This window comes from Cucumis melo, chromosome 2 (assembly GCF_025177605.1).
Source record: "Cucumis melo cultivar AY chromosome 2, USDA_Cmelo_AY_1.0, whole genome shotgun sequence".
In the NCBI taxonomy this organism is placed as follows: Eukaryota; Viridiplantae; Streptophyta; class Magnoliopsida; order Cucurbitales; family Cucurbitaceae; genus Cucumis; species Cucumis melo.
Window position 1 is genome coordinate 8695843 of NC_066858.1, and position 72089 is coordinate 8767931.

At 33.3% G+C, this 72089-nt stretch overlaps 3 protein-coding genes and 1 non-coding gene across 8 annotated transcripts; 1 reads left to right on the forward strand and 3 right to left on the reverse strand.

The window, feature by feature from the left end:
* Window positions 1-16003: 16003 nt before the first annotated feature.
* Window positions 16004-25203, forward strand: LOC103491941 (uncharacterized). Of its 3 annotated transcripts, XR_538179.3 has the most exons (8): window positions 16060-16501; window positions 16716-16798; window positions 17026-17094; window positions 22702-22944; window positions 23365-23526; window positions 24207-24296; window positions 24388-24609; window positions 24686-24834. XR_538179.3 is itself a non-coding variant. In XM_008452068.3 (7 exons), the coding sequence occupies exons 1-7, from the start codon at window positions 16221-16223 to the stop codon at window positions 24889-24891; spliced, it is 1134 nt and encodes a 377-aa protein (XP_008450290.2). In that variant the 5' UTR covers window positions 16004-16220; the 3' UTR covers window positions 24892-25203. The 3 variants fall into 3 exon arrangements, 2 of the variants coding, with proteins under 2 accessions (XP_008450290.2, XP_008450291.2); XM_008452068.3 differs by lacking the exon at window positions 24388-24609 and having other exon boundaries at window positions 16004-16501; window positions 24686-25203; XM_008452069.3 differs by lacking the exons at window positions 23365-23526; window positions 24388-24609 and having other exon boundaries at window positions 16066-16501; window positions 24686-25203.
* A 588-nt stretch (window positions 25204-25791) lies between these two features.
* On the reverse strand, window positions 25792-29587 carry LOC103491940 (probable RNA 3'-terminal phosphate cyclase-like protein). The gene is made up of 6 exons (XM_008452067.3): window positions 29234-29587; window positions 28997-29146; window positions 28326-28504; window positions 27477-27652; window positions 27177-27390; window positions 25792-26310 (listed from the first exon to the last, which is right to left on the reverse strand). Exons 1-6 carry the CDS (start codon window positions 29436-29438, stop codon window positions 26101-26103), a joined length of 1134 nt encoding a protein of 377 aa, XP_008450289.1. The 5' UTR covers window positions 29439-29587; the 3' UTR covers window positions 25792-26100.
* On the reverse strand, window positions 26754-26901 carry LOC127148350 (small nucleolar RNA snoR2/U65). Its single transcript, XR_007819225.1, has one exon. It is a non-coding gene; the product is annotated as a small nucleolar RNA snoR2/U65 (small nucleolar RNA).
* Window positions 29588-43653: 14066 nt separating the features above from the next.
* Window positions 43654-50721, reverse strand: LOC103491937 (tryptophan N-monooxygenase CYP79A68-like). 3 transcript variants are annotated; one of them, XM_008452066.3, is made up of 3 exons: window positions 49699-50719; window positions 45356-45878; window positions 43654-43911 (listed from the first exon to the last, which is right to left on the reverse strand). In XM_008452066.3, the coding sequence occupies exons 1-3, from the start codon at window positions 50701-50703 to the stop codon at window positions 43832-43834; spliced, it is 1608 nt and encodes a 535-aa protein (XP_008450288.2). In that variant the 5' UTR covers window positions 50704-50719; the 3' UTR covers window positions 43654-43831. The 3 variants fall into 3 exon arrangements, with proteins under 3 accessions (XP_008450288.2, XP_050937122.1, XP_008450287.2); XM_051081165.1 differs by lacking the exon at window positions 43654-43911 and having other exon boundaries at window positions 45169-45878; window positions 49699-49898; window positions 50039-50719; XM_008452065.3 differs by lacking the exon at window positions 43654-43911 and having other exon boundaries at window positions 45169-45878; window positions 49699-50721.
* Window positions 50722-72089: the final 21368 nt, after the last annotated feature.

Sequence of the window (72089 nt, forward strand, 5' to 3'; positions counted from 1 at the left end):
AAGAACAGTCCAAACACAGAATGCCATGTGTTACTACCAAATCTTATCCTGAATTTAAATTAGGTGGCAAGGTCAAATCAATCGCTAACCTATTGACACAAGTGTTGCGCTATCACTACTAGGTGGAGTAAACTCGTGCCTAGTCGTTCGTGGTGTTGCCTTTTTACTCTTATCTTTTCCTTATCGCGTAACCTCTTCGCAAAACGTGAGTTACTTCTTTAATAATAGTCTTATCGCACTAATCTTTCCTTAAGCCTGAATCCCATCCCGTGGAGCAAAACATATTCGGGGTCTCACACCCTTCAATCCTACTTATACTAATTCTAAAGTATGATTAGTCACTTCTTAAACTCCCTTAACTCGCCAGCTTCTACTTGTTAGCTTTCCATATCATGATTTAATTAAAACACCAACACGTCTTCAGTTGTCTAATCAAGATTAAAATTCTCTTCGAAATTCCTAACTGTCTTCCCTTTGCATTCTTCTTGCGTTACAACACCAGTCTACTTCCTCGCATTTATGGAGCTTGGACGCGTACATTTTTCTCGTGTCGCCTAGCTTCAATACGAACCATTAAAATGCCTCTTCCAAAATCCAAACCCTTCTATGTGAGACTCGGGTCTCACAAATGGCTACTAGTTGTGATTGGAGATCTTGACCTAAAGATTAATACCAACAATTGACAGTTGGTGATAGAGAACGACATGACTAACAACTGGATCGGAGAGTCTAAGGATTGACAATAAGCAATTGGGATTGAGAGATCGAAGATCAATCGATGATCATTTCAGCAGTGGTAAGTGTTAGTAGACTTGGTCTAGCCCAGTCGCTAGTCACCGACCCAAGGTTCATAATCCAAGTCGATTACATGAAATTTTAGCCTATGTTATTGGTTGGAAAAAACTAAACACGGATGTACAATGTTTGTTTTAAAAAACATAATCTTTAATGTTGGTTATAAACTAACATAAAAGAGTGTGTTGGTTTTAAACTAACATTAAAGATACCCATTTTTTTTTTCATTTCATTAAAATTAATCTTCTTCACCATTTCTTCAAACTTTTTTTTCTCATTTCTCTCAAAAATTCTTTCCAAAATATCACATATTATCTATGATAGACCGCAATAAACTACTATCTAAGTCCGTCATACATAAATTAAAGACAATCCTATTTTTTTCTTATTAGATTTATTGTTGGGAATGACTCACGTGCACCTTTAGGCTCAAAACCCACAAATACATATAGAGTTGTGACTTCCTACTTGTCCCACTTTAACAAATTAAGAAGTGAGCAGAGAGTATATGTATATAAAAATCACTATTAGGAACTTGTAAAAGTGGTTAGAGGGGTAGTAGAGTACCCTTTCCCACATGTTATGCCAATAATTCTTTTAGTCTCTGAATTTTTATCCTATTTTTAGTTAATCCCTATGGTTCTATTACTTTCAAATTAGTCCATATGATTTGAGATTCACAAAAATCTGAAAGTTTCAATTGGGTCTTTATGAGTGAGTAAAACTTAAAAATTACTCCATTAAAAAAACAAGTAGAGAGTAGGAGACTACATCATACATCATCTTATTGCATTAATAGAAAACATGAAAATAAATAAATAAAATAACAAATGACAAGATTGGTTCATGGTTGATATTTGTTTTTATGTTTTCAAAACTAAAAATTGAATAAAAAATTTAAAATGCATTTTAAAAAGAGATAGTTTCAAATATAACAAAATAAATTAAAATATTTACGATATATAATAAAATTTTGGATTCTATTAATAATAGACACTAATAGACTTATATTACTGTCTATCAATATTACTGTCTATCAACATAACTAATAGAAGCATATCAGTGTCTATCAAAGTTTATCATTGATAAAATATAAAATTTTACTATATTTTGTAAATCTTTTGTCAAATTTGTTATTTTTAACAATTACTCTTTGATATACTAATTTTTCAAAACAATCTTTGAAATCAACTCAATTTCAAATACAATCCATGGTTGATTTCTTTGTTTTTAAATTTGGTTTTAAAAAAACTATCAACATGAGATACATTATTCCATATTTCTACTGACAACTAAACACAAATTTCAAATTTCAAAATTTTGAACCGAAACTAAATGTGTTTTTTAATATAGTGTAAAAAAGGAATCAATTTCCGTTTTCTACTTAATTCTTGGTTTTCTAAAACATTTTTTCAATAACTCAATCTAACTTTTAAGTTTGTATTTATCCGAAAAAAAATTCAATCTAAACATAATTCAATAGAACTTTTCACTTTTTAAAATCGGAGGTTGAATCTGTCACCATATATTAGCTAGATTCATAGAAGTATTATCCCAAAAATGCTAAACATGCTAACATATTATACTGTTTTCCCTAAATCATATCCATTTTTTTAATTAATTTGGCAAATATAATTCTTAGAAAAATGTTATATTAACATTTTAGTCTCACCATTTTGATTTTAATTTTAGTTAATAGTTTTAAGAGTCTTGATTTAGCCGGATTTCTATAACTTTAAGGTAATTTGCGGTATGTATGCTCTCTTTTAAGGTGAGAGATTCAAGTTGTTGTACCTATTGAATAAACTAAAAAACATATGTTACAATGATGGGAGTGATATAATGACTAAAGTCAAAATTTTAAAATGATAGGAATTAAATTGAAAAATACTCTAATTTCAAGGTCTTGAGATTCATTTAATAAGATTTTAGTTTTTGACAAATAAGCTTACAAACACCACTTCCATTTTGTTATTTACTTGTTACCGATGTCTCAAAAGAACGAGGTGAAATTTTGATAAAAAGAATAGTTTTTAAAAACGGGTGCTTTGAAATGCAAGTAAAAATGAAAGAAAAATGAAATGGAAGTTTGGAAGTTTTTTAATACATTTTTAGAAACTTATAGAGATAGCAAAAACAAACACACAAAATAAAAAAGAAAAAGAAAGTGATAAGATATAGTAATAGGCCCATCTTGGTAACCCCTTGGCTAAGGACTAGGGCGTAGGGGAATTTGGCAGAGAGGCGGGAAGAAAAGAAGGGGTTTGGGGAGGGGCTTTTATGCAAAAATCAATGATTGTGTTTTAGGGCAAATAGTTTTAAAGCTTTTTCACTTTGACTTTACCACACCAATTTTATTTTAAATTTGGTATTGGACAATGGACATTACAAAGTGGCATCCGCAGATAATGATTCAAAGCTTTCTTTTTGGGAATATTATCCCTTTTTATGGCTCTAAATTTTTGCAATTCACTTTCAATAGTCAACTCTTCATTATAATCCCACCTTTGATTAATTTGTATCTTCCTTCCACTTTTAATTCACTTTCTACTTCTCACCTTTCAATTTTTCAATCTATACTAAATTAATACTAAACCAACTCCCTCTCTCCCACTACCAATACATTTGTTTCTCTTTTATTATATTATCCATATTTTATTTATCAACTTTTAAATTTTATGTCTCTTTACATATTGAATTATAACCATTGTATTTAATTTTGTTTATTATTTAAAACTATTAACCAAAAATACAAAATTGCAACTCTTTTTCATAAAAGATGTCAAACTAATTAATATGACTGTCTCCATTATTTGACTTTTAGGTTATATCATTAACTAAAATATCCACTCATCCATTTGCCATTATAATATATTTGGACTTAATAAATATAGAGGTGGTTATTGAAACCTTTAGTCTAAAGATATATATATATATATATATATATATATATATATATATATATATATATATATATATATATATTTTGTTATCATCATTAGGATTTCAATTAAAGTTGGCTTTTCTAACGAACGTTGTAGACTCTAGTGATCGAGTAATAAAGATCCAACGTAAAAACTTATTTATAGATGTGACAATGGATTTCATGACGTAATTTTGTATTATTATGATGTGAGAGCCTAAAAAGTCACATCGATTAAGAAGCATATGAAATCTAAGTTGAGGTTTATTATGATTGAAATTAATAAACATGTGTTAAAAATAATAATGATTTAAGCCCGATAATACTAACATTGTATTAAAATTTATATGATATCTTTATATAGAACAAATCTTAATAACCACATTATGTTTTTGGACCTCTGTTCTTATTTGTCACTCTTGGCATAATAGTATATGAATTTTAATAATAGTAAAAATTAATAATAATGAAGAAAAAAGAAGAAGAAGAAGAAGAAGAAGAAGAAGAATATTTAGACACTTAGAAGTAGGGGGGACATATATATAATTAAAAATAAAAGATACAAAGATAAATTACTAACTGAATGTAAAAAGAAAGAGAATAGAAACAAAGGTAAATGATTGTGAAGTAATGGTCCTAAGGAGAAAAAAAGAAAAGAAACCATGGATAAGAAGGTAAGGAGGAAAGAAGACTGATGATGACAATTGATTATTACTTGCCCACTTTTCACCTACATTTTCTATCATTCACAATCATCAAACTTCATTTAATCCCATTCATGCCCCCCCTCACAATTATGCAACCAAAACACTTTTCTTTTTTTTCTTCCCATTTTTATGCCCAACTTTAAACATAACTAAAAAAAAAAAAAAATTGAATGATTCATATATTAGTAACCCCTAGTAAAAGAGTAAAAGTATTAAACATATAACATCGGGTGCAATCAATTTTCTTTTAATTGAATGGAGAATAGTTAAGATTAGATTTAGAGATAAGATACATCAAATATTAGTGTAACTTATAATTGTCATTGTTGGACCATTTAATGATAATTGATATATACTCTCCATTTTTTTTATTTTTAAATGAAGATGAAGCTCAAATTCTCACATTTATGCAAGTGTAGTTATATACTATTAGTCAATGATTACCATTTTCCTCTAAATAATTACCATTAGTCACATTTATGCTATTGTAATAACTTAACATTTTATTTTCGTATGTTAGTTATATCTATTGTACTTTAATTTACTATAATTCTAGATCTAATTAACTTATTCAATGAAATACTCAAAAGTTAAAATGTTTAGTTTATTGGAGGAGGATAATAACAAAAGAGAAAAAGAAAAATGCTTCTTAAAAATGAATATGATCATTGAATTAACAATGCCAAGAAAATGATATATGCTTTGTTATTAAAAATTGTTAAAATTAAAACTATTATCTACGCATTTGCTAAATTAAAATAGAATATCTATACATTTTCTAACTCATTCCGTCATATCTAAATCTTTCCTCATTTTCTCAAATGTCTATCTCCCTCTTCACTCCTCGTTCTTTTTTTTTTTTTTTCTCTTCCAAGATCTTTTCAATATTCTATAGAAATAATAGACATAGACATATCAATCAAAATAAAACTCTTATAAATATTATTGAGAATGCAGAGGAAGAACAAAAACAAAACAAAACAAAAAGAAAAGAGAAAACAAAGTCCACGTAAATATTTTTTTAGTACAACTTGGGGTAGGAGGATTTAAACTCAAGACTTCTTGTTCCCACAAACATTGTAACAACCCGAACTTTAAATTTAAGTTAAGGTCACTACTCAAAAAGACGAATAACAATTTACGCTTTCTTGAAGAAGTAGACGACTAAAATTCTTATAAAAATCAAGGTTTTCATAAAATAAAATTATCAAAACCAACAAAACAATTTGAAAACGTGACCCGCGAGTTTTAACAATTTTAGAGAAAATAAAAAGGATGAAATCTTAAGTAAAATGTTTAAACTGTAAAATTCTAAAAAACGTATAAATAGACGCAGAAGCTAACTGCGTCCCCATATGGCATGCCACGAATCCTTTTCTGTCGCTTGCCAGCTTCTCAAGTTCTCTACCTTAGCCTGAAATATTAAACATAGAAAAGAGTAAGTATATAAATATACCCAGTAAGGGACCCACTACTAGTCCTGCGATCTATTAACTTTTCATTAAAAACATAATCATAACGTCATGTGTCCAATGGAGCACACACGGGTGAGTGCGACCATATGAACACCCCAAAATCGTGCGAGTGATCCCGTGGGAAGACCCCTAGTCGTGCAAATAAACATATCTGACATACGTGGGTACACCCCTAATCGTGCGAGTGGTCCTGTCAGAACATCCCTAGTCGTGTGAGTGACCCTGTACACAATATCACTGTCCTCTAACCATGCATGTGATCCGTAGGTACACCCTTAAATCGTGCGAGTGGTACCGTAGGAACACCTCTAGTCGTGCGAGTGACCCCATAGATAGGATTCACAATACAAGTGGAGAAAAAGCTCAACAAACAAAGTTAATTAACAGACACACCACCATCGAAAGCATGTAACATCATCATAAACATCATAACATGACATGAATATTAATCATAACGTCTTTAAGTATGTGATTAATATATCATGTATCATATACATCATAAACATATAAGTCATCATCATCAATATAATACTAATTATCATCAATAACATCGCATTATGCAATTTAACTACCATCAATGCATAATCGTAAATACATGTCGTCTCTTTTAAATTTAGTTCGAAGGTCTAGTAGGATAATCTCTTGCTTGGAAATTAGTTTAACCAAAAATATAATCCTGATAGCAAAATCACATTTCCAAAGAAAAGTCCTAAATAGTATGGGTAAAATACTAAGTTCAATAACTCAATTAACAGTTGTTAAGGATCCAAAATCCAGTTAATTCAACTTATCCAAAGTTCAGGTCGAATCCAATTTATCTTTGGTTGGGCAAAATTCCACAACTTAAAACTACCAAATAAAATCTAACCAAATTAATCTAAAATTAAATATTTATGGTTCAAAATTATTATCTCATGGGTATTACCCATAACCCATTAAATACTCACCAAAAATATGGGAAAAGATCAAAATATAGGCTTATGGCTCAAAATGGCTTAGATGGAGAGGAAAATTAGCTCGGCTAAGGTAGATTTGGCTAGGCGCAGGCGATTGAAGGGGGTGGCTGCTCGGGTCGACAGCTTGCGTGGCTTGGAAAGAAGGATCGGTTCACGTGTGGCTTGCGTGAGGACGGCTCGAGACACGCGGCTTGCAGACGAAGTGGGGTTTGTGTACAGCTCGGCTAGGTTGCTAGCTCGAGTTTACGCTAACGACCGAAGAAGACGAAAATGAACGGTTCATCGAAGAAGTGGTGGAACGACGACGCGGCAGATGCTTCGACGGTAACGGCGTGCTACTGACGGCAAAACCAAAAGCAGTGATGAAGGAGACAAGGCGAAAGGCGGACAACTGACGAAATAGCCAGCGAAGAGCAGACAGACGGTGCGGTCGTGAGCGACGCGCGACAATCGGTTGCTGACCAGTTCGTGAGACGGAGTCAGACGAAGAATGCGACCGATAGCAGTAGTTGGAGCAAGGCAACGACTAGGGTTAAGGGTTTATGAAGAAGAAGTTGGTGAATAGTTACCATGCATGCTTCACGAAGCCTATAAATAAAGAAAATAATAATAATATAATTATTATTATTTTTCTTTTATTTTTCCTTATTCTATCCCAAGATAAATCTCACACCTTTTCTCTTTATTTAAAATCCACCAAATCTTTTTTTAAAACTCAAATATTCTCTCTTCCATTAAATCTCCATCCAATCAACTTTTTATTTCTTACCATAATTATCTTTTATTAAATAATAATTATATTTTCCATTATATAATTATTATTTTAAATTTCTTTTTCTCTCTCCACAAATATCCTTTTTCCAAATATTACTCTTCCAAAACAAATCTATCTTTATCTTCTTTCAACAATAAACTATATTTCTCCAAATAATTAAATAAACTCCCAAAATTATTTAATTAACTCCAACTTCTAAGGAAGAACTAATAAATCTTTAAAATAACATCCATTATTATGAACATAATTAAAAAAACTAAGATAATTAAATTCGAAAATTATCTTAATTTTGGGGCATTACATACATACACTTGTCAGTTGAGTTGAGCTCATGTTAAGCACATAAACATATTAAATGGTACTTACTTTTATATCTTCCCTCTCCTCCTTTTCATTCTTTCTTGTTTCTCTTCCTTCTATGTTCAATATTCCATAGTATGAATAAATATAAACACATCAATACGATGCTAAAAAATGTAGAACGAATAATTGCAAAAAAAGAAAAAAGAAAGGCTAACACAAAAAAACATGCAAAAATATGCACGAATGAAGATTGAACTTATTCGGGGAGAAGGGAGAATTAGGAGAAAAAGAAAAACAACATAGTCAATGGTAGTAGTTATCTTTTGTTTTGGATCAAATTAAAATAAAGGAACTTATAGTGTTTTTATTGAGAATGTTTGTGCGAAGATGTTACCATGGAAAACACAATTAGAAGGAAAGATGTAAAAAAAATAAAAAACAAAGGTAAAAGAAAAAGAAAATTAGAAAACATGTATGAGAAGAGATGGACCGAGAAAAAAAGTCTCAAATCCCCCACTTCAGACTAGTTAAATAAGCAAAGAATAGGATGTTTCGTGAAAATTTGTGTTCTACCAAAAATCATGTCGAAAAGATGTAAGGATTTTGATGGTTATGTTCAAATAAATTTGTTAAGGGCTAACTATTAAATGGAGGAGTATAATAGTCATATGTTTAAAACAGAGAGATAAAGTGTAAAAGTAAAGATCCTCCCACTTTGCCCTTCCCTTTATATAATTATTTATACACAGCAGAGATTAATAAAGAATTCACTCATTGTTCCTATAAGCTTTTGCTTGGTTTTTGGTCCCCTATTTAAGCCCAATCCAAGTTCTCTTTTTAGACCTGTACGATGAAGGCCCATTTCTCATTCAGCTTTAGCTATTTTACATAAATAACATTTTCAGAGCTTTCTGGATGGAAAATCTTCCTAACACCATATAGTTTATAAATGTCTTTTATTTTCAATTATTTTGTTAACATCTTTTACCTAAGAAAAGCAAAGTGTGGTGCAGCTGAAGTGTTATCAAATGAGAAGGGCTACGCGTTTTGAAGAAGGGAATTAGTATAGTGAGTGATTTTTCTAAAGTTATATTGTTTTTAAAAAGTTTTCCTTCTAAAGTTTCATGTTGTATTATAATGTTGTACTTCACGTTAATGTTGATGAGAAGTATATATGTTTTACAAAAAGAAAAAGGTTTTGTGTTATGTTTCAAGCTGAAGCTTCATGTTTGATGATTGTATGCTATGTTTATGAACAAACCATTAGTCTTATTCCTATTAATGAGCTGCCTATATATGCACATAATGAGTAAAGGCAACTATGTAGAAAAGGACTACATGGTGGAATGAAGATGCCTAATGCATAAAAAGAGCGTATTGAGTTTGGAGACTTGAGCAATGAAAAATGAATCAAAATATTCTCCAAGAGATGCTATTGATGAAAAAGTCATCACAATAGTCTATGCGTGGGAGTGGTTCATATTCTTCGTGAAAGGAATATGAAAGGCTAATATGCGATTTATATTTTATTGAAACGAGGCATTGAAGCTTGTTTAATGAAAATGATTTTATGAATTGTATGCCCCAAAAGGTTTTTCAAAAGCATAACTCACCAAGTATTTCACTTACGTTCTTTAAGTTTCCCCTCAGGTAACCAACCGTTAAGGTTAAGGTAGGAAAGTAAGAAAAGCTACTTCGTGTTAAGGTAAGCAAGCCAGCCGTTCTAAGTAAAGTTTGATCAGAAGTTGTGCTAGGCATTTTGAAGTTTTGTGTTAAGCTTTGTTGAAAAGAAGCATGTAAAATCTATTTAGAACGTATATTCTTGAGTAATAAAGTGAAATTGATATAATTAACTTGCGAGTTCAATTTCTTCATCGCTTAGTAGTTAAAGGACTTAAGATTGAACTAGGCGATAAAGCTAAGATTCAAGGACTAAAGTTGAGCATTCTTGCGTTCTATTTTTAGATGTCAAGGTTGCTCAGGTGGCATTGTGTGTTGTATCGCGAGGTTAAGGACGTGTTGTGGGTTGGGGAGTGACAAGTTCTTAGTAATGCCTTTTGGTTTGATCAATGCCCCAGTTGCTTTTAGGGATTTGCTGAATAGAGTGTTCCACCACTACTTGGGTCAATTTATGATTGTTTTCATTGATGATATTTATATATATTCACAAGATGCGGTAAGACATTCGAAACACCTAAGGATTTTGCTATAAACCTTGCGAGAAGAAAAATTGTTTGCAAAATTCAATAAGTGTGAGTTTTGGTTGAATCAAGTTATGTTCCTTGGACACATAGTATCTTCAAGGATTGAAAGTGAATTCACAAAAGATTGAGACAGCTGAAAATTGGGAACGTCCTAAAATAGTTTATGAAGTTTAGAGTTTTCTCAGATTGGCGGGCTACTATAGGCGTTTTATTGAAGAATTTTCTAAGATAACACTTTCTTTGACAACACGTACAAAGAATGTGAGGGAATTTAAATGGACGAATGAATACGAGAGGAGTTTTCAAGAGTTAAAACGCAGACTTATTATTCCACTCGTTCTCACATTACCTACACTAGAGAAAGAGTTTGAAGTTTACTGTGACACATAACTTCAAGGTGTAAGATGATGCGTTTTGATGCAAGAATAAAAATTAATAGCCTACGCATCAAGACAATTAAAATTGCACGAACGCAACTACCTAACACATGATTTGGAATTAGCAACTATATTGTTCACGCGTTAAGACATTACCTTTTTGGAGAAAAGTGGAATATTTTCACTAATCACAAGAGTTTGAGATACATTTTTTATCAGAAAGAGTTGAACTTAAGACAAAGACATTGGAATGAATTAATTAAATATTATGATTGTCGCATACCATTCTGGAAAGGTCAATGTTGTAGCTGACACATTGAGCAGAAAGAGCTCGAGTAAGGAGAGCAAAGGGAGAATGGCTTCATTAAGAGAGTTAAGAGGTTATAAGGCAATCTTGAACGCAAGATCAGTTGAGAATTTGGTAGTATGGTTTCAAGTCAAGCCCACACTGGAAAAGAGATTGTTAAAGTCAAGCCCTCATATTAAGAAAGTTAGCTGAAGAAATAAGATGCGAAAGACGGTCAGGCTATGCATTGGGAAGTGATTGTGCATTGTTAAAAGACAAAAGACTATACGTTCCGAATAATAAGGCGTTAAAGGAAAATATTTCGAAAGAAGCTCACAGTTCAGCTTATGCAATGGATCCTAGAAGTACTAAGATGTATAGAACCTTGAAGATTTGCTATTGGTGGCCATGTATGCGATGAGAGATAGCTAAATTTGCAATTAAATGCTAGATTTGTTAGCAAATCAAATCGCAATGGCAAAAGACCAGAGAATTGCTATGCCCTTTGCCCAGTCCAGATTGGAAGTGGGAGCATATGACCATGGATTTCTTGTTTGGGTTGCCTAGAACGCCTAGTGGTTTGATGGAATTTGGGTTATTGTGGACAAATTTACCGAGACAACACATTTTATTCCTATTAAAGAAACTTTTCCATTGGATAAATTAGCTAAGTTATATGTAGATAAGATTGTAAGCCTATGTGAAACTCTAGTGTCAATAGTATCAAACAAGATTCATGTTTTACTTCCAAGTTTTGGCCAAAATTGCAAGAAGCATTAGAAACCAAGTTATGTTAGTACTTCGTTTCATCCTCAAACGGATGGACAATCTTGAGAGCTTGCCTTCTACAATTTCAAAGAAGTTGGGATGAACGCTTACCACTAATTGAGTTTGCCTACAATAATAGTTATCACTCTAGTATCGGGTTAGCACCTTATGAGGCACTATATGGGAGACGTTGTAGAATGCCAGTTTGCTAGGAAAAGGTAGGTAAGAGAAAGTTGTATGGGCCAGAACTAGTTTAGACAAAAGAGTTATGCAGATCATTGTCTCAAAGCATTATGGAATTTAAACTTGGAGACAAGGTTTCCTTAAATTATCATCTTGGAAAGGTGTAATTAGATTTGGAAGGAAGGGAAAGCTAAATTCAAGATATATAGGACCTCGTGAGATTCTAAAATGTGTGGGACTAGTGGCTTGCTAAGGTTACCCGTGAAGTTGTCTAGAATTCGTAATGTCTTTCATGTTTCTATGTTAAGAAAGTATGTTACAGATTCCTTGCATATACTTTAAGAGCAGCCCATAGAAGTACAAGAAGATTTGACTTATGAGGAAGACCTTTGTGTGTGTTACATAAGAAGGAACAAGTGTTGAGAACAAAGGTTATTTCCGTGGCCAAGGTGTTATGGAATAATCATGGCGTTGAGGAAGCCACTTGAAAAAATGAAGAACAAACGAAGATAAAGAATCCTTAACTTTATAGCATAAACTACTAGATTTCGAGGACAAAATTTCAATAAGGATGTAGCAGTTGTGAGACCTTTATCGTGTTTTGACCTACGTGTTAATATTGTACGCTACAAGAACTATTCACGTGTTGAGATTATGTGCATGGAAATTGGTGATTGAAAAGCTTGCAAGTAATCTATTTATAACGTTCTAACTATGCAATGAGAAGAAGCTATATGATGAGAAGGAGGCAACGTGAGCTTTCTCCACCTAGAAGTAGCTGATGTCATAAAGTTAGCAAGTTGATTTGAACTTGCTACCTAGCTAAGCTTAGGATAAAAGTGGCAGAAGGCATGTGGCGTTTTGATATTGGCTTAGTCTCACTGTCAAAAGAAGTAATCATTCAAGCACGAAAAATTCACCAGAAGGAGTCCTATAAATAGGAGGAGTCCAATAAGTTTAAGAGGTTGTTTTCTTATCCAGTGTTCACTTAAAAGAAGTTGCAAAGATTTTCGGAGCTACCGTGAGCTTGAGAATTGGTAAGAGGTTGCAAAGAAGAACAAAGGATTCTCAGCTGAAGACTTCATGAGAAGGTTATTTGATTGTAAGTGGTTTCTTCTTAAAATGTTTTCAAACTAAAAGAATGGCCACTCTATTTGAATCCTTATATATATTTCTCTATTAAGTTCTTGAATTTCATGATTTCTCTTATGTTCTTAAATTCTAAAAATAAAATTAGTTTATAAATGATTTAAATTTAAAAATGAGTTGGAATATTGTGATGAAATGATCTTTGGTACCCTACGCGATGTGATACCTCACACTTGCTGCGTATTATGATGTGATCCTTGCTGTGTGATCTGGGATAGGATTCCTTATTCTTCCTGTGTGATTTAGAATAGAATATCTTCTACTTGTTCTGTGATCTGGTATGAGATGCCCTTTGCTTGCTGTGTGTTTTAGCATTGGATGACGCGTTATGCATGATGGAATTATTGTTGCATTGAGATTACTCCACACAGTTGCAACTCAATAGAAGAGTGGTAAACACTTAAGCTTAGAAAGGGTACAAAGATGTAATTAAACATGAAAAATGATTCTACCATATGATCTTTTGCAACATGATTTATGATGACTAGTTTGAAAGGAAATGATTTCCATATAAATTATAAATATTTGTTAATGAGAATTGAATTGTGTAAATCACCTAATGCGTTAAGATGATTTAATTTGAACTCAAGTTTTACTATTGAAAAGCACAACTATGCTATCACGTGGATTTGTGAAATGAGGAGCAACATGTTATGGGAGGAACTTACTTATTAAATGTAAACCCCATTCACTAGACACTTTTGTCTAATCTTGCAAATGTTTTGTTTTATTCCTCCCCTCCCCTAGGTAACTCAATTGCTTCTCGCCGCATTGGTTATACATGTCTTTTAATTTTTGCGTAACATTCTTATCGTCGAGCTTCTACTTTTTATTTATATCCTGCGATAAAACATTAAAAATGCGATAAAACAGGGATGAGGTTCTTTTGAAAGACGTGATATACAAGTTCATCAAATTTTATACTTTTTCTTTTGTTCTTATGTGATAAGACTTCATTATTTTACATAAAATGCTACAATAACTTGTATTTTTACAAACTAATCACCTCACTAGTTTTGGTTAAGATTGGTGACTTAGGTGAGCCTTGTGGATCTTTATTGTGGAATTTTAATACTCATTAAAGGTTAATTAATTGAGACTCTAAATTAAGTTATTATTGGAATTGATTTTGGTTGCATGCCTTTTGACGGTCCCTTTGGCAAATGTTGAAGATTTAAATGATGAATTTTTTCATAGAGGTTGAATTGGTTTCAACTTCAATTTTGGGTAAGTTAATTTGGGAGAAGTTTTGGATGATAGCCAATTGTTAATTTTATTAATTAAGACACTTAAATTTTCTTATATGATTATGATCAAATTAATTAGAGAATTTTTTACTGTCAACTAGGGAGTATTTGTTTGGCTAATCTCTCAAGTAAGAGATTCTACTACTGAACCTTCGAACATGAGTTTAAGAGCTTGCATGTATTTTCCATTATGCATTGATGTAGGAAGATGCATAATGTGTTGTAGTTAATGACTGATATGTTTATGACACATGATATATTAATCATGTGATTAAGGACGTTATGATTGATATTCATGTCCTGTTTATGATGTTGTTACATGTTTCATACACCTAGCGAGACTAGAAGTGGATCCCTTATTGGGTATATTTTATATACTCATCCTTTCTCTATGTTAAATATTTCAGGCAAAGGTAAAGGATTCGGAAAGCTGGCGAGCGATAGGAAGTTCCCGTGACATGCCATATGTGGACACAATTCTGCTTCCGCATCTATGTATAAATTTTCAGTATTTTGTTTCCAGACATTTTTGATTAAATTTTTATCCTATTTATATAAGTTTATTTTATTTAAAGAATTGTTAGAACATGTAGGTCATGTTTTCACAATATTTTACTAAATTTGCAAGTTTTAACTCTTTTGAATATTTACTTGTTATTAAATTCATAAAAATGTTAGTTTTCCTCTTTTCAAGAAAGTGTCTTTTGTTATTTGTCTTTTTAGTAACAACCTCAGCTTAGTATAAAAAGTTGGGTCGTTACAACTAACTATAAAAAATATCAATTGATAGCCTAAGTAAACCTCGTCAATTCAAAATTGAAGGAGATATCATTTAAAGACAATATCATTCTAATGATATCGCCTATAATTGTTATCAACGATATTCTTCTAATGCGGTCATTGATAGATAATGTTGGTGATATCATTTTACGTTGACAACAATATAGAAAAATTACTTGTAGTAGCTATCAGAAATATCAATTGATAGCAACATCGCTTATAAAAGATATCCACGATAGAAACTGATACCACATTTCTCTAATTTAAAGTTATCACTCATAGTAGTTATTATTGATTGCAGCTATTTTTAGCACCTAATACCATATTTCTCACATTGAAAGTTACTCCACCCTTCAGTAACTATCATTCATAAAAGCTATAACTAATAGTTGCTATCATTTATATCAACTAATAACATGTTTCTCAAATTTAAAGATTCCATTGATAGCATCTATTAGAGATAGCAACGTATAACAACTATCAATTGCTATCAACGATAACTTTCAATTTAAGAAAATCAGAAAAAAATACTCGCAATGGTGACAAGTTATCACTAGTAGTAGCTATCAGTGATAACAACCGATAAAAGCTATCAATCATTGATTGTAGCTATTAGCGATAGCTTTTAACATGAAAAAAATCGAGAAGTGTGTAAAATAATCATTTATCAATTTGAAAGCTGATAGCATATATCACTAATAGCAATTATCAGTGATAGATTTTGTCAGTGATAATTTTTAATTTAAGAAATTTGACAAGAAACATCCAAAATGGTGGCTGAACGTGTGTATTTTAGCCTTTTACTATTTTTTGTGCTATATATGCAATCATTTTATTATTGTGCTATTATTATTATTATTATTTTTGCCGTTTATGCAACTAACCCTTAAATAATTATGTGATTGATTATGATTGATTTTTTTATTAAATAAAAAATGATATGTTATCGATTATTACTCAAATTGATTTTCAGGTAAACAAAAGATGTTACAATTGAAAATTGTTTTATTTAAGAAAAAAAAAAGGCTTATTTGAATTACATGATAGTGTAAGAACGATAGAAGATAGATGCGTGTTGGTGAGTGTGGGATATTATTGTCAACATTTCGGGTTAGACCCAGTTGTTATTGAGTTAAATTATTGTCAAAATTTAGGAAATGTATATAAACAAAGGAGAAACAGAGCTCATTCATGGCGTACCAGCACATATATTTATGAACTTTCTCCACTATTTTCACCAACACAATCTCTAAATCTCATCTTCCTCCATTGTTCAACAATCAGCCACTGCCATGGACAATGAACAAGAACATCTAACCCCGCGATCTAACTGGAGCGAGACTGTGGAAGACCTCGTCACTGCCGGAGACACTGATGCTGCTATTTCTCTTCTTCAATCGGTGGTTTCCGACCTCCAAATTTCACAAAACTCTAATCCAGATCCTCAATTAGCTGCCGCTCTCACCGACTTGTCCGCTCTCTACTCTTCTAAAGGCCTCTCTCTCAAAGCCGACGACATTGCGGCTAAAGCTTTCCTTCTTAAACACCAAGCCCAAGTCTCTTGTCCTACTGGGTATACTTTTTGTTCGAAATGTTAGCATTCTGGATATACTTGTTTCAATTCTTTAAGTTAATTGGAATTAGATATTAATTTTACTTTGTTCCCCATGATTTGGTTGTTCTGAATTTCTTTAGTAGAGGGATATCTCTGATATGAATTCGCAGTCATCCATATCTTAATTTTTTAACTTCGAACTTTGCTTCTTTATTTCCATTTCATCTTTCAGGTACGGGAAGATTGTGAAAGAGGATCGAACATCTCCCACGACTGTTTCGCTGTCTTCTGTCGATGAAGCGTCCGTTGGAACTGGTGAGCTTTTCTTGTCTTTGAGATGAAGGTGTAGTTCACTGGATAAACTTGGTGGATAGGTTAGGAGTATGCTTTGTTATCTCGAAACAACGATTTTGGTCACACAAATTAAAAATATTAGTGAGATTTATTGGATCAAACAAAGAAACCTCAAGCAGTGCTGATTTGTTATAGAACACTTGTTTGTTTGCATATAATAGCAGTAATATATAATTTTTCTTTTGAAGGTAATTTGGATCGTACGAAGGATAGTCCAGACAATGCTGTATCCTGTGCTGCGTCTTTGGATGATGATGGTATGTTTGCATTGCCTTCAACTTATATCAACCCTTAATGGAATAAAATCAGAAGTTTCAATTAAAGGAAATCAGTCTACAATTTAAGTGTATTTGCCTTCCTGTGTAGATCCTATGAATAGAATAGGCTGTAGCTCTACAATTGTATGTTGATATACATGATAATTATTAATGTCAAGTTTTTTAGGTTTCTGAATGCAATCACCTAAAAGACCTTGTTTTTTTTAAGAATAGGCATCCTTACCTCACTTATGTGGCCCAAATCCAAGACATTACTAGAAGAACTGCGTGTGCTTTTTGGATCTCTCAAAAATGATTTTAACACCCAAAGGCTACACTATCTTGAAAGGGATAAAGATTATTTGTATCCATTCCTTTTAAGAGTACCTTTGGCTTCACTTAAATTTTATCTTGACTTTTCTTATAGATAAATTTTATTGTGATCATTAATCTTTGGAATTTAAATGTATCTAAAGGTATAGCAATTAGCAAGGACAATTTGGACATAAGTAGAGTTAACTTTTGTCGCCAACTTGCCATGAAAACCGTATCAGTAGCACTTGCATAATCATGTTTCATCAACGTTATACTCCCTTTAAAACTCTCACCTAAGAGAGTCCACTATATTTTCCTTTGTGTTAGATTTCTAAATGCTGGACTCTTTATGAATTTGAAATCTAAGTTTCCGTTAATCCGGGAAGATGGTAACAGGTTTGGGTTTTTGGAGGACGAACAGATTGTGCCATTATGGCAAGCCTCTTGTGTTTCTTTTTGGCTAGTCTTTATTCTACCACAAAGGCTGGTGTCAAAACAATCAGACGTGGAACTTTTTGTAAAAAGAAGATAGCAGAGGCCTGTTGGGATACTAACAAGGATTATCTAATACTTTTTAACTTAATGGCATAAACAAAGACGGTATATAAGCCAAAAGATAACAGTCAGAAGCTGATAATAAAGGAAAGAAACAACATAAGAACAAGAAAACATACCAACCCTTCTCCCTATGAGCTAGGGTTCCTCCAGGCTACAGCAGCCTTTACAACCCAAAAGATGCAAAATAAAACCTAGCTACCCAATCCCAATAAGATGCTATTTATAGACCCTCCTACATTCCTCACTGTGGGTGTCACTCTCCACGCACTTTTTCAATTCAATCTCTCATCATTGCTGGCCTGTATGTTTACCTTTTTACCCTTCCTTTTATATGTGTGAACAATAGGGGGTCTTACAATACCCCTCGGCTCTAAGTTCACCTTGTCCTCAAGGTGGAATGTAGGAAACTGTTGGTTCATTTGATACACCGATTCTCATGTCGCTTCACTTTCGGGTAGCCCCTTCCACTTGATTAACCATTCATTTGCTCCCAACTCCTTACTCCAGTGAATGCCTAGAACCATTTCTGTCCATAACTGTAACTCAAACTCTTTCGTTAGCATAGGATGTTGATGTTGTACCTCTTGTTGTTTACCCAGCTTCAGCTGTAATTGAGAGATGTGAAAAATATTGTGTATGGCAGCTTTCGGGGCAAGTTCCAACCTGTATGCTACTTCTCCTATTTCTTCAATTATTCTGTAAGGTCCATAGTACTTAGGTGTAAGTTTTTCAGACCTTTTGTTAGCTAAGGAACCCTGTCGGTAGGGTCTCAACTTCAAGTATACCTCTTCCCCCACCTTAAATTTGAGTTCTGTTCTTTTAAGGTCAGCCATTTTTTTCATCCAGTTCTGAGCTACACATAAATTTTCCTTCAAAGCATTAATAGCTAAGTCCCTTGCCTTCAGCCGCGATTCCACTTCATTATTAGGTGTCTTCCTGTATTCGTAGGATAATAGAGGAGGAGGTGGTCAGCCATAGACTGCCTGAAAGGGAGTGGCTTCTGTAGAGGCATGGAAAGTAGTATTATACCACAGCTCGGCCCACAGAATGAACTGGTTTCATTTGTATGGCTGTTCGTTAAAGAAGCATCTCAAATAGGCCTCTAAGCATTGATTCACCCTTTCAGTCTACTCATCTGTTTGTGGATCAAAGGTCGTGCTTCTTTTTAGGATAGTTCCCACTGTTGCGAATAGTTCCTTCCAAAAATTGATAAGGAAAATCTTATCCCTATCGGTAATGATGGACTTAGGAATGCCATGCCTCCTTACTATCTTGTCAATGAAAACTGCAGCCACCTGTTTTGCGGAGAAAGAGTGTTTCAAGGTAATGAAGTAGGCGTACTTACTCAAACGATCGACTACTACCATAATTACATTTACTCCTCCAGCTTTAGGTAGCCCCTCTATAAAGTCCATGGTCCAGTCTTCTAAAATTCTCTCCGGAATAGGGATAAGTTGTAGTACTCCAGCTGGTTTGGTTGCTTCATATTTGTTCCTTTGGCAGGTTTCGCATTGTTCTACATATCTTTTGACATCTGTCTTCAAGCCCTTCAAGTGCAGCTCCCCACTCATCCTCTTGTAAGTTCTTAAGAACCCGGAATGGCCTACTAATATTGAATCATGGAAGGTATGTAGCGAACTAGGTATGAGAGAATGTTTTTGACAGCACCACCCTTCCTTTGTACGACAGTCTTCCATTCTCCCATTTATATTTACTTTCCTCTTTGGGATTCATCCTCAACTGTTCTATAATCTTCTGAACTTCCTCATCCTTTTCCACTTCTTCCCACACTGTTTCCATATCCACAATTCCAGTAGTAATCATAGTGTTCAATTCTGGGATTGATTCCACCCTTGAGAGAGCATTGACAGCTTTGTTTTGCAGTCTAGGTTGATACAATATTTCAAAGTCATAGCCAAGGAGTTTGGTCAGCCACTTTTGGACCTCTCTTTGTTCCAGTAGGAACTTCAGAGCCTTCCGGTCTGATATGATGGTGAACTTTCTTCCTAATAGGTAATGCCTCCATTTTTGCACAGATAAGACTACAACCATTAGCTCCCTTTCATATATTGACTTAGATTGAGCCCTCTAAAAAAGCTTATGACTGAAGAATGCAATAGGATGACCATTCTGAGACAATACAACTCCTAAACCAAACCCAGAAGCATCAGTTTCTATAATGAAAGTGGGACCAATCAAGTAGCGCTAACACCGGAATGGTGGTCATTGCTAGTTTTAAGTTTTCAAAAGGCGCAGTAGCATCTTCATCCCACTTAAATGAATTTTTTTTGTAAGAGCTTGGTTAAGAGGGCATCAATTTCTCCATAGCTCTTTACAAATCCATAGCTCTTTACAAATCTCCTATAGTAACCGGTCAGCCCTAGGAACCCTCTCAGTCCTATTACATCCGTAGGTTGAGGCCAATTCATCATACTTCTAATCTTTTCCTCATTAGCTTCTACTCCCTTCTTAGATATTTGATGACCTAAGTATTGGATTTGAGAGTGTGCAATTACACACTTCTTTCTGTTTGCATAGAGCTGGTTATCCCTCAATACCGCAAAGACCATTCCCAAATGCTTTTTATGCTCATCATGCTCAGTTATATCCGCACTGTATACTAGGATATCATAAAAAAAACTAACACACTGCATCCACCTTACCCAACTCCACTGCTAAGAAATCTACCACAATTGTCATTTTGTTCAACCTTAGCTCTACCTTCCTACAGATCCCTTTTCCTTTGCATCGAGTACCATCTCCAATTGTAACCCCAAAATGGCTGCCCTTCTCAATGAGTATCTTCTTTTCCTCCACTAAGGCCTGATGAATGAAGTTATGGGTTGCCCCACGGTCAATTAGCACAATAACTTCTTTACCCTTCACATGACCCTTCAGTTTCATTGTCCCTTTGGATGTAAAGCATGTAATGACTTTAAATTTAATTTCAGCTCCTTCTGTGATATCTAACTGCTTCAGCTCCACTTTTTCTTCATCCTTACCTTCGGTAATGTCTCCTTCCACAGTACTTTCCTCCTCATTAAGGATGAAGAGCATCGGCTTTCTTTTTTCCTTAACTTTGCATTGAAGCCCATGAGAGTACTTTTCATTGCACCTGAAACGGAGTCCTCTGTCCAACCGTGCCCTAAACTCTGCATTTGACAGCCTTTTGACTAGTGGTTCTCCTTTTTGGTAATTTCCTTTAATAGGAATAGTCACACCTGCTTCATTTAGAACTCAGTTTTACGTTGTATCCCTTTTTCACTTCCTCCTTGAGTTTTGGTAGTGGAAGACTCTCCCCCGTTCGCTTTTGGTACTCCCAACTTTGCTCTAGCCAACTTCAAGACTAAGTTATGGTCATTCACCAACTGGGCTTCCTTCATACACTCTTCTAAAGTTTGGGGCCATCTACTGACCACTTCTGCTTGGAGGACTAGTTCCAATTCAGTCACAAATGTGTCCCTTAGGACACTCTCTGCCATTTAGGGTAATGGAGCTTAGTAGTTAACTAACTTCTTAACATAGTCATTAACTTCTTAACATAGTCAATGTTGTATTCTTTCATTTTATGAAAACGATAACTTTCGTTGAGAAAAATGAAAAAATACAAGGGCATACAAAACAACCAGCCCAACAAAACCACCCCAATAAAAACAGGGGATCAATTAAGTAAAATATTGCATATAGAAGATACAAAATTTCTTTGAAATTGAAGCCTAAAGAGACGCATGAAATTTAACCAAAGATCAAATTTCACTATACCCCCTCTCTCTACCCTGAAACACCCTATCATTCCTCTCGCTCCAAATGTTCCAAATAACCACACACCCCTCGGAAACCCATAAAAAAAACCCCTTTATTTCTGAAAGGTCGATGGAGGAGGAACTCTCAATTGTCACTCTGACACTCACATACCAACAAAGCTAACACCGAACTTCGAAAGGAAAGAGCTCCACACGACCCTTGCAAAGTGGCACTCCCAAGAAAGATGATCAAGGTCTTCCTCCACATTCTGACACAACATGCAACAAAAAGGTGTGATAAGCGAAGTTCTCCTCCTAACAAGCCTATCAACAGTATTAACTCGATCAAGGATGACTTTCCAGATAAAGAACCTAGCTTTCTTAGGAACCTTAGTCCTCCAAACAACATCAAAAACTGACTGCTAAGGAGTGGGATCCAACAACATAACAAATAGAGAGTTACAAGTGTATCCCCGACTAGGACTAGGTCTCCTAACACGAACATCCCTTCTCCCTTCACTAAAAGAGCACCCCTCAAGTAAGGAAAGAAGAGAGGACACCTCTGTTGTTTCCATTTTTTTATTAATTAAATTCTATTATTTATTACCCTCGCCCCACCACACGCACACTCAAATAGGAAAAACTTAAATTATAGTCAAAGTTCTTAATGAACGGCAGATTAAACAGTTGAATTTTGATAGTGCTGTGGTTTCAACAATAATGAAAGAGGAAGCAAAAGTTGGGTAGAATAGTTTAAATTCTATGAGACCAGGAGAAGTAAAGGAACTGTATCATCCATATGCCAAGCTATATACTATTTAGGAAAGGAAGTCGTGTCATACACGTCAGTAAAACACTGTCCCAATTATATTTTGGTGTATAGCCAACTGATGCTTATCCTACAAAGATGTTATGATGCTTGTGGTAGAAAATAGTGCAATTTAATTACAGCAGTTGTAGTGTTATTTTAACACAAGTGATTATTTTTCAGATTGGGAAGCTATTGCAGATCGCCCACCAAATGAGTTTCTATCCTTGGAAAGTGAACCTGACAAACCAGAACCGTCAGTCAAAGAAATGAAAGCCCAAACCCCTAGAAGACGTGGGAGGGGAACTTTTTCATATAACAAGCATGAGTTATATAGCGATAAGCTATCCGATTCTTCAACAACGAATGATACAAATGAAGAAGATGCTTCTCGTATGCTTGAGGGCCGTAGGGAGCTAAAAAGTGGTAAGTCTGACAAATAATTTAAAAATATGATAAAGAAGGAAATTTGATGTTGATTGTTTCCTAGACCACTGGTGCAATTCAAAGTTATGTAGTTGTTGAATAAACACTGGTTAGGCCTTCACGTTATGGAATCATACAGGAACAACATATTTACCTAAAACGTATAAACCCTTTCTTAGTCTCTGAAGTTTCACCAATATTTTCTGGTCTCTTAAGTTATCAGAACCGTTATGAAAGATTCAAATTGACCATTAGTTTTTTGGATTATTTGTTGAAGTTTGGACGTTGACATAATAGTACTGCAATTGTTTTGGGCTTCTAAATAGTTAAACTTTATTGATGTTTGTGCATATTGAATCATGATTTTCAACCAAGAGCTAAGCATTATTTTAAAGAAAAAATTTCGTTATGTGAATCCAGCACAATATGGTACTCAACATGTTCTTGTTCTGGCGGACTTTCCACCAAGTACCAAAACAATAGATCTTGAAAGGCTACTTGGGAATTTCATGAATTCTGGAGTTGTCATTCGCTGGGTCAATGATACAGTTGCACTTGCAGTATTTCAGACACCATCGACTGGTAATTTTCGTAAAACTAGATTTTTCATTTTTGGGAAATCTTGTGATCATTAGGCTTGGACTTCTTATTTCTTAAACCTTTTGTTGTTTGAAAACTGTTATTTTCTATCTCGTTTTATGTCCTGTAATTGACGATACAATAAGTGGCCAAGTCAGTAGATACTCGGTCATGTTTACTTTTGTTATGTCGGTTACTTCTTACTACTATCCTGTGTCATGTTATTTGGCCTACGGTTAGTTCAGGATAACTTTTGAAAAAAGAGTGCTTTTAAGTGGAAACACTTTGAACGCTTTTGGACAAGCAAATAATTAAGTGCTTCTTCTTGAAAAACTTGAAGTGCTTTCAAAATTCTTAAGATCACTTTTGATTAACTAATCAAACACTATGGAAACTTTTTAAAAAGTCTTGTGATGCCCTAAAAACACTTTTTACCCTTACAAAACCTATTCTAAATTCGCCCTTCATCTTAGTTTTAGAAATTTCTTGGGTTATGTGGAGATCGTTGGTTAGTGGAGATCGCTTAACTTTCTCAACGTGGTGTCTCCCATCAAATGCCCAAATTTTCATAATTATGTCAAATCATTATCTTGCATTGCATGCTGAAATCATAATATTGATGAAATAGTTTCATGCATTAAAATTTAAGTTATTTCAACAATTACCTTGATTTTCTAATGCAGCACTTGAAGTTCTCAATCATGTTAGATGTCCTTTCACTTTACGTCAACTTGATGAAAATGATACTCTTTTGAGCTCGATTCCACAGAGAGGTATGAGCTTCTTCTTCAGTTTGCTAGTAATTAGTATTAATAAAAGCATTCTCTTGTCTCCTTATTGACATCATTTCATTTACGTCTATAGAGGTGTGTGTTGTCATCCAGTATCTTTCGTGGCTGGTGTTTAGGCACAACATAGAAAAAATGAAGATTACTTTGGATAGGAAACTATATTTATCATTAAAACTGGGGATTATTAGTCCCATTCTCTAAATGAAGAATAGTTGCAAAATATTGTTGAAGAAAGAAGCCAAAAAGCTTTTGAAATCCCAAAACTCCTTATCATCCATGCCTATGTCTACAAAAGGTTCTATTTCTTTTTTAAATCTCCAATAAGAGTTACTTGGTGAAGATGTAATGTTGGTTTATTATGGTAATGCCAGATCTTGTGCCTCCAAAACAAAGGCCAAAGACATCGGCTAGAACTGCACAGCGGCTGATTGCTCAAGGAATGGGATTGAAGTTGCCACATTCCACTACTTCCTTTGGGTCCAAAGAACTTAGGAAACAAGAAGAAGACCGGAGGAACCGCATTGTCTCGAGGCAAAAACTGAGAGATGAAGCTTGGGGAGATGATGATCCAAGTTAGTCACTTTTACTTATTTTCTTGAATAGATGGATATTGTTTATCCGAAGAACAATAACCATCAAGACAAACCCCAACCACAGCCACTGTTAAAATGATCAACCTTTGTTTCTTTCTTTGTTTGCTCCCAATGGCTTACTCCAATATTTACCCACATCCATCGTGTGAGTTTGATTAAAGAAACATCAAAAAACCTCATTCTTGTGGCTGCATTATTCTGTCTTTGGATTCATTGCTCTGTACAACTTGATTAATTGACATTGTACAGTCTTCAAAACTTAATATGGAAAAGTGAAGGTGATTTTTTTTTTCTTATTTGTTGGCCATTTTAGAATAAAGTTGGAGTTTAAACAAAGAGGCGATACTCACATGGAAGGAGTTGCATCCAAAGCGATAAATTAGGAATAGGACTTGTTTGTTTGTAGTAATGTTAATGATGTGTTTTATTTTATTGTTTAACGATTAAAGATGCTTAACCTAATGAGAAAATAGGCATGGTCATAATTTATAATCTTCATTCAAACGTTCATTCTATTAAATAAATAAATCAATCAAGTGCTCTTCATTCAACCTATATAATTGATTTTTTTTGCAAGAGCGCAAACGAAATGTTTTGAACATTTGCTCAGTTTTATTGTCTTTGGGAGTTTGAATAAAATATTTTGAACACTACAAAGTTAATAGACGTACATATTAAGAAAGGAAAAAGAAATAGAAGAATTAATTTTAACCCAAACTTTTTTTGAGATAAATGTTATATAATCTTAACCCTAAACATAAGAAATTTCAGCTACAAAGTTTCTCCAAAGAATATAATATATAATATCAAATTGATTAAAAAATTTAGAGGAATATGACAGTATAATTATGCTAAACAAAAAAAAAAAGGCGAAAAACGAAGGGTAAAACAAAAAAAAAGTAAGCAAGGCCTATTTGTTGCCCTATGAAACAAATTTCAGTATACATACTATTAAACTTGACTCATTTGAGTGTACAACTCCGCAAGAATTTAACTTGGGCTTACATTCATCATAAGACGAATTGGGATCCTGCTTTTACAAACCTCTTCATACCAATGGCCTCCTGGCATATATAAAGGAGTGCAGTTCGTTGAGATGTTTAGAATTTTCAAAATTGTGGACAAGCAGAAAAGAAATACCATCTCCACTCAGACCAAAACAACTTGTTCAAATAACAATTAGGGTGATCAGCTTAGAAGTGCTTCATCGAGAAATTCTTCAAGTCGAAACCAACACATTTCAGTAAGACGGTTTGGCTGGAAGGATCTGGTTCGATATGAAACATTACTTTCAAGAAGTCATATATGTTTCTGAGAGTTTCTATCCCATATGGAGTGATCTCCCCAACCCGGACCTTCGAAACGTCGTTTGGACATAATGCACAAAGAAGGAACAATAATCCCTGCACAAACCAGACATGAATTTGTACAATCGATTAAGTGAGCAGATTTTAGTTAAAGATTGGCAAAGCAAACCAGATTGCAAAGTAAAACTTCTAGTAGCCTAGTACTTTAAGCATCTTTCATCGTCTTACTCCTTTCATCCTTCTGAAAGACTAACAAACTTTTTCAAACTAATGCAACATCAGAAGCCAAAATATATATATGTATACACACATATGCATGTATACAAATGCAACTAAAACCAGTGAAAGGCTGTGCATTCATAAAGATTATGAATACTACGACCAACTAGAGATTAATGTTTTGTTCAGCCTTGTTGCATGCTCCATCCCGAAATTAGAAAGAACCCAAAAGAATGTAGGAGGTGAAGGGACAATTTTAAGTCCCACGCTTTACATTTATGTTCATTACATATCAATTTTTCTAAAAAAAAAGTGAAAAAAAATGTAATCACAAGAAATGGCTCTGTAAATCTATAATAAAAAGACGAAGAGATTCCTATCAAGGTGTGAAAGAACTTGTGTTTTTGGTTCAATCATAGCATTGCTGGTCACTGCCAGAGTGAGCTATCAACAATGTGGCATCAAACTGAAAAAAGTTGCATAAACTGAGGCCCCAACCCATGCATATGAGGATGCTGCACTCATATTACAGGATAGCTACTTTGAAACTAACTGTGAAGAGGTTCCACGATAATCATACAGATAAATAAAGTCGTTAAAACACTCCTTAATAACAAGGACCGATCCAGTAAAGAAATTCAAAAGCCTAGTAACAAAAGTAAAGAAACTCAATTGACAAAGAAAACGAATTAAAACCGATTGAGGTGAGTCTGATCAAGTGCTTATTGTTGGAGAATGCTAACCTGGTGTGTGGAGTCAACTACGCCCCCTTTTCCTATGTCATTGAGCAGAGCATAAGCCATGCCTTCACCAACATCTTCAGGATTTGGAAGCTCTTGCTTCTCTTCTTCGAACTCGGTTATTTCTTCACCATATCCATATGAAACTGCAGTATCAATAGATATTAAACAATTTGTCGTAGTTTCTGCAACCAGTGAAATGCCAAACCCAGGTGAACTGCCATTGAAGACATAAACATGAGGCATTTGAGGATAGAACTTCCAAGTTCAAAGAAATGAATTCACAGCAGAAAGAAAGCATACTTTCCAGCTCGAGGTCCCTTTCTATGATCAGTACCTATATGCACATCTGGAAGCAGGCGATTAAACACCCCACGAGCTGCAGTTATCATAGCATGCTCAAACTGAGAAGAGACCCTAGTTGAAAATGAAACACCTCGAATTCTTTTGACCATTCCTTCATCTGTCCAAGATACTGCCTGCACAACCATATCAACACTTTTTTCTGTGAGGAACGGAAGAAAAAATAAAATAAAACCTTAAAATGGGAAAGCTTAAAACTCTTCAGGATGGAAGATCCCTGAGACTACAGAAAAACAAGGAAATGAAAAGGAGGCCTCCGGTTTGAAAGAGAGAGTATAACAAAATAATTTAAATACAACACTCCAATCAAGGTACAACGACAAAAGCCTTGACAAACTGCAACTATAATTCCCTCCAATAAGTTCTAAAAGTCATGCGGTTGTTGTGGAGATCACATGAACTCCAATTTGTAACTTTATATAACTAAATTAACCTAGTTAAATAGACTTAACCCAAACTAATCGGACCCAACTGTGTGTGATACTTAAGTCTGTATTGCTTTTAAGTTGTTCTAGTCTTTAATTTTTAATTACTTGAACAATATCTATTCTATAGACTGCATGACTGTGTCCTCGAGATCTAAAAGGAAATATAAGAATTGCTTAGCAAATTATAAAGAATTCTATCTATTGATACACAAAAATGTAATGATAATAAATAAATAAACAGTAATTTATAAAACTAAATTAGTCTATAGAAGAATAGATTTCCAAATATCTAAGCTCATTAATTGCATAAATTTGGGGAGAGAATGAATATTTGAAGGATGCATAAAAAGTTCTAACTCACAGAGAAACTTTTAACAGTTGGGATGGTCAAAATCACTTCTCCACCGCCAAGAGGAGGTACCCCACGACTTTCAATTTTCAAATTTACATCATCTGGATTAACTCCAAAGCGCTTTAACATGGGCAAGGTAGTAGATTGGAAAGTATCAACGGATGGATCCTTTGAATCATTTGTAATACCTTAAGAAATAGAATACTAATCAATTAAACAGCAAATATACCATTATAACAAAAACTAATTATGCCAAAAACTAAGTTCGAAACCGAACTCTCATTGAGAATTATGAAAGCAAATACAAGTACAATACCCAAAAAAACCATAAAACAAAACAGCCCTAACACCCAAATACGAAGGAGTTCGTTTAATAAAAAGAGTAACAACAATATACATTGGCCATATCTAGTGTATTCTATTATTCTATGAGAAAAAGAGGTTGAAAAAAAGATTAATATTCAAAGAGCTACACAAACTATAAACTCTAAAACTTAATTTGATTGGAAACACTAATGTTTACTTCAAAGTTCAATTAAAAGCTTCAATAATTGGCATAAGATCATGAAAATCCTACAGCATTCAACTTCTGTATTATAATACCAAATTCCAAATCGATAAACATGAAAAAAATAAAACTAACTCTAAACAGTGAGCAGAAAGAAAAAAACAAGACTAACCTTTCAGCTTAATGGAGAGGGGTTTCCTACCAAACAAAGCTAGAAGAATTAATGGCTCAAGGAAATAGCCAATGGAGCGAGTAAGACCACAATCATGCTCCAAATTTCTCCCACCCATCACAATCCCAGGCTTATACTTCAAGCTTGTACCTGAAGGAACAAACGAAGAAGACGAATAAGCAAAATAATAAAACAAGAGAAACTCAAAAAGATAGAGAGTGAAAGAAAATTGAGTACCGGTCTCATTGATATCAATGAAGCAGTCATCGCAGATCTTCTCCAGCAAGTCGAGAAGGGATTTCTCGTAAGGACGAAGACCTGGAGAGATGGTATTGGGTCGAATATCATCGATTCGAACTGGAGTGCGACTCAGCGTTGCCAGTACCAACTTTTGTCTTAGAATTTGGCTTCCTCTTAATTCCTTGTACTTTGTCTTCCCCATCTTCAGCCTTCTTCTCTACCGTGGATTCCTTCAAATTTTTCTTTTATCGGAAAAATATAACTCAAAAAAGAAGTAGCGACGGCCACCCTACGGCGGTGGCGAGCGGGTGAGAGCGTACAAGAGAAAAAGAAACCTAGCAATAAATGGTAAGGATGCGAGTGTATTTATTTAATTTTCATAAATATAATAAAAATTTACTGTCCTTTTTCATAATTATTTCATGTTTGTCTCGCTTACTTTTCAATTTTCTTCTTCCTTTTCATTTTCTTTTTTTCTCTTCTTTTCCAATTTTTCTTTTATATTTTTATGAAATCATAATATTTGTTTTCAACCTTCTATCATTTTTAGATTTGACTTTTAAATTTGGTACACAATCATAAAAAGAAATTGTTGGGATATTACTACATGATCATTTAGATTTAGATACCAAATTTTCAAGATCGTGTACCAAATATAAAAGAATCTACAAGATCTTGTACTAAATATAAAATACACAATCTTGAAAAAAAATCATTGGAATATTGGTACACAATCGGGTACCATCTAAAGTTAAAGGGTACAAGATCGTGATTTCAAAACAAGATCATTTAGATTTGGTACGAGATCGTGTATCATTTCTTACATGATCGCGTATTAGAAGAATTACGCGCCTGTGTGGCTAAATTATGTATACTTGTGGTCAATTAATCGCATTTTGACTCGAACATTTTTTGTATTTTCCATTGTAGGCTTGTGGGTTTTTATCATTTTTGAAATTGTTCTGTACTGTCAATATTTTGTTCGTTTGTTATATTTTAAAAAAAAACTCATTAAATTTATTTATTTATTAATATTATTATTGTTGTTATTATTGTTATTATTATGAGTTTTTTCAAAAGTAGAACAAAAACCGAAAATATTTACACGCTATAAAAAAATTTTGAAAAAGAAAGAAGCTCACAAGTCTATAATGTGAAATACAAAAATACCTTGTGATTAATCGGTCACACACAAGCAAAGCAATTTGGATGATCTCTCTGTTCCAAAAAGAAAAAGAAATCTCCTAAAAAAATTTTCTTACCAAATCACAGAAGCCCACAACTCTCTATTGATTCTCTCCTTGAGACTAACGAGGAAGACTTCGTGGTGCTCTTGAAAGATTCAAAGAAGTTCTTGGGAGGTTCTAAAAAGGTTAGTTTCTTTTTCCTTTCCCAAGAAGAATGTTTAGGCTTTACTGTTGTTGTTGTTTTTTTTTTTTTTTTGTTTTACAAATTGAATTCTATTTTCATAACGTTCATACGCTTCTGCTTTGGGAATTCCATTCCTTCAATCTAAGTCCTTAGATGTTAATTTATTGGTTTTAGAGTTAATGCAACTAAATGTCAAATAAAATCAACACACTTTATTTTATTAGATAAATAACATATTTGTAGAATATATACAATTACAAACTACAAGATCACGAGATTTAGGGCATCAACCCCCACATTTTCATCACTTGGCCAGTGTATATAGCCAACTACCCGATAGAACAAGTAGCAAGGATATGGTTGACACACTCAAGGAGGAGTTTGAACTCCACCTCGACGAGATAACTTCCATCATTTGTATCTCGAAAAGGAGAACAAGTGTAGGTATTATATTAGACGTTGAGAGGTTATCACCCTTAAACATGAAGCTCTATAAGTCTTGTAAGTGAAGTGTTCTAGATATAACTTGTTTAATGCAGCTTGGCCATTTGGATCCCGAAAGGTGACCAGGTGTGGCGTTTAACGACTTTGAGATCAGCGGATCTTGATCACAAGTACATTAATTAAGTTATATTGCATTAAAGTCCTTTGATTCCTTAATCGTCTGGTAATGCATAGATTTCCTTCACCCTTTATTTTATGCAAGTTAGTTCACTATTCCATCTCGTATCCATCTTAATTCTCCTTTACACATTCTCTAGTATAGATAAATAGATATAATTTAAACTTACACTCATCCATATTGTATAGTTTATTCTTTTATACTGCCTAAACACCTAGTGAACTCTAGAACTAAGCTTTGATATCGATTCCTTGTGTTCGACTCTAGGTCACCCAGATAAACCTATTGTTTTGCTTACACTTGGCCAAAGAATAGGAAAACTTGTACACGACAAAGACTTAAAAGTATGTAATGAAGAGATTCATAAGGAGCATTTTGCATGCAATGATCTTGAATCAATGATACATTATAGAGTTTTTCCCTAGCTAAGTCTGGAACAAAATCTACAAGGAAGACACCAGTTAGATCCAGGTTAAGTACACTGGACAGTAGTGAAAAATATCCTTAAGTACTTGAGAAGAACTAAGGATGCATTCTTGGCATATGAAGGATTTGAAAATGAGCTAGTTGTGAAAATATGCAAAGTACCTATGAATGATAATATAGAAGATCCTTTGACTAAGGCTTTTCCTCAATCAAAACATGATTATCATATTAGAGGCATGGGTATTAGATACATAGCGGATTATCTATAAAGAAAGTGGAAAAGTTATTGGTTTCTTATTATGCTCCACAATAATTTTATGTATAAACTGTTTATTGTTTAATTATTTAATATAAAATTTATTATTCTCATTATTATTTAATTGCATGTTATAATACAATAATATCCATGAATATGTTATTATATTCTAAATGTCCCTAATTGATTATTATTGTGGAAACAATAATAAATTAAGATTAGTATGAGTTATAATTGAAAATCATGGAATGATTATATATGTAGAGACATAAATTATAATCATAGTTTCTTATTAAAGAATAATAATTGGACTGATCCCTTTTGAGACTATTACATGGACATGTGTCATAAATAATCTCAAATAGTTTATTGTTTTGATCCTTAGACGTGAGATTATCATTCTCACACTCCACCTCAAGCACCTCTTTACTCAGGAGGTGAAGTCAATCGATATTGCTCCCTTAAAAAACGATACCAGCTGACCCTTAAACTTTAACCTTTAAATAATAAACAAGTAGAAGCTAAACATAAAATTTTTAAACACAACTGAGTAAAATCCTTCTTATTAAAATAAACTTTATATAAGCTTTTACAAACATAACTTAATATTATTTACATAGATACATAATCCAAAACTAATCTTCCTAAGTGTAAGCCTAATACCATAAAAGACCAATCGAACATAAGTATAAAGCAACAAGACACATATGATATTTAAACCAAAATCCTTCAGCAGACAGATAGCAGTGATCTAGACTCCGAGTACACGGTCTTTCCCTGGAAAGTGGAAAATCATTCAGAGAGTATGAGCTAAACGAGTCCAGTGAGTGATAGATTTTCTAAATAACTTTTGTTAAGAAAAATGGTCTCACATGATTATTTCTTTTAACAACCGACTTAAGATTCTCTCTTTAAAAATAGGATTAAGTTGAACTAATAAAGTGGACCCAAGTGGTTAAGATTATTTACTAATTAGTTACTTCCCGAGGAAGTTTCATCAAGTATAAATAACGGAGTTTGGTAAGCTTTTGGCTGTGGCTTATGAAAAACTCAAAACGAAGAAATATGGATAGATAAGTTTGACAAGTCAACGTTGAAAGCACCCTCAACTAGTGCCACCATTGAGGGGGAGCTCTATGTCATTCACTATATAGTTGTGATCATTATGTTAGTTCATAATTAAGTTCTGTCTTGAACAGTCCTAGAACAATACAGGAACAAAAGATCATAGTGTTGTTCCCCTAGTCATAAATATGTATTCAACTGTCATTCTATTTGTTATTAATACAATCCTCTATCCAGGGCTACCTGCCCCCCAGATGTAGATGCATATTCATCGAACTGGGTTAACAAACTTTGGTGTGTTGTGTTGCTTGTCTATCTCTATCGCGCTCTACTATTCACATAACTGAAACTACTTCTGTTGCACATCTTGAAGACCGTTCATATTTCAACTTTTTAGAAACTTTTGAGAAACAATAATTCATAAATCCTTTGAAATAGTAAAAGATGATTAACTACGTAATTACTTGAACTTATAAATATTTAAGAAACAATATCTTAAATCCTTGTTTTTTCTGCTCGAATCCCAAGTATCTACTCCCACGAGAGATGGTAGAGGTTACTCAATACTAGCTCGTTCATGAATTTCAGAGATGCGGATTTTCCTATAAATAGGTGTCCTTACCTGCTCTTGGCGCTCCTTATCCTACCCCATTAAGGGCTATTTTGAAATATCTTTGTCCAAGAAAACATTTATAAACCATAAACTTTAAATTTTCTTAAAGAGTCCTTTTTGCATAAAGAATCTTTAAATCTCATAGTACCTTGGTAAACTCATTTTCAAATATGCCATAAACATTTCTCAGTAAAAAAAATATGCTTGAATAAATACCTTGATAACATCACATACTTTGGAAATTGTTCCTAAAACATCATTAACATTTAAGTCAAATAATTCATAAACAATAGCTTAAGAACATGCTTGAAATACTTTAATAAATTCATTTTTTACTCATAGATACAAGCTTAAGTCCTTGGTCTATAAATTTGTCTGATCTTTTCTTTACCTAAAACAATGCTAAAATGATCCATTTAAATTTCCTTGACCAAGAAAATACCAAAAGTTTACTTAAAACTTCCAAAAATCACTAAAACGCCCAAAAAATACCTCTTGACACATGATGGCGCTTAGGAATGGACAGTAAAGCTTTGGTTGTGCGCATTGTGCTACCTACATGCTGACCTCACACACTGGCACATGACACGCCCGACCTAGCCGCGTGGTTGGGTCCCACGTTGCCCCTTGTGCGTAGGGCCTGCCACATGCCTCTTTGGTCACGCGCGCCTTGCGCATTTCTTGCCTTGAGCGAAGGCTATCCCTTTCGTGATAACTTGTAGAAATACAAAGTTACTACAACCTTCTAGATAGAATAATGAAGCTAAAATGCGTAGTGAAAGTGTCAAAACACATACGTTCTATGGTAAATTCATAAGTATTTTGTAAACCCGGAACCCTAAGGAACTTAGAATTTTCAAAGAGTTTGAGAGGATGATTTTCAATGAATTAAAGATGGGAAAGTAGGCTTGAGAAGTGACATTGTAAGTGTGTCATGGTAGGTGAAAAAAAAAAGGAAAGCTAAGTAGTCATGGTTTAGAAGTTGAGGAGGTTAGTTTGAAAAAGTGCGAAAAATTGACCAAACCTACACCTTAGACGTTTTGGGCTTGGTGGACTGCCAAAAAAAGGAGAAAATAACCTATAATGAGTCTTGGCATTTAGGACATAGTCTTGGCTACAAGTTGGCGTTATGTTGTGTGGCCGAGAAGACTAAAATAACCTCTAAAGTGTGTCAGGCATTTTGGTTATGGGCTAGGCAAGAAGAAGGTCATTAGAGGTTATTTGTGGCGTTTAGGTTTGGCGAGATTAGATGACATTGGACGTTTTGGTTGGGCGGCCAAGGGTATGCGGGGAGGACCATAAAGGTTATCTAGGCATTTTAGACAACTACGTGGCAAGCTTATGGAAATCGGTTTAAAGTTAATCCAAGAGTCTTAAGCTAATCACATGTATCTGTGTAGCCATGTGGAAGTACGAGGTGTCTTAAGGAAAATTAAGGGTGGATTTAGCAAGGTTCAGGTGTTAATTCATTTTTATGAAAGGTTTCCTATAAATAGACAAATTCACATAAGGATTTCTTATAGCTCATTTGTGCAATTTCTCTCAAACCACTTACAAAATTTTAGTAATTGAATCTAGTTTACATAAGAGGGCTGCTATGAAAACTAGAGGCAAGAAGATAGGCGTTTTGATCAAGAAAAGGCAAGCAGGTCATGAAGAGAATCTGAGCAAGGTGCACTTCTAGGAGACTAGAGAGCACGTCTGTTGGAATTTGATTATGAAATTTTGGGGTAAGAAAGTTAAGACATTTTAGAGCAACATTGTAGAAGAATTGTTTTCAAAAGAGTTGTTGATGTTAAGTTATAAGCATTCAAAGTTGAGTCATGTTTCTGGATGAAAAATAGTATTTTGGGTAGTGGTCAGTGACATTTATATATAGGCGAGATGAGTGTGGCGTTTTGGACATAGAGGTTAGTTAGCATATTGTAAGTCACGCTGGAAGGTCATGGCACAACCGAGAGGCAAAGTATGCGTTCAGGCTGCGTGCATGACCTTACGAAAAGAGGTTAGCAAGCAAGTTGGGTACACAACATGACACGTGCAAGGGCATGCGATGGGCACTAGTGTGTGGCCATGTGCGTTCATTGTCCCTCACTATGAGGTTAGCGTACAACATGTGCCCCTCACTGTGAGGTTAGCATGCAAGGCTCCCAAGCCATGCGTGCTCACCAAGGCCCGTACACCATGTTAGTATGCATCGATGAGCTATTTTTTTGAGTTGTTTTGGACTATTTTAATGTTTTTGGGAATTTTAAAGGAAGTTTTGGATATTTTCATGATCAAAGGATTAATTAGGAATAGAATATGGAATTGTTCAGATTAAGGAGGTTGTGAAGGAAATTCTCAATCAAAGATCCGTTCAATTACAATGAGCAACACATTGTTTAAAAAGTTATTAGTTAACCATGATTTCAAGCTATTCATGTTATTTCCAAGTTATTGATCAAGAAATGGTTTATGATAAATGTTTATTGAATTGATTTCTCAAAGTTATTTTATGTTAAATGATTTATTAATATGTTATAAAAGAAAAGGAATATTTATGTGATTTCAATTGTTTTCTCCTAGCTTGAATATTCCATGAGATCTATTGTATACATGTGATTATCTCCATACTGATGGTAAGGTTGACGAACCTATAGTTTATGTGACATCTGGAAGGGTATTTTTTATGCCTTAAATGAGGAGGATTATAACGAAAGTTGATTCTTATCGACTGTTTCGTCTTCGGACAAAGATGTTTAATATTGTCGGTGGCTATGGAACATTATCTTAAAAAAGCTATGCAAATGCTCAAGTATCATGTTATGAAATAACTGTTTATTGATAAATGTATTTAAGTTTCAATTTTATGAAAACTAGTTTTATAAAATCGTTGCTCAATAAGTCTTTTGACTTACTCTTTCAAAAACATTTCCCTCTTTCCAGGTACAAATTGTGAAATTATAAACCCTGAACCTTAAGGAACTTGAAATTTTCAAAGAGTTTAAGAGAATGATTTTGAATGAAGTAAAAATGGCAAAGTAGGCTTGAGAAATAACATTGTAAGTGTGTCATGGTAGGTGGAAAAACAAAATAAAAAAGAAAGCTAAGTAGTCATGGTTTTAGAGTTAAGGAGATTAGTTTGAAAAAGAGAGAAAAATTGACTAAGACCACACCATAGGCATTTTGGGCTTGGTGGCCTACTAAAAGAGGAGAAAATAACCTCTAAAGAGGTTATCTTGGCATTTACGACATAGTCTTGGCGATAACTTGGCATTGTGATGTGTGGTCGAGAAGGCTAAAATAACCTCTAAAGTGTGCTGGGCGTTTTGGTTGTGAGCTAGACAAGAAGGAGGTCATTAGAGGTTATTTGGGGCGTTTTGACTTGGCAAGAAGGCTTCCTTAGCGGTTAGTTTGACTTAAACATGCGTTTGAGAGCTTATGGACATGGTAAGAGAGGTTAGCAAGGTGTTTTGCTTGTTATTTGGGCTTAGGCATTTTGGTAGGGTATTTTGAGTGAAGTTGGGAGAGATGGTGAGTTGGTTAAGTGGATTCCAGGTGTCATGTGCATGCATAGGTTAAATTTTGGCAAGCAGGAGGTGTCAAGAACCTTTCATGCATGGCATAATATAAATAGGTCACTTCTAATTGATATTTCTTCAAAAGTACTCACGCATGTTTGCTAATATCAATCTTGAAAGTTTACCAATTGAGTTTATTTCCTAATTTGGGGCTGCTAGTTAAATTTGAAGAGAGGAAGCTTTAGTTTGAGTTTAAACAAAGGAGAAAGGTCGTTCTTTAGAGAAGTCTGAGCAGCCTTCATCTAAATGAGGCTACATAACTCGTTATGAGGAGTTTTTGGTTGAAATTTTGAGGTAAGAAATTTAAGAACATTTTCAACAACTTTGTAGAAGTAAGTATTTTCATTTGAGTTATGGCGTTTAAGATATTAAACTATTAAGTGAAGGTAAGGTTCTAACCAAAAAAGTGAGTTCTGGGTAGTGCGGGTGGTTGGCCGAGTGTTGTGGGTTGCTGGATGAGATGGACATGCGTTTTGTGGTAAAAGAGGTTAGCATGGGCATGTTGAGCATGTGTTGGATGCACAACTTACGCGCAAGATAAGCCACCCGCATGGACGTGCAACTAGGCAAGCACACGGTAAGCCCTGTGTGGACGAGATGGCTATGTGAAGAACGTGGTGTGCACGCAGGCAAGGCCCTTTGCAAGGTTAGTACATGGCTGGCCTACCCAAGCCATGTACGTGCCAACCTTGTCGCCCATCCCTTACGTGTTAGCCATGCCAAATGGGTATTTTTGGGTTGTTTTTGATATTTTGGGAAATTCTAAATAAAGTTTCGATATTTTTATGATTATAGAGAATTAATGGAATTATTTATCGTTATTTTAGGTCAAGAAGAGATTTGACAGATTTATAGACCAAGGGTTTGAGCTACTATTAGTGAGTGACAACATGATTTCTAAATGACGATTTTCAATATAATTTATAAGCTACCATTTAAATATGCTTTGAATGATTATTAAGCTATATTGATTATGATATCTTGATTTGCAAGCATGTTTTTGAAAAGTACTTGAATATGCTTAATTTAAAAGGTTTTAATAAAGCATGTATTTATTGATTGGATTTGCATGTAATGATTTATGAGCAAACTTGAGCTTCTGAGATATCATTGTTATTTCTGAAAGATGTTTGAAAAGCATATGTTTGATGAAATTGTTGTAAGTAAGAAAACCATGGTATTCTATATAACGAGTTCTAGATGAGGTATGGGGCTTTGCTGACCACTTAGCCAGTTACTACCGACATTTGACAGAATGGTAAGACCAAAGGTGCTCTACTATTTTGACCGATATTATTAAAAGAATAGTAAGACCAAAGGTGCCCAGCTATCTTGATCGAGATTTGGTAGGATAGTAAGACCAAAGGTGCTCTGCTATTTGGACTGAGTTTCTTAGGTATAGAATATACATAGATAAATGAGTATTTTAAAGATAGAGAGAGTTTAGCTTAAAAAAGTTTTATGAATGAATGATGTAAAAGATTAAAGTGTATATGTTTTAAAACATGTTTTTCAAAATCGTCACTCACTAGGCTATCTAGTTCACTATTTCCAAATGTTTTCCCTCTTTCTAGGTAGAGATCATGATCTGAGAGCCTGACTGTGTCTCCAAGTCTACTATGCCAAGTTATTAATAGTTTTGTTGTTGTGGGTTAGTTCTAGATCTTTATGTCATGTACATTAGTTTTGTTTAAGGATAGATTTGTTCATATGTCTTCTTTTTGTTAATGGGACGTTTGTAACGACATTTAGCTTAAACTTATTTTGTATTGATGCAAAGAAGTTTATTTGAGTTTAATTTGTTTGTCATTTTATTCCACTGCATGAGTTTTACTTTACTCAAGGTGTTTAACATCCCAAAGGGTTTAAAAGTCAAGGTTAGCTGGTTTTGTTTAAAGTGGATCAACATCGGTTGACTCTACACCACGTCTCGGGAAGAGCAAAAAGGTGCTCGGGGTGGGGTGTGACATGTTTAGAAATACCTTGTACATAAGTCGACATAACTGTTTTATTGTGTTTTTAGTGTCTTAATGTCGGAATACGAACATAAGAAGAAACTAGTGAATCGCAGATGATCTCGAGTAAAAGCTATGCGAGAAGAGCCTGTATGACAAGTACAACTTCTAGGCGAGTATCTACGTCATCACGCAAGGAAAATTCACTAGAAAACAAGAATAATAGTTGAAGTAATGTGGCTTGATAAAGGCTGCAATTGACGCGACAGGATCAGAAGAATAGAAGTTTTCCGCAAAAGTGGCCTATAAAAGGATTCCATATCTACTAGATAAAGGGGGCCAACTTCGAGAGAAGTCAGATGTCTAAATGGACTGACCATGGTGCCTGGATAGGCCAAAACTTAGAGAGTAGTAGAAATGAGTAGCCTTTCCACCGTTTGTAAAAGTTATTATTCTTCTTCTTCAATCAGTCTGTAAGTAAGAGCTTAGAGTCCGAGTAAATAAGATGTCATTTTCCATTTTTCCTAACTTGTAAAGTCATTTTTCTATACTTTCCATTTTTGTATTTCTTTGCAATGTATTTGTTCATATTGTACAATTGCCTAATGCCTACATTCTTTAATATATTGCATGTTTATACCTTTTCAATCCATCATTACTTTATTGTTCATTTGTCAATGTGTTATCTATAGTTTGGTCTGATGATAAGTTCTTAATAAGAAGCTTAATTTATAACTCTTATAGCATTAGCTGAGCTATAGTCATCATTTGTCCAATGTTTTTTGTTAACAATCCGAGAGGGCAAGTAGCAATGATATGACTAACACGCATAAGGAGGAGTTTGGAGATAAACTCCACCTTGGCGAGATAACTTCCATCATTTGTGTCTCAAAAGGAGAACAAGTGTGGGTATTTGGTGCGAGAGGTTGTCACCCTTAAAAGAGAAGCTCTATAAGTTGTGTAAGTAGAATCTTCTAGATATATCTCGCTTAACCAAATTTAGTCATTTGCATCCCGAGAGGTGAGCAAGTTTGGCATTTAAGACACTGATAGATGCTCACCTTAATCATAAGCTAGTTATCTGAGATATATCGTATCAAGGCCCTCGCATGGTTTAAATGCCTAGTAATGTAGAGATCTTTCCTTCACTCTTTCTTGCACAAGTTAGTTCGCACTTCCATCTCACGTCTATTCTTATTCCTCCTTTACAGGTTCTCTTACTGTAGATAGTAGGTATAGTTTAAAATTACACTTCTTCGTACTATATAGATGATTCTTTTATACTACCTGAATAAAGAGTGAACCTAAACTAAGATTTGATATCAATTCCTTGTGTTTGACTCTAGATTACCCAGGAAATCTATTGTTGCTTATACTTGAGCAAGCGATAGGAAAACTTATACACAATAAAGTCTTAGTTACTACATGAGACATAAAGAGCATATAGCATGCAATGACCATGCCTCATCACATAGAATAAGATATGGAGCATACACAAAACATTAACTATTAAGTCTTAAATCATTTATCCCACCATTCAGCACCAGCCTCAACGTATCACTAACCTCTCTTAACTCCAACATGTATGCCCATCTCGCCTAATAAACCTTGCCACTCGGCCAACCTCTAACTTGTCCAGAAATCCATTTTTCGTTTAGAAACATAACCCCACTTTGAAAAATCATAACTAAAACTCCACAACTCTTTTGAGGAAACCTTCTTTTACAAAGTTGCTTAGAAATGTCTTAACTGGCTTACCTCAAAATTTTAGCTCATAATTCTAAAGTATGTGCTATGTAGCCCTCTGGAAGTGTATCTTGTTCAAACTGAACCCTCTGTATCTTCAATTTGTCCGTCAGCCCTAGTCTAGAAACTAGACTCAATTTGTGAACTTTTGAGAGTAATTTCAGCCAATACACACGAGTTAATTGGGAGAGGTGTCCTTTTGAAGTTACCTATTTATACTGAATCCTGCATGGACCTTTATTGACACCACCTACTTGCCGAAATTTAACTTAAGCATGTAGAGGACACTTGTAAAGCACTTCATCGGCTCCACCTCCTCCTCATCTCCCTTAGCCAAAATGCCTAAGTGTTTAGCATCAAGCCAAAACGCGTAGTGTCAAATGCCTAGCTAACTTCCAAGTAGGGGTGTTCAAAAAACCGGTAACCTGACCAACCCGGATTACCCAACTCAAACCATAAGGGTTGGGTTAGAAAATTGGAGGAAAAAAGGTTGAGTCGGGTTGTCGAAATTGTGCAAGTTAGGGGTAGGGTTGACCCGATCCAACTTGATTATATATACATATATAGATATACATATATAGATATACATATCTATATATATATATACACCTAAAACCTAAAAGTAAATCTCATTTTGAATGAACATTCTATACTTAGAATTTGAATGTATAACACACACACACACACACACACACACACATATATTTGTCACCTTGTACCTTGAATAACAATTTGTTCACCTTGCATATTGAAAAATAATATGAAAATTTGTCTAAATAAATTATGGAGAGATGAAAAGAAAAAGAAAAGAACTATATATATATATATATATATATATATATATATATATATATATATATATATATATATTTGTCACCTTGTACCTTGAATAACAATTTGTTCACCTTGCATATTGAAAAATAATATGAAAATTTGTCTAAATAAATTATGGAGAGATGAAAAGAAAAAGAAAAAAACTCGTCAACCCAACCCGAATTTTTTGGGTTGGATTCACCCTTACATATTGAACCGATAGGGTTCATTTTTTGCCAACCCGAATACTTTGGGTTGGTCCATAATTGTCCTCCAACCCAACTCAACCCGACTTATGTACACCCCTACCTCCAAGCATTGCTGCAAGCCACCCATTTTCCTCGCGTGCAAGGTTGTTCATCCAACATCATGCTATCTAGCCTTCTTGCCTAGCCTCTTAACGTCCAAATTACCTCTAGTGGACAAGCTTCCTCGCCTAGCCAAGCACACACCCAAAGCCGCCCATGAAACTCAATTGGAGGTTCTTCTGACCCAATGTCCTACCAACAAGTCTTGGCTACTTAGTCATGTCCAAATGCCTAATAACCTCTTTAAAGGTTATTTCCTTTCCTTTTGGCAACCTACACACCACCAAAGTAACCCACAATGCCTAGTCATTGCCATATTTTTCCTTCTTTTTCCAATAACCATGACATACCTTTAATAACACTATGAGTTCCTTTTTAACCTTAATTCCATTCAACCCTTTTTCTTCCAAGCCCTTGAAAAGACTTAAGTTTTTCTCAAGGTCCAGGATTTATAATCACAATGTCAAATATAAGAATTAATCTATTCTGATGGAATTAAATGTTATGTTTAACTGGATAATTATAAAGGTTGTACTTGAATATGTTATGAATTACGTAGTTGACAATGAACAAACAAGTTGGAATATATCCCTCTTGTTATGGAGAAATATCTCTGGGCTCCTCAATGAAGCGTGACTGAGGTAATGCATGGTCATGGTATAAATGAATTAATAAGGGTATTAATGTCATTTTAATATGCTTATTGATTGAGAAAGCAATTAAACTAGATAAGGTGACTTCGTCCATGTCTTATATTCAATTATAATTATCACGTGATAAAATGACTAAAGTAATAATCATATAAGGTTTTGTTAAATTACTGACTTAATTTAATATGGGTAGCCACAATGTCTTGCTAGAGACAAATTATGACTTATGGGCCATAAAACTAGTTATGAGTCTATTCCATATAAAATTAACCTAACGACTCGCACATGAAAGACTGGATAGAATTTATCTTTTGGCTAGATAATTAATAAGTCTAGTTGAAGAGTTGGAAAATTACTAGGAAATGTAATTAATAAGCCCAATTGGAGAACTAGAAGCCTAACCCTAGGAAGCATATAAATAAGACCTTAGGCATCTTATTTTGCATCCAAGTGAAGACATAAAATTCATTCTACATAAAGAGAGAATAGAGAGAGTCAAAATTCTAACTTTGTGAGGTTCTAGCAAACTCGAATTTGAGGAGTCAAATTTTCAGTTCATGTGTCAATACTGTCAAAGAACGCTTGTGATTTCGTAGCATTTTGGTGATACGAATTAGAGGATCGTACTTATGAACAACGAAGGCAACTCAATTTGCATAAGTTCCACATAAAGGTATGTTTATTCGTGATTTAATTGTTTATGCATGATTTGTTTACGTTCTAGGGTTAGATAATTTTTTTTATGTTAATTCCACTACGTCTAGTCCTAGTTCGTTTTCTAATAGTGCTATCAAAGATAGGTTACTTCGCATATACAAATAAATTCAACATTTGAGCGAGAAACAACATGTTGTTTGGATGATTTCAAAGATATCAGATTGACTCAAGGAAAAGTCAAAATGCACTGGTACTTCTCCTATCATTGGGACAGTTTACCCAATTTACGTCGGTATAACACATAATAGATTGAGTAGAACAAGGAGATATAGTTAGCTTATGATGTGTAGTACCATTCAAATACCAAATTAGTTGTTTAACAACCTGAATATGCATTGTTTTTGGGGCACAAAGAAATTCACAGAGCTTGTTTACAGATAAACTGATATTAGGTCGAGGACTTTAATATTTAGTAGCATCATCAAGAGGCTCACCATCATGAAACGACAAAGTTTTACCTACGGCTATGGATGTGCTAAGGGGCGTACATTTAGATAAATTTTCTCCATGATCCAAATCTTGAATGCATTTGGTTTGAGAGATATTTAAGCCTTGGGAGGACCGAGAAACCTGTAGACCAAGAAAATATGAGAGAGTACCCACATTTGTAAGAGAGAAGGAACTATGTAAGGTAGAAACATAATACCGAATATGAGAAAATAGTAACTAATATGTCAACAACGTAAATGAGAAAAATCATTAGCACAATATCTTTCGAGTAAATAAAATCACAACTGGTTACTGGACCTTTGAACATAAATTTAAGAGTCTGCATGTGTATTGACTATTTATGCATTTAAAATAGGTAAAATGCATAGATGAGTTTCAGAGATTCTACAATTAGATATTCGAACTAAATTTGAGAACCCGCATGTATTTATTGTTTATGCATTGATGGCAGTTAAAATGCATAATGAGATGCTATAGCTAATGGTTGATGTTACATGATGATTATGCATGTTTTATAGATTGCATGATTATGGACTGCTATGACTGATGTTTCATATCATGTTTATGATGATAGTTACATGCTTTTGGGTGATAGTGTCTATTAACTTTGGTTGTTAGGCTATGTACCCCACATGTACGGTGATACTTCTGAATCATCAAATTAGAGGTGTTCATACGGGATCACTCGCTCAGGTGTACTCCATCAAGCACACAATATTAACATATCACCTAGTAGGACCAGTATTGGGTCCTTTATGGGGTATATTTTTATACTCACAATTTTTCTATGTTTAATATTTTAGGTAAAGGAAGAGGATCTGGAAAGCTAGCGAGCAACAGAATGGGCCCGTGACATGCCATATAAGGACTTATTCTGCATCCGCTTTTCTTTATTAGTTTTTTTTCAATATTTTAATTTTAAACATGTTATTTAAACTTTTATCTTATTTATTTATCTTTATTTTCTTTAAAATTTGTTAGAACCCGTGGTACATGTTTTCATAGTATATTTACTGATTCTGCAAATTTTGTGTTTTTCAAACAGTTATTTGAGACTATTTTAATAAAAAAAGTTAGTTTTTCTCTTTTCAATATAGTATCAAATTCTTATTTAACATTTAGATATCACCTCAACTTAGTATAAGAGTTGGGTTGTTACCGTCACCAAGACTAAAATGTGCTTTTCCAAGTGAACTTTGTAAGGGTGTGACAACATGACACGTATGGTTGCATGACAAGCTTAACTGGTCATGTTAGGAAAATCATGGAATCGACCCATGATTTACATGCCAAGTGGGCTAAGTTTATTATGGACTCCTCCACAATTTTCTCACCTATTTTATAAAATATATATATTTCTATTCTATTTTTATCATATTCATTAAAATAAGGAAGATTATTATAAATGAAAAAACAGATTATTAAAACAAGCATACATGGTTTGTGTGCCATGATCAATTAGTTGGTTGATACATAATATGAGATAAGCGTGGCTTTGCATGTAGATGCAATGGTTTTGGAAGAAAGAGATCATCAGTTTTGGAGAAATCTATCTTTGTGATACCTGACAATAAACTCCATGAAAATCCTTGCAGAAGTCTAGCAAATAACATCATGGTAATGTTAGTGCCAAGTGAGCTGCCAATGCAACCCCTCCTTCCTCTAGTGAAGGTGATGAATCGAAGACTAGGTTCTGAAAGTCCAAATTTAACTGTCTGATCTCTTAGATGTCGTTCTGGGTCAAATCTCATTGGATCCTCCCAAATTCTTGGATTTCGGCCAAGACCCACACGACATAGCAAAATTTGGCTACCTTTTGGGATGAAATACCCACCCACAACAATGTCCGAAATGGAAACATGAGGAAGGTTGAAGGGTGAAAATGGATGAAGTCGAAAAGATTCTCTCATACAAGCTGTGAGATACTTGAGATTAGGGATATCAAATTCTTGGACCAACCTATCTCTTCCAACTACTTCATCTAATTCTTCAACAGCTTTTTGTAGAATTTTTGGTTGATTAAGTAACTCTATCATTGCCCACTCTACTGCGTTGGAAGGGTTATCTATAGTTGCAAGTTGCAGCTCCTGTCACATGATGGGATAAAAGTCATTAACATAAAACGATTTAACTAACACAGTCATTAACATAAAACGATTTAACTAACACAATAAAGGTATTCAATTAGAAGTTCAATTTTTCAATTGTAAATTAAATTAATTCGTGTTGATTAATAATAACATATTGTTAAAATTAAAAAAAAAGGATAAATGTAAAAAAAAAAAAAGATAAGAAAAAGGAACGAATAATTTTATTAATATTAACAGCATGGTAAGAAAAAAATATTTATTGACATGGATAGTTAAAAATAAAACATTGATTTGACTATGCTTTAAAATATTAAACAAATTTTGTTAAATTAAATGAACAAAAAAACATTACTGCCATATAAAGTGATACATTGAGCGGAGCCCACTAGTAACTAATTCTTGTTAGTTCAAACTTAAGAAATAAGTGTGTAATATGACACACCCTATCTACGAAAGGATATTAAAAATGTAGTCTAGTTAATAATAGTAATAATTTTAAAAACTAAGAGAAAAGGTAATACAAAAGAGATAAACAATATTTAAAAAACTGTTATTAAAAAAAAAAAAAAAAAAACTCCACCATTCAACCTAAAGAAAAGAGTTTAGAAAGTAAAAAGAAAAGAAAAAAGTCTACTGCTGTTTAAGTCAGGATAGTGTAGTTATTTTTAACGAAGGAGAAAAAGACTTCAAATTTAAATGATTGTGTTGACCATGCTAAACAAAATAATCATGTCGATCATGACAAACAATCGTGTTGATTATGATAAGCAACTGTGTAGTCCAATGTAAATGATTGTTAAAAACTTCAAATCTAACGATCATGTTGACCATGCTAAACGATCGTGTTAACTATAGTAAGCGATCGTTTAAATCATGCCAACATGATCGTTTAGATCATCTTAAACGATGAGAACAATATTTAAAATTTAAACGATCGTGTTGATCACAATGATAAATAATTGTACTGATAATGGTAAACTATCGTTTAGATCATGTCAAAAGGATATTTAGACAATCTTGATATTCTCAGATATGAGGAAGATAAAGTGGCTTTAAAGAATATTGCTGAAAACGATGAAGATAAAATAAGAGATTTAAATAGAAGAATAAGTCGTTGACAAATAGAAGAAATAAAATATGGTAGAGGAGATGAAGAAATCTGAAAAAGAAAATGAATAAATCGCAAAAAAGAAGAATAAAGAGAAGTGACGAATCATCCGCAATATTTAAAGGCCAATTTGAAATTTATGAAAATATTATACTAGTTTCATGGGCTTTTATCTTTTGTTACACAGGCGGTGAGTATTTTTGTATTTTATTACCTTTATGAAAGTTAACCTTAAATTTAAATCATTATATTTATATTTTTTTTCTTGAATAAGTTTGACATAATAATAAAATATTATATTTTAATATGAGTAAAAAAATGAAATACTATTTATTTTAAAAATTTTATTTGTGGTTTGTAAATCAAATTAAACATTAAATTTTAAAAGAACATTTATTTTTCATTTTAAATGGTGGACTTGAGATTTAACTAAAATTATAAATTTATTCAATTAATCTATACTATATATAAAAGCTCCTATATAGAGAAACGTCTTTTTCCTATTTTACTATTTTACCCTTCCTTTGTAAGCATTTTCCTAATTAATTTGATTTGTTGTAATTCTTTTTTAGTTTTTTTTTTCTTTTATCATTTACCTTTTATTGAGTTTTATTAATAAAAATTATTTATAATTATTAATCAACATTAAATGTAATCAAATATGAATAACGTAGAATATGAAATGTCTTTATCTATTTATTTCTAAAAAGAAAACCACCCTAGAATTTACGACTTTACCTTTAATTATAACTATATTAGTTTCAAAACTTTTGGAATTTTAGTTGTTTTTATTCTTGTTATTGTAAAAGGATCCTTCTTCCCTACATTTTCTAAAACTTGTCTTCTTTTGGTTTCTTTTGCACACAACTCAATTTCTCTTGAAATTCATTTTTTGATTTAAAGAATGATATATAAAGACATTTTTTTGTTCCTTCATCTACATAGTTTTTTCTCTAGCAAATTCTATTTTGTATGATTGATAGACAAAGACAAAAAAAAAAAAAAAAAAAAAAAAACTAAGGATGTTCGTTGCACTCCAAGAGTTTTTAATAATTATGTAGCTTTTCCCACTCATACTAGCAAATGTTTGTGGAATGAATTTGACTAAAATATCATTTTTGAGTCTTTGAGACCATTAATATGAGTGTTTTCTTTGTTATGATATTTTTCATTATTGATGTGATTCTTTTTTTATACTAAAAAAAGACAAACACACTATGCTATAGATTTAATTACTTGGTAACTGAAATATGTTTTCTAAGATATATTTTCATTTTCTTTTAATTGATTTCTCACTTTTCTTAAATATTATGTTTTACACAACTCATTAAACTTGAATACCGTAGTCTTCAAATACAAAAATCTTAACATTCTCACATTCTCCCTTGAGGTTTTTATTTTTATTTTTATTTTTTTTAATTTTCAATGTTCATTAATTTGTAGTAGATTTTTTTTAGTTTATAATATGAAAGAGTTTGAAAATTAATTAAAATTCTCACTCCTACGATTACTTACTATATATACATCAACAACTATGTTTTGTTTCTTTTTCTTTATTTGAAGTGATGTTTTTTTCCCTTTTTATATTTTTTCTTCTATATTTGAATATAGAAAGAAATCTTTAATAATTAATCTACCTTTCTTATATTCATTCTATTATTTTAGCAATTCTTTTACTTATTCAATTATCTTTGCCTAAATTTTTTAAAAAATATTTACAAAGAAAAAATCAATAATTCAAAAATGAATGTGACAGATCATGATATAGAAAAAGACTTCAAATACCACAGACATCGTGGTAGATACTAGTTTTTACAAAAGTTTTTATATATCTTACTTTTACAAAGCTTTAAACTAAACTTTAAAAGAAGCAGACGATATTGACATGTTGTAGAGACCCAAGAGAATGTTGGGACCATTAGTTAACAAATTATATATATATGGAAAATTGTCGAAAACTAGCAAATTTGACAAATTAATATTTAAAATATATAGCAAAATTATATATTCTATCAATAATAGATATTGATAGACATTGATATACTTCTATCAGTGACATTGATAGACAGTGATAGAAGTTTATCAATTTCTATCATTGATAGAATAACCTAACCAGGAAATTATAGCAACGTAGAAGTAAAAAGCTTACTAATAAAATACGAAGGGAAGTTTTTAAGGTCAAGATACATTAATTTATTATAATAATATTTTATTTTAAACAAACAATGAAAGGGCCGAGAGAATTAAAAAAAAAATAAGGAAAAAAAGATATTCTAATGACAATAATAATATTTAAAAAATCCAAGAGAAAATAAATCATAGGAGAGAAAAAAAGTATTTAAGAAAATTGCTATTGTAATTTGAAATAATAATAATGGCCCATGTGAATTAAACTTTTGCACGGAACAATGGTTGAATTTAGGATATATAACTCATCTTAAGCCCAACTCTGTCTTGATTATATCTTGGAAAGGTTTGGAGGTTGGTTCATCTTCTAAATTGGGATAGATCCTCAACCTCTATATGCATATCCTCTTCGAGATGGATTTCAAGTTTATATTGAATACTTATCTGGATTTTATGGGTTTTGATATCATATTAGATAAACATGTAAATGTGAAATCTAACGAACAATAATGAATTAAACAGAAACGAAAGACAAATCAAAATTAAATATCGTACTTACTGAGATTGTGATTTTATCCTTACCGTGACTTGAGCTTTAATCTCTTCAATTGACAACAACGATTCACCATTCTGATCTTTTTTAACTGTGATAAGGATATCAAGAATGTCTTGCACCTCCTTTTTCTTCCCATCTCTCCATTCCTGCACTCTTTCCTCTATAATTGGTCCGTCATGGTTTGTTATGACTTTCAAAGCCTTTCTTATTATCTTTTGGTGACCACCTAGATCAAAAGGCTTTAAACAAGCAATATATTCCGATATAGAAAATGAATAAAGATTCATTAAAATTGTAAGCAATGCTTGATTATAGTCTTCTTCTTCTAATGAAGGACCCTCATTTTCCCTCCCTTTTTTATAGTACCTTCTATTGAATACCATTCTTCTAATAATGTTGCTACAATAATGTTGTGTAATGCTTCTGATGTTGATCGCTTCACATCTACTGGCATGGTCAAAGATGTAATGTAGAAGAGCGTCAGCTTCCTTAATCCTTTGGCCACGCATTTGATGGAGGGTCGATGGATTGAGAACATGAGAAGCAAGGATTCTTTTCATCTTCTTCCACTGATCTCCCATTGGTGAAAGAACTGTACTAAGAAATCCGCAACTCAATATCTCAGTGGTGCTGGCAATGGGTCGTGATGCAAAGATAGAATCATGTGTCTTTAGAAATTCAAGAGCGAGTTCTGGAGAAGTCACAATGATTATGTGAGTATTTGATCCGAGATGGAAGCAAGCAATTTCAGTATTCAATTGCTTCATTACTGTATGAATCCATTGGTGTCTTGGAGAGCGTTTGTAACTTGACAACATTAATGGTAGGCAGCTGCCAAAGAGAGGCCATGGCCTTGGGCCGGGTGGCAGTCGGGGTTCTAAGGGATTTCTTTTGTTGTAGTATTGAGAAATCCTAATAAGATAAACAATAAGGGAAGATATGAATAAAAGGATAGAAATGAAGGTTTTAGGTATGGCTGGTTTTTCAAAGTTTTGACATGCCAATTGACTATTGAATAATAAAGCTTTCATGACTGTTGTACACAATCTTTCAATGTTTTTGCCAGACACCTTATAACTAAGCTTTATCTATTAATACAATTATGGATGTTGGAGAAAAAGAGAAAAAGAACAAAACACCGACGCATTAATGAAAAACGTGCCCACAAACTGAAAAAAGTAAGTTTCATGGCTGTCCCCTTTCTAAATTTCATGGTTCTCCGACTTTCTAAATTTTATTTTATTTTTAATTTATTTTTTTTAAGATGGAAGACAGATGCGTCTCATATAACAATTTTAAATATAACAATTTTAAACGTTTTTAAATCCTAATTTTAACTTTCAATTTATTCTTTTAAGGGTAATTCAATTTAGTGTCTAACAATACTTCTTTTACCGATTTCAGCTTAGTGAAATTGGGAAATAATCAGTGGACGTTAAACTAAAGTTTAGTCCAGTTCTTTAATGATGCTGCAAACATAGGAATCTAAGGTTACATTTAAGAAAAAAATTTAAACACTAAAACCGTTAAAAAATATTTATAAATATAATAAAATATTACAAACTATTTACGTTACACTGTCATAAATTCAACCAATATTTTTGTCTTGATCTATCGTAAATAAAATGTGATAGTTTGTTTTATTTGTACCTATAAATGAGTTTTGTGTTTTATAAAATTTTCTTAAATGTAATTCTATACGTCGCGAAAATACAAGAAAATATATGATAGACATTGCTTGTCATTGATCTATCACAATTTATGTTAAAATATGTAGTTCTAAAATAACTCTGGACTTCATTATTATTAATTAATTAGATGACTGAGTGTGAAACAAGACACCACATTTAACATATGTATTATATCAGTAAAGACACGTATATGTTTACTTTTTGACACAAGACACCACATTTAACATATGTATTATATCACTAAAGACACGTATATGTTTACTTTTTGAGATAAGGATATGAATAATATCTGATGGATGATAGATTTTGAAAAAAAAAAAAAAAAAAGAGAGAAGAAAAAACGAATGGCCGATAAGCCATATACATTTGAGGTGAGGAGCTGAGGATTTGTCAAAAGGCCAACCATATTTATTACAATTATTAATTTACTCTCATAGTTGTGTTATGGTGGACTTTGAACCAAAACACAAAATAATATTTGATGAGAACATGAACAGTAAAAGTTGAGGAAGATATAACATATGATTCGGTTTGAGTGTAACAACTAAATATCAAAATGGACCTAATATAGGACGTTGGAGCATCGACCTCAGCTTGGTCGAGGCCGAGCATCATCAAATATGTAACAAGACATGTCTAATGCATGTCTAAACCTAAGTGACTATTGGAGGCAAAGAATATAGTTAAAACGAGCTGCTTGACCTTGATGACCTTAGAAAAATGGCAAACGGGGGAAAATTCCCCACGGGGAACCTAATCCCTGCCTCAAACCCCGCGGAGAATTTTGCGGGGATGGGGAATGAAATGGGGAGCAGGTATGGTGATGGAGAATGGTAACCCTTGTCCTGCTTGTCACACCCCCTTCTAGACAATCTTCTCTTAACCCAAGAGGAGGGAAGCCAACAAGTATTGTTCTACCCTTAGAACTGTTACTGACAATTTGTTAACTTACTAACTCTTAACCTAACGTAAACTGAAAAGTCAAAGTATAATATTTCATATAAACTAATTCAAAATAATTGTATAATAATTACAGCACACTAACTGAAAATTCAAACTCCAAAGACATAAACATAACCAACCCTCTCTCACAAAACATATCTACAAAACCCAAAATTCATGGTCTAGATTTATAAATTGTTGGGGTTGATGCCCTAAATTTCGTAGTCTTGTAGTTTGTAATTGTATATATTATACAAATTTTTTATTTATCTAATAAAATAAAGTGTTTTATTTTATTTGATATTTAGTTGCATTAACCCACAAAATCAATAAACTAACATTCAAGGTTATCTTCTATAATCTAGAAATGTATGTGGAGACATACAAGTGGATCATATTTATGTGATAACCTAAATGGTCTGTAGTAAATGAATAAGGCTAGATACCTTATTCTAGTGACACTACGAATACGACCTGCTTTGTAGTTATTACAGTTGTTCCAAAGTGCTACAAATGATTTGATCCTAATCATTCATGTCGAGACGTTAGAGTGGGGGTATTATATACAAAGTGTTTGTATATGACCGGACCATGAAATAAATAGTCTCTCTTATGAACATCGTTATTAGTTGAGACTACATTTTACCAGGATGACCATAGGTGACTTGACCTAAATCCTGAGTGAGTTGTGAACTCCTATCCTGCCTATGAAGGCGGTCCTTTGATTTGCTTGGGTGAGAGTGACCTATGTTGCAGACTCAATATGCCTACCATTTTGGGGATTCGTTTGATTGGGGAGCTGGGAAAACACAGCTACACAAGAATGAATTCACTTCTTCTCTATAGATAGAGTAAGTAGAGAAATTGCTCTTTTAAGGGCTGATTCTAGGGCTTGAATAATGTGGCGTCACACCCTCTCTTGGCCTAAGAGGAGTTCAGTTATAGTAGGACTATAATTATTGTTTATTAGAGGAATCAGTGGTACTTAAGGAGTTAGATGTAATTACAGGGGTAAAACGGTAATTTTTGGCCTAGCTGTACTTACGAGTAATTTGTGAAGGGTCATTGCACTGTTGATTGGTTATATCTAATGGATACAAAAATATATCTACAGTAAAAAGAGTGCTACTATTAGTCTTTAGTGGAATGACTAATAGTTAATGAATAGAGATTAATTTAATCAAAGAGTTTAATTAATTAATCTCATATCATTGGAGCTTCAATCTATAGGTCCATAAGGTCCCCTTGTTAGCTCAATAAGGATAAATGAGAATCAAATTTATTTTGGTTTAATTTGAATTATTCAAATCGATTATAGGGAATAAATTGTATATGATACAATTAATATAATGTATTTGATACATTACTCCATTACCTTCTCAGCATATCTAAGAATCGACATCAACACTAATGGCAAAGTTAATATGGACTCACATACAACTTCCCTTTCTATAGGCATTTTTATTAAGCCTCTCTCCTAATTCAAGAACATCCATATTTAGTAAGACGTATATATTAGACATTCCAGTTTAATAGTGGATTACGTACCCTGAAGGCGTCAAACTTTGGTTCATTCATTTGCACCACCTCCTTCCCTTTCTTTTCATTCTCTTTTGGTTTGTCCATCAATTCTACTTCTACTCTCTTACTCTTCTCTTCAATCCCCTCTAACATTTTTAGCCTTGAACAACTCCCGTGTGCAAACAATGGTGTAGACAAGTTTGAGTGAATTTGTGCCTCTAATTCACTAACTCGCCTTCGGAGTTCTTCGTTCTCAAGTAGAATGTTCGCCGTATCTTTTGATGTTTTTTAACTGAATGAAAGCACGTTGTCGGAGTAACGTATCCACCAACCCCACGCAAACGACCATTGTGCTCTTTTGTACCCAATGCTTAGGTTAACACATTATTCGAATAGTGTCTATTCACAGACGATGAATCTGTATTCATTGATATCTCATCCTAAAAAGATAGCAAAATTAGTGTAAGTTATAGAAATGCTTATGTAATGGATAATTGAAATGTGTAATTTACAAGTAATGACTTACTATTTTATGGACGACTTGCTGAACGTTGTCGTTGTCGTACTATCCTTGTTTGTTAACTCGAGCTTTCTTCCACATTTTAGCTTGATCAAGATCAACTTCATTTCAACCCTCCTTCTACATTCGAAAACATGGAGTTCAAGTGGTAAACATATTAACTTGTATTTCATTTTTGCTATATTGCTACTGATTCCAAAAAAAGAATAACAAAAAAAAAAAAAAAAAAAACGCAAACAGTAACAACAACTTTCTGAACAAACAGATTGTTTCTTACAACACCACAATCAAGATTAATACAACATCATATGAACTAAACAATTTCAATAAAAATGCAACCTGAAATCCAACTAAAGAGAACTCTAAGACTAGTGTAGAATGTGAGAAAGGATGAAGGGGAGAAGTAAAAAAGTCATCAGCTCATTGTGTTTTTCCCCAAAAGTTACCCTATGCTTCAAAATCTAAAGTCATTTCCTAAATCTAAAGTCATTATAATAACTGCCAATATGTTAAATTGTTTTTCTACTAAACTTGTACAAGAAAAATTAATTAACAAAGTAAGAAAATGCAACTTCAAACAAAAAGTTATTTTCTCTAGATTATAAAATACCAATGCTTGACATGTATGAGATGGAGAATGAAATTGTAGAACATTTAAGAAATGTGTTTTATCTACTTCAAAAGGCAAATTCAATAGTCATTAATACTCTTGTTGTGGATGTATTATTCATATACATAAGCTTTTGGAATATAGATTTATTAAACACGGCTTTATACTAGGATTTAAGTTCATCGTTTTACTGCTTTATACTAGGAGAAGTTTGTGTTGGTCTGTTTTGTAACTCCTATCAATCAATACTTTATATTTCATCTCTCCAACTCTTGATTAAATGATTTGAAAACCATTTGAAATAAGGGTTTGAATGTCCATATCAGAATTTCTCCATTTCACAAGTTATAACATATCAGAATTCCTCAACTAATTCTTAAAACGATTCAAACACTACCATATAAAACATAAAAGTGCAGAACTCATATACATAAAGTGCAGAATTTCTCCATTTGGATGTATGACTACTTTTTCGTGGTAGAACTAAAGTGTAGAACTCATATACATATACATAAACACAAGTACTAAAGTGCAGAACTCATATCAACTCCATAAACATAAATATCTAAACATTTTCAGCACAATAACAAACATCCTTAAACATCTAAACACCTAAACATACTACATAAACATAAACATAAACATCTAAACATACTGCATAAACATCCTTAATAATAAGCATAAAAATTCATAAAAATTTTCTCACCATTTCCTCTTTAAGATTGACATACTCTTTTCTTGAAATTCTACGATTGTATTTGTTCTTCAATTGTCTATCTTGTTGCAATTGTCTTTTTTCCTATATCTAAATGTATTTGTTAATGAGAAAGTAGCAAATATTCTTTCGAATGATTTTGATGTATAAAAGTTATTCATACTTGAAAGGTCTCGGATAACCTTGACTTTACAAACTCTTCCCAATGATTTTGCTTAATGAAAGAATACTTTTCAGGTGGAACTTCAAGCAGTTGTGGTTCATCTTTATGCGGCATGAAGTATTTCGTTGTTAGCTAGTCCTTAAATTTACGAGACGAAATACCTGCAGTTTAGAGAACATTTTTCCTAGATCTTGGATCAATGACGAATGCAACCTAAATAATTAAAGTTAGTCAAGTGTCCGTACAGCAAGAACATTATTAATATAAGCACAAAAATTATATATACCTCAACTATAGTGAATATCTTATCTTTGAGTTCTGCAGGCACACTTTTCGAAAATGTATATGTATAGGGACATGATAATGTGTTACAGACCCTATGAAAGACTTTAACTTGGCTCCATTCTCACCAATAGGTGTTTCGTCTTCATTGTAACTCACCACCTTCTTCTCTCCCAAACTTCTAATGTGAGTTACATCAAACATAATAGTAGGTCCTCGTCGTCGGTTCAACTCTTTTGGGGTTTATTTTCTAGTATCAATCTCTTCAACTGTTGCATTCAACTCACCAACACCAAGTTCTTCATTAAAATCATCCATATAATATTATGTGAAGGCTGTCAATCAAAATGAAGAAACAATTAGCATGATATACAAGTACTTTCTTTTCATACAATTAGCCGGTTGTTTTGGCCCTGACATTAACATTGATAGCATAATGTACTTTCTTTTCATACATAACCATGGTGGAAGATTATAAATAACCATTTCTATCGGCCAATAACTGTATTCAGAACTCATGTCACCATGAGGATTTACTCCATTGCTGACAATGCTAAACGAAGATTTCTAGGTTCAGAACCAAAGTATGACCATTTAAAGTCTACTAACTTTCATGCTAGAGAGTCTTCTGGATGTCGTAACTTACCATCCTCAATTGTTTCACTAGCATGCCAAGTCAGGTTTTCAGCATATTTAATACTTCTAAATAGTCTTTTGAATCGTGGAATGGGTGGGAAGTACCATATCACTTTTGAGGGAATTTGCTTTCTCTCTTCATTTCTATCCTTAATGTTTTTTCACCTCGATTGACCACATTTAGGACATTCAGTTGCATTAGCAAATTCTTTGCTATAGAGACAACAATTATTAGGGCATGCATGAATCTTTTCATATTCCATTCCTAATGCACCTAATGTATTATTCACTTCATACAATGAATTTGGGAGTCATTGGTAGTTCGCAGAATTTTCTTCAAAGTTTTAAGTAATTCTGAAAAATTGGTATCACTTCATCCATACCTAACTTTTAAATTATACAATTTAACTAGAGTAGACAACTTGGTGTACTTTTTGCATCTTTCGTACAATGGTTTTTCAACATCAATAAGCAACTTCTCAAATCCATTTGGGTGTACTCCTCGTGAGCAACTTCAATCATTTCTATTACATTTCCAACATCATTTTCTTTACATGTATGTGTGTCAAACTTTGAAGATTCTCCATAGAAAGATGAGTTAGGAAGTTCTTCACCATGCCAAAACTAAATTTTATAACTTTCATGAATACCATTAACATATAAATGATCTCTAACACCCTTTCTACTATGCTTTTCACAATTCTCACATTTCAAACAAGGACAATGAATGTAGGAGGTAGTTGTATTCGAAAATCCAAATTTGATGAAATTTTCCACACCCAACTCATATTTTTTGGATAATCTACTTTTGTGCATCCATGATTTATCCATAATTGTAAATCTAGTGAGAAATAAAGTAAATTAAATTAGTTGAAAAAATGTTGTTGAGATTATAAAAAAGAAAACAAATATGGAGATTGAACAAACATTCACTTAATAAGACTAAATTCCCCCCCTCCCCCCAACTAACCAAATAAAGAAAATAAATTCCTACACAACATTAGGTTTCTTCAAGCCCCAATCACAAATTTCGTCCCTAGCAAAACAAATAAAGAAAATAAGGTTAATTTTCATTGAGACACTAAAACAAACATTTTGTGAGAGCCACAACCATTGAAGACCCATATGCTTTTTTCCACCAACATTTGAACATATATCCTTTACCTACTTCAATTACGACCTATTATCATTCTTCTTATTAATTCAACTCATTTTCTTGTTAAAAGTTAAACCCCCCACCACACAATAGACAATCATCATAAAAAAAAAAAAATCTTAAAGAGGCATTCATGAATATCATTTATGTACAACAAAATGTTCATACTACAATAATTTGAGCATTATATTCACCTCATCAAAATGATGTAGAACTCAAATTCACAGCTTCACATAGAACTACTTAAGTAACAAGAAAATCAAATCCCAACATTGTGAGCACGAGAATGCCACTAGTACAAATTAACAAAAGTTAAAACTTTCCATAACCTCTAGTCTACGCGTTCAGTTTCTACCTCCAGTACTTTCCTCTAATTTTCCTCTTCTCAATTTTGGTGCAACACAGTGATTATATGTACACTAAAAAGAAACCCAAACTCATGAAATGCTAAAGAAACTATGGAACAGAGAAGCCTCAAAATGTAGCATTAACTGAACCAAACACAACAACATCCTCGAAAATGCATAAAAGAAACCATAGATCGTTGGAGAAAAGAAAACCAAGTGAATTGGATGGAATAAGAATCAATGTCACCTTCTTAAGCTTCTGAAAACACAACAGACGACAGGCGAAGATGGAAGACGACGTTTGGCGAACTCAATACAGCCGAAAATGGAAGACGACGTTTGGCAACAACCACAACCACAACGACGTTCGGTCGAAGATGGAACTCAATACGGAGCAACAGAGCGATGAAGCAACGTTTGGCAAGATGGAGTGACGAAGTAACGTTTGACAATGGGGGAGATGAGCGAGGCACGAAATAGAAGAAGATTTTGGATATAGCAGGTGCGCGTGATGGGGGTGGCAAAAATAAAATTTAGGGCTTTTAATTTTTTAGTTAATGAAAATTTTAATATTTTAATTAAAAAATAAATCTTGACGTTTTTAAAACGTCAAGAAATCTGGAAATAACTTCATCCGCTTTTTATAAAAATTATTGACGTTTTAAACCGTCAAGAATTTAATTGGTATAACTTGACGTTTTTAAAACGTCAAGAAAAAAATACATATTACTTGACATTTACAAAATGTCAAGAATCTTGAAATTATAAATATTCTTGACATTTTATAAAATGTCAAGAATTTAATAGATAATCCTTGACAATTTTAAAATGTCAAGAGCAAAAATATTTCACTTGACGTTTAAAAAATGTCAAGAAAGCTAAAAATTGATCTTCCATCAAAATTCTTGACGGTTTCTCCTTCCAATCACCCCTTTCTTGACGGTTTTTTAAAAAAACGTCAAGAAATAAAAACTACAACTGTCAAGAAAGGTCTTTTTTTAGTAGTATTCTAACTTTTTGGGCTTTGTTACACATACCGTAAATATTTTACTTATTTATTATATTTATGAAAATTTCCTTAATTTTTTTATATATATTTACCAGTTACAAATAATTAAAAGTCTATTAGTTTATTTAATTTTTCAACTAAATTTCTTCGATTAATCACCTTCAAGCCATACGACATACCCATAAATAGAAAGTTGACAATTCAAAAATATTAAAATGTTAGGAAAAATTGAAACTTTTTATCCATAAATTTATATATATGAAATAAACTACTTATATCGTATGAAGCATACTAAATAATATTTAATCTTGATGAAATATTAGAAGAGTAGTTGTTGATAAGCTTGAAACACAAGGAAAAGGAGGTTTGAATGATAAAAAATCCTCAAAAATAAGAAAAAATAGGTATGAATAATGCAAAAACTTTAATAAAATTGCGTCGTGTTATTGCATTTGGGATTGTGATTGTAACAATTTTCGCATAAAAATTTATTTTCGATCTTTGTAAGTTTTTCTACGACATTTTAGATTTTCTAGTGAACTCTTTTGTTTTTATTTTCTTTTATACTTTTATGTCATTTTATTTTTATTTTCGTTGAAGACTTTCTCAATACAAAGCATTCTTATAAGGAAAATTTTCATAAATATAACAAACTACTAAAATATTTACAGCCTGTGTATCAAAGTCCATAAAGTTAGACATTTTTTAAATATTTCAGGTTTGCACATTCATTTTTCTCCTACTATTCGCTACGATTTTTCTTTATCGTCTTTTTTCTTTTCTTTTTTTTTTGCTGCGATTTCTTTCAATCGTCTTTCTTCTTTTCCTACTCTTTTTTACGTCCTTTATATTAGGATAATCAAATCGAAAAAGATTGTGTATAAATAATCTTGAAAAAAATCTAAAAAATCTTGAAAAATTTCGTTTAGATTGAAGTAGTGAAATCTAAATGATAGTGTAAAAAAAACGATCGTGTATCAAAAGAATTAAAAGAATTGTTTAACCAAATCTAAATGATCGTGTACCAAAGAATCTTTAAAAAAAAAAACGATCGTGTAAACAAATTTAAACATTCATGTACCAAAAGAATCTTGAAAAAATCCATTTAGCCAAATCTAAACGATTGTGTAGCCAAATCTAAACGACCAAATCTAAACGATCGTGTAACCAAATTAAACGATAGAATTGAAAAAATAAACCGTTTAGATTTGGATAGTCAAATCTAAACGATCGTGTGCCAAACAACAACAAAATCTAAACGATCCATTCCAAATATATTATGCGTGTTGTTGATGGTGTGGTTGACGAGGTATTTTTGGTATTTTCCATTGTGGGTCGTGGGCCTTTTCCATTTTCAGAATTGTTCTATACGGTATAAATATATTACAGTTTTGTTATATTTTTTAAAAAACCCCTTCCTATAACAGCCCAGATTTTGAGGAGTGAAAAGAAATAATAGTTATTTCTATTACTATTATTGAAATAAGATAAAAACAAAACATGGTAAAGAGTTTTTTTTTTTTTTCTATTTTTATTATTACATAATTATTTGTTTATTTGTAATTAGATTGTTTTGTTGTATATCATAGATATGGAGTTGTGATATAGGGTTGGGGAGTTCTGATGTCTTGTCTTTATTGTACTTTTTTTTAACCGGTGAAAAATAGTTTTAATCTAAAGCTAGAAATGAATGTTAACAAAACGAATGAATAAAGGTTAAATATTTAAAATTATTTTAAAATATTATGGCACGACATGTGTTCATGTTGGCAAGTCAAACACTGGATGTCTGTCACTATCTAAGGAGAAATAAAATAAAATATTTGAAAGATTAGACAAAAATGTCTAGTAAGTGGAGTCTTTACCAACACATTTAATAAGTAAAATTCTTTCATAATGCGTTGTAACTCATTTCGCCAAATCTTGTGATATAAACAGTTATATTTTTCAATAATAAAACATTGAGTCTAAATCAAATCATCTTAATGCGTTAGGCGATCAACACAATCCAAATTCCATTAACAAACATTTATAAATCATATGAAGAGCATTTCTTTTCAAATCATTCATAATAACTCATATCTCATAAGCATGCATTTTTCATAAAGCATCATTAAATCATATCGCATAATTGCTATACGTGTTCAACTACATCTTTATACCATTTCCTCGGCTCTAGTGTTTACCACACGCTTTTTTGGGTTGCAACTATGCGAAGTAATCTCGATGCAACAACAATCCACCATCAATTTCATCATGCATAATGCGTCTTCCAATGACAGATCACACAGCAAGCAAAGGGCATCACATACCAAGTCATGCCGCAAGTATAAGGCATTCTATTCCAGATCACACATTAAGAATAGGGCATCTTATCCAATATCACACAGTAAGGATAAGACATCTCACACCAGAACACACAACAAGTGTGCGAAATCTCATCGCATAAGATACAAAAGATCATCTCATTTCATCATTCTAGTTCATTTCAAATCCAAATAATTTATAAATCAAATTCATTTTAAGGATTTGAGATCATAAGAGAAGTCATATAACTCAAGAATTCAATAGAAATATATTCGAGGATTCAAATAATGCAATAGAAATTCTTTTTGCTTGAAAATATTTTAAGAAGCAGTCACTTACAATCAAGTATCTTCTTCGTCTAAGCTTTTAGCAAACGTCCCAGTGCACTTTCTTACAAATTCTCGTCGGACTTGTTCTCATGGTTGCTCACCAAAAATCTTTGGAATTCTTTCAATTTTTCTTAAGAAAGCACAAGGTAAAAGCAACTGTTAGAATTGTCAAACTTCATCTATTTATAAACATCTCTAGTGAAGTCTCCCACGCCAGAATGATGACTTATGCCTGGTGGTGAGAATCATCCAACAGCAACACGCCACGTGTTACTGCCACCTCCTTATCCTGACTTTAATTGGGTGGCAAGGTCAAATCAGCTCACCGACCTTCTTACACAAGGATAAAGTCGACTACTTCATGGTGAAGAAAACTCTCAACATCTTCCATCTTAACGCATAGCGCAGAACACCTGATATAGCTTATAATGAAAACCTTTTCACCTCGTAACTAGTTTTTGTTCGTATGAAAACTTTATCGTGTAGTTCATAATGCGATCAGGGTCTCACAACTACTACTTCCTTATTGGAATTTCATCCTCTAAATTTAGTAATCTCATGTGAAGAGTTGTGGATACTTAGTTTTCCTTAGTGCTCTTCATTTTTCCCAGTGGCTTCCTCAAGGCCATGATTATTTCATAAAAGCTTGACCATAGAAATCACCTTTGTTCTCAACACTTGTTCCTTTCTATCTAACACACGCAAAGGTCTTTCTTCATATGTCAAGTTTTCTTTCACTCTTGAAGTATATGCACGGAATCTAGAACATACTTTCTTAACATAGGAACATTAAAGACATTATCGATTCTAGACAACTCTGCAGCCAACCTTAACTTATAAGCCACTGGTCGCACGCGTGCTAAAATGTCATAAGGTCCTATATACCTTGGACTTAGTTTTCCTTTCCTTGCGAATCTGATTACACCCTTCTATGGTGAAAATTTAATTAAAACTCTATTTCCAACTTTAAAATCCAAAGCCTTACGATGATGATCTGCATAACACTTTTGCTTATCGCAGGCAAATCTTCAAATTTACTTTAATCACCTTAACATTTTTTGTCGTCGCCTAAACTAGTTTTGGCCCATACGCTTTCTCTTGCCTACTTCTTCCTAGAAAACTCGTGTTGTACAACGCCTTCCATATGAAGCTTCATAAGGTGTCAATCCAAGGCTAAAAGGATAACTATTATTGTAGCTAAATTCCATCAGTGGTAAGCGTTCATTCCAACTTCCTTTGAATTGTAGAATGCGTGCTCTTAACATATCTTATTTTCGATACTCATTTCAAAATGTCTATCTGTTTGAGGATGGAACGTAGTCCTAAAACACAACTTGGTTCCTAACGCCTCTTGCAATCCTTGCCAAAACTTGGAAGTAGAATGTGAATATTTGTCTTAATTATATTGAGGTTCTATATTGGCTTACAATCTTATTAACATCAACTTAGCTAATTTGTCCAATGGGAAAGTTGGCTCATTAGAAATTAATCGTGCTGTCTTAGTAAATCGGTCCACAATAACTCAAATTCCATCAAACCCATTAGGCTTCTATCAAACCGAATAAGAAATCTATAGTGATATGTTCCCACTTCTACTTTGGACTAGACAAAGGACACATCAATCCTCTAGTCTATTGGCGTTGTTGTTTAACTTGTTGATAAATCAAACACTTAGCTATAAATTTAACTATCTCTCGTCGCATACCTGACAGCCATTAAAATGCTTTCAAGGTTCTGCACCTCTAAGTGCTTCCAGGATGTATAACATAAGCTAAACTATTTGCTTCTTCTAAGATACTTTCCTTCAATGTCTTATTATGTGGAGCGCATAATCTCCTTTTCGTTAGTAACGCGCCATCACTTCTGAACGTGTAATCTATCCTTCGCTCGCATCTAACTTCTTTAGCTAACTCTCTTAACGCAGGGTCCTCAGGTTGTGCTTTAATAATCTCTTCTTACACTATGGGCCTCACTTCAAATGAGCTATCAAATTCCCAATTAATTATGCATTTAAGATTTCCTTGCAACCTCTCAATTGGCTTAGAAAGGCTATCCTCCTTTTATTCTCTTTACTTCAGCTTTTTCTGTTTAACGTATCACCTACAACATTATCTTTGCCATGGTGATACGTAATAGTGCAATCATAATCCTTAATGACCTCCATCCAATGCCTTTATCTCAAATTCAACTTTTTCTGATCAAATATGTACTTCAAGCTCTTGTGATTAGTGAAAATATTGCATTTTTTTAAAAAATAGATAGTGTCTCCAAATTTTCAACGCACGGATAATAGCTGCCAATTTTAAATCATGTGTTGGGTAATTAAGCTCATGCAATGTAATGCCTAAGACCCAGGATTCAGAATTCAGATCCTCGGCATTCCCTTGCATCCCTTGCAACCTGACAACATTATTCATACTTGTCTTAAAGGCTTATAAGGGTGAGAGTTGTCCCCATAAACCAACACGAGTTCTTTCAACATGCTTTGTCCTCGCCTACATGCATCTGAAGAAAATTTCCAAGAACTAACCCAATATATAATTATTGCAAGCTAAGTACGCTTAACTTTAGAGTTCCTATGTTCGAGTCATCGAAAAAGAAGGTGCACCTTGTTGGTATAGGTAGTAACTTTTAATTCTTTCAAGTATTTCTTAACCTTACTTTCATGTTCTTAGGATCCCTCTCATTTAGATGTGATATCGGTTCATTCATGTCTCCCTCCTAAACTTGGGACATTAAATGCAACCTCAACTATCTTGACACGTAAGCTATCACCTTCCCTTCTTACATCAGAATGTATCCTAAACCTCGATGTGACGCGTCATAGGAAACTTCAAACTCTTTCTCTATGTAGGCACTGTGAGAATGGGTGCAGTTGTAAGTTTTTGTTTTAACTCTTAGAAACTCTTCTCACATTCTATTATCCACTCAAACCTTGTTGGTTTCTTTGTGAGTTCTGTTAAAGGAAGAGCTAACTTGAAAAATCCTTCAACAAAATGCCTATAATAGCCCACCAAACTAAGAAAACTTCAAACTTCTTAAACTGTCTTAGGGTGTTTCCAACTTTCAATCACCTCAATCTGCTGCGAATCTACTTCCAATCCTTTTAAGCATATTGCATATGCAATCAATACAACTTGATTCAACCAAAATTTACACTTTCTAAACTTTGGAAATAACTTCTCTACTCGCAAGGTTTGTAGTACAATCCTTAAGTGCTTCTGTGTCTTACTGCGTTCTATGAATCAATCAAAATGTCATCAATAAAAAAATGACAAATTGATCGAAGTAGCGGTGAAACAATCTATTAATCAAATCTATAAAATCACATGGGGCATTAATCAAACCAAATGACATTACTAGAAACTCATAATGACTATAATGTGTCATGAAGGTTGTCGTAGGTATGTCTGACTCCTTAATTCTTAGCTAATAGTAACCTCAATGCAAGTCTATGTTTGAGAATATCGAGGCTGCTTTGAGTTGATTAAAAAGATCATCTATTTGTGGCAAAGGGTACTTGTTCTTAATTGTCACTTTGTTCAGCTGCCAGTAATCACATAGCCTCATGGATCCATCTTTCTTTTTCACAAATAAAATAGGGACTCCCCAAGGTGAGGTACTAGGTCAAATATAACTCTTTTCTAACAACTCAAATTTGTCCTTCAATTCCTTCAACTCACTTGGTGCCATGCAATAAGGGACTTGAGAATTTGGAGTCGTTTCTGGTACAACTTAAATAGTGAACTCAATTTCTCTTATTGGGGGTAATCCACTTGCTTCTTCCGAAAACACGTTTAAATATTCACAAACTACTGCCACACTACTTGGTTCCTTTCTTTTTGTCTGGGTATCAACTATGTGAGCAAGATAGGCGATATGCCATTTTCTTATCAACTTCCTTGCTTTAAACCCATAAATTATATTTGTTAATTATACCTTCTTATCCCCTACAAACTTAACTTCAAACTTCTCAACTCTTAACTTACAATTTTTACATACTAATTCCACTACAAACACTTCGCTTGAAGGCGTACTAATCAACATTCCACTCTCTAGAGGCTCTGTCTTATGTTTCAAGGACTTAGCATGCGTTAGGAAAACAAAAGAATGTGTATATCTAGAATAGAACAACAAAAGAGTGGGAGAATTACAAATCATTAACAAACTTGTAATCACGTGAGGACTTTTTTTGGACTCACTTTGAGTCATAGCACAAACTTTCCATTAAGACTTAGGTCTTCTAGGTCCTCTGATCCATTTGGCCCTTCTCCATTTCCACTTAGGAAATAAGGCTCATGATAGAGTTTGATACAGTTCCTAAGGTAATTTCAACTACCAAGTTAGGATAATACATAGCAAAATGTTTTAGCTATTCGCAATTGAAACAAACATTTTTAAATCCAGGTCTTCCTTCAAATTTTAAACTTGGTCCAGCTGTCTGCCTTCTTTGAGAGACATCCTCTATCCATACTGGAGCATTTCCTTTTCCTTGGCCCTTATTTTGTCTCTGAAAACCTCCTCCATAACTCATTCCAGATCCAAATGGAACGTGAGAACGAGACTTAAAATTTCCTCTTTGATAAACGCCTTACGCAAAACAGTTATATTCTTACTGCATCATTCACCACCTCGCGTGCTACAAATATTCTAGTTGGATGGGCCTTCCTTTGCACTCTTGTTTTTCTCTTCCTCTACCAAGCTTCTCTCGACTTCCATAGCAACTTTAACAAGTTTAGCAAAATCTGACTAGTTTGCGGTGGTCGTCATTGGTTTTTAATTCCTGCCTTTAATCCATGTTCAAAATACTTACATTTTCCTATCTCATCAATCACGAAGGCTAATTCATACTTAACCAATTTAGTGAATTTTTTCTCGTATTCTGCAACAGTCATGTAACCTTGTACCAAACTCACAAATTCATTCCTCTTCACATCACAAAAGGAACAAGGATATAATTTACTCTAAAATGCTTACCTAACTACTCCCATGAGACATAACCTATTCTGTTTACTTTTACTGCATGGAGGGTCCATCAGTCTTCAGCATTTTCTTGTAACAAAAACGTTGTCAATTTCACTTTTCTTTCTTCCGGCCACCCCATCACCCCAAAACATTTTTTCAATCAAACTTAACCACTTTTCCACATCACTTGGATCGATGGTCCCTTCAAAGGGTTGTTGCTTCCAATGCCTTCAATCTCTTAATGCCAAACCTCTTATTCACGGTGGAGGGTGTAGCCATAAAATGATCAACTAATCTTTGAGCAAAGCTATCAAACATGCTTTCCTTCGCGTTTTTCCAACAGGTCGTAGGGATTACTAGATATCTCGTTAGATTCTTGGCTCTCATAGCGCTCCTAGTAATGGGAACACCAACTGTCACTTACGTGTATGACTTCTACCTTCCTCGCAGTGCCATAATCCTTGAACACATCAATACATTAGACTTTCATTCTCTATTATGTGACTCTTTATGCATGATTCTAACTTCTAAGACATTTTCCAAGAACTTATGCTCTAATACCAACTTGTCACATCATGCCCCATGATCACTTCGCTTAATACATGAATAGACATGACCGTCTAGACATGCAAAGTGAATCTCTTCGCGAGATAGCATGCAAAACGCCTAGTAAGCGGAATGAATACAACATTCAATTTAATGCGAAATGAGAACTACATTGGAATAACAAAGAATTCATTGATATTTGATCAAAAGAACATTTAACAAATGAAAGAGTTCCTTCAGCTAAAAATATATACAAATCTTAAAAACAAAAACTTCACTTAGCTTGCTAAAACTACATGCGAGGCAAGTTGACAGTAGGCACTACAAAGATGGTTTGATGCAATTATAGCACGACAGACGTTAAAGTTAGCAAGTCAAACAGTGGATGTTTTCCTCTACCTGAGGAGGAGATATAAGAAAACATTTGAAAGTTAAACAAAAATGTCTAGTGCGTGGGGTCTTTTACCAACACATTTAATAAGTCAAATTATGTCATAATGCCTTATAACTCATTTGCTAAATCATGTGATAAAAACAGTTATATGTTTCAAGAATAAAACATTGAGTCTAAATCAAATCAACTCAATGCGTTAGATGATCAACACAATCCAAATTTTATTAACAACCATTTATAAAGGATAAGGAGAGCAATTATTTTCAAATCATTCATAATAACTCATATCTCATAAACATGCATCTCACATAATGCATCATTAAATTGTATCGTAGAATTGCTCTACATGTTCAATTACATCTTTGACTCTTTCCTCAGCTCAAGTGTTTACCACACTCTTTTGTTGGGTTGTGGCTATGTGGAGTAATCTCAATGCAACAACAATTCACCATCAATTTCATCACGCATAACGTGTCTTCCAATGCCACATCACACAATAAGCAAAGGGCATCTCATACCAGATCACGCAGCAAGTATGAGGCATCATATTCCAGATCACACAACAAGAATATGTTATCTTATCCTAGATCACCTAACAAGGATAAGGCATCCCATACTAGAACACATAGCAAGTGTGAGGAATCTCATTGCATATTATACAAAAGTTCATCTCATTTCATCATTCTAGTTCATTACAAATCCAAATTATTTATAAATGAACAAATTGATTTTAAGGGTTTGAGATCATAAAAGAAATCATATAACTCAAGAATTCAATAGAAATATATTTGAGGATTCGAAAGCAATAGAAATCCATTTGGTTTGAAAACGTTTTAAGAAGAAACCACTTACAATCAAGTATCTTCCTCTCTTTAGCTCTTAATCAACGTCTTCTTGCACTTTCTTGCAAATTCTCGTTGGACTTGTTCTCGTGGTAGCTCACAAAAAATATTTGGAATTTTGGCAATTTAATCTTTAAGGTAAAAGTAGCTCTTAAAATGATCAAACTTCTCCTATTTATAAGCATCTCAGGTGAAGCCTCCCATGTTGGAATGATTGCTTTTATTGGTGGTGATAATCATTCAACAGAAAAATGCCACATGTTACTACCACCTTTTTATCATGACTTTAATTGGGCGGCAAGGTTAAATCAGCTCACTAACCTTCTTATATAAGGATAACGTCAACTACTTCATGGTGAAGAAAAAACTATCAACGCCTTCCATCTCAACGCGTAGCACAAAACGTCTGATAAATCTTATACCGAAAACCTTCTCACTCCGTATGTAGTTCTTATTCGCATGATTAAAACTTTATCACGTAGTTTAGAACGCGATCAGAGTCTGACAATTAATTTTCTTTGTGATTTGTTCATCTCTTCTTCTAGATTTTATTTCTTCAATTTTTAAACGATTTATTCTTCTGTTTAAATCTCCTATTATCTTAATCATTTTCAACAAGATTCTTTGAAGTTATTTCACGATTGTGTCAATATTCTTCTTCATCTTTCTCATATTTGAGAATATCAAGATCGCGTAAATATCGTTTTAAATTATCAACATGATTGTTTACTATGTCAACATGATTGTTTAAATTTGAAACAGTTTTCCTATCTTTTAAAAAGAGTTACACGATCGTGTATCATTATCTAAACGACCACTTACCATAGTAAACACAATTATTTACCATGGTCAACAAGATCGTCCAATTTGAAGTTTTAACAATCATTTATGTCATACCCCGCCCCAAATGTCCTGTATGCGACCAGATGGACACCTAGACACTAAACGCATAACTCCCATGAGATAAGATGTTGAATGGCTAGGAAGTAGAAATAAATGCAACCACAAATTTAAACGCAAAATTCAAACTTTGAAAGAAACAAGAAAACGTCATTGATAAACAAATCGTAAGGGTACATTTGATTTATATTACACAAGTTTTTCATAAGAAACTGAGTACATAATCAAAACAATGACTCGTCTCTTCTCTCGTAGCTTCTAGATGCTATGCGAGATGACAGTGGTCACTACAAAATGATGCAATTACAAAGGCACGATATGCGATCAAGGCTGCAAGTTCAACGCAGGATATCCTTCGCTACCTAGAGACGAGGGGATAAAACAAAATATTGAAAGGTTAGACAAAAACGTCTAGTGAGTGGTATCTTTTCTCAATACCTTTGATAACTCAAAGTTTGCCTTAACAGGTTAAATCCATTTTTGTCATATCACGTGGTATGAATAATATATAGTACTACCAATAAAACATTGAGTTCAAATTAAACCAAATCTTATGTGTTAGGCAGTTCACAATATCTTAGTTTCATCAACCATTTTTATAACTCATATGGAAATTATCCCTCTTTTTAAATCATTCATCATAACTTATATGGAATTCATTTCTTTTCAATTCTTGCATTGTCATTCACATCAGATTTCATGATAACATAATCATCTCTCATAATTATTATGCATATTTAATTACATCTTCGTACCATTTTCCAACTCAAGCATTTACCACACTCTTTTGCCAAATTACAACTACGTGGAGTAATCTCGACGAATTTAGCAAGTTTCATCTACTCTATTATGCATAATGCATCTTCCAATGCAAGACCACATAGCAACCAAACAACATCCCACGCCAGTTCACACAGCAAGTATAAGGCATCCTATTCAAGATCACACAACATGAATAGGGCATTCTATTTCATATCATAAGTCATAATAGAGCATTTTATCCCAAATACACAGCAAGGATAAGACATCCCACATTAGAACACACAACAAATGTGAGATATTACATCACATAAGGTACAAAGATCATCAGACTTTATCATTTCAATATTTATCAATCTCATTAATTCTAAAAAATACATCATTTCATCACATCATTTTGGTTCATAATAAGTTCAACTCATTTATAAGTCACATGCAATCTAAGAATCGAAAAGTATGAGAGAAATCTTATAGTTCATGGTCTCAATGGAAATATATTTAACAACTCCAACACGTTTTAGAAATCCTTATTATTTTGAAAAACATTTTATTAGAAGAACCACTCAGAATCAACAAACAACTAGTTCCATTGCTCAGCTCCTAAGCCAATGACTTTCTTGCAACTTCTTGTCGGATTCAAGCCTCTGATTTTTTTTTAAATTCTTGGATGTTTTTTCTTAATTCTTTCTTAGTTGAACATGAGGTAAAAGTAGCTCTAAAAATGGTCAGACTTCATCTATGTATAAACCTCTCCCAGGGAAATTTTCGACTGTAGAAATGATGACTTCTGCTGGCGACGAGAATGGTCCAATCTCAATACGCCACGTGTCTCTACCAAATCCTTATCTTGGATTTGGATTAGGTGCAAGATCAAATCAATCATCGACTTACTAACACAAGGGTTACATCCCTACTTCCTCACGAAATAAGCCCAAAACATCTTGTAGTTCGCTTCATCGCCTCTTTCCATTAAACATAATTTATCGCGTAGCCTTCTCGCAAACGCGAGTCGTTTTTAAATGAGTCTCATCGATCGCTTACCATAACCAACATGATCATTTTTCATGGTTAAAAAAGAATTACACGATCGTGTTCCATGACCTAAACGATCATAGATCATTCGTTTGGACAATAGTACACGATCATAGAAAAGAAGATTACTCTCGCATGCTTGTGGTCGATTAATTACGTGTTGAATAGGGTATTTTTTGTATTTTCCATTGTGGGCCTGTGAACCTTTTCTGTTTTCAAATATCGTTCTATAAAGTGCAAAATTTTAACGGGTTGTTATATTTTTTAAAAGTTCCATATTTTTAATTTTCCTTAATTAACCCTAATTCATTAAAAATCCACAATTTTAAATAAAGCCAATAACATGTAACTTAAATTAATTCTTAATAACACCAAACATCCAAATCCTCCAATTATTTAAATACTTATCCAATAAATATTTAATTAATGTTAATTTTCATAAAACCAAATAATTCTCATTGAATTAATTTTGAATTGACATCCAATAAATTTGACGTAATTAAAAAATTTAAGATAATTAAATAAGCCAAAATTACCTTAATTTTTTGGACGTTACAATTATAGTTTCTATGGATTGACGGGCTTAATGAAAAACTGAGACATGCGCAAGGAAATACAAGATCAATTTTACCCTAATTGCATTTAAACTATTTAGCAATTAACATGCAATATTACCCTAATTAAACAAAATTAGGTTAATAGAAACTCATACCTTCATAGCTTTCAAATTACTGGTAATCTCTTCATGTAC

Excerpts from the sequence above, each read along its gene's own strand:
- LOC103491941 (XM_008452068.3), top strand. The coding sequence starts at position 16,221 with ATGGACAATGAACAAGAACATCTAACCCCGCGATCTAACTGGAGCGAG. Across the intron at positions 16,502-16,715 it reads CAAGTCTCTTGTCCTACTGG|GTACGGGAAGATTGTGAAAG; the intron begins GTATACTTTTTG and ends TTCATCTTTCAG. Across the intron at positions 22,945-23,364 it reads CCGTAGGGAGCTAAAAAGTG|CACAATATGGTACTCAACAT; the intron begins GTAAGTCTGACA and ends ATGTGAATCCAG.
- LOC103491940 (XM_008452067.3), bottom strand. The coding sequence starts at position 29,438 with ATGGGGAAGACAAAGTACAAGGAATTAAGAGGAAGCCAAATTCTAAGA. Across the intron at positions 28,505-28,996 it reads CCTCTCCATTAAGCTGAAAG|GTATTACAAATGATTCAAAG; the intron begins GTTAGTCTTGTT and ends CTATTTCTTAAG. Across the intron at positions 27,653-28,325 it reads CAACTGTTAAAAGTTTCTCT|GCAGTATCTTGGACAGATGA; the intron begins GTGAGTTAGAAC and ends ATGGTTGTGCAG.
- LOC103491937 (XM_008452065.3), bottom strand. The coding sequence starts at position 50,703 with ATGAAAGCTTTATTATTCAATAGTCAATTGGCATGTCAAAACTTTGAA. Across the intron at positions 45,879-49,698 it reads AGATTAAAGCTCAAGTCACG|GAGCTGCAACTTGCAACTAT; the intron begins GTAAGGATAAAA and ends ATCATGTGACAG.